The sequence below is a fragment of the Lactuca virosa genome, chromosome 7 (assembly GCF_052849685.1).
Source record: "Lactuca virosa cultivar CGN04683 chromosome 7, Lactuca_virosa_CGN04683_v6, whole genome shotgun sequence".
Taxonomy (NCBI): domain Eukaryota; kingdom Viridiplantae; phylum Streptophyta; class Magnoliopsida; order Asterales; family Asteraceae; genus Lactuca; species Lactuca virosa.
The window spans coordinates 109,289,808-109,361,896 of record NC_136432.1 but is presented as its reverse complement, the minus strand read 5'-3'; positions in this window follow the sequence as shown (position 1 = coordinate 109,361,896).

Below are 72,089 nucleotides of genomic sequence, written 5' to 3'. Positions count from 1 at the left end.
AGTACAAGGAAACTTGTGCTCAAGTATATTATTTTGTTTAAAATAGTTATATGTTCAGTATGCTTTTAACTCAGAAAACCGTTTTACCAATCGATTAAGAAATCAACTCGTAGAAACAGTTTTCAAAACTAAAGCAAGGAACATGTAAATCTTATCATAAAATGTGATATTATATAAAGGATTTATACAAACCATAAACAAGATTTTCTATACTATTACTTGTAAGTTTGTCATATTAGGATTGGAGACACATCCTTGGTAACACTCCATCGGATTTCGTGAGTGTAGGACTAACTCTTATAACCAGAATCTCTTGTAGGGAGAGCGTGACTATTGTGTATAGATCTATACGGGACTGACTATCCCGCACCTCGCTGCTAGCTACAGTGGGACCGTCAGGTCTACGGGTGACAAAGTCATAAAAGATATTGGCCCTGTTACATGCCATATCCAGTTTAATGTATGGTTATAAAACTCGCAACCTAGATAACATAGATTTACTTTGGTAATAATGAATCAAGTGAAGTAACCTCAAAGTAATAACCGATTTGATTACTAGAGGGTATTGATAATACCCTTAGGATCTAGTTCACTACCTACTTCTTTATTAGTTTTATTTATGTAATAAGGCTAATACGTCTCACAGAGAGTAAACAAGGTTTTTCAAGGAAACTACATCTAACGATACAAGTATGATAGATACTTGTACACCTCTTTTTCAGAATCGATAACCAATCATCAACTTTTAAGGAAAATATAGGATTTTCCTGGGATAACTTAACCTTTCGTAATCATGCTGTTTAACATATAACTAATGGATAATCAAACCTCTTTCATAAGAAAATATAGTATTTTCTTGGGAAACATTTTTGAAAGGATCAAAAAAACACTTCTTTCACCAGAACTAAACGTTTATGAACTCACCAGCTTTATGCTGATATTTTAAAACTGCTTGTATTCTCAGGGCATCAATAGACACGTACTCCTACCGACTTTTGGAGAAGACGGAACATTCTGAAGTCACGTCTTTTACTTTTGCTATATTTACTGATATGTATAAACCATGTTTTTGAACAATGTAAATACTCATATTATAATGTAATGGTTGTGTTTACTTCGCTTACTATGATACAACTGTTGTGATACTACACATGACGTCCTCCGCCCCGTAACGTTTCCGCCATCGGTTTCAGGGTGTGACAGATTGGTATCAGAGCTATTGTTTATAGTGAACTAAGTATACCGAACCTTACATGGTATACAACTATAAACACTAAGGGGCTGAAGTGCTCTGAACTAAAAGTATACTTTTAAAATACAAGTATTTTCTCAAAAAGTATACAAGTATACCTACGTACCAGAATCAGTATCATAAGTTGAACAAAACAAAAGTATTTTGGGTGTTGAACACTGCGGTTAAACCTAGGCAGTTATGTAATCATGTCTAGGGTCAATATAGCCTGATCAACTATATTTATTCGAGACATGACCAACATGTGCTTGGGAGTGACTTTGGTGTTGCAACAGGCCTAAAACTTACCCAATATCAATACAACTTAAAATACTATAGGAGTATTTCAGTCAGAGCCGAATACATTGTAGAAATTCATTCCTAGTGTTGCTACCTATTCGTTTCTTAGCGATAACTTACTTGCATTAGTAACTTTCCTTTGCTTATCGCTTGGTAGAACACTTTATTATCAGGATAGGATATATTTTGTTTCATATATCTTGAGGACTTGCCATCCTCTTCTTCCTGATTGTTTCTAGAACAAGATGCCTCCTCGAAAAAGACCTATCAGAAGGAATGACGACGCTCCACCACCACCACCGCCCCCTCAGTTTGATCCCGTTATGTTCCAAGCAGTTGTTACTACTGCTGTGGCTACCGCAATGTCACAGATGAATCCTGGCGGATCTGGTGGTCAGGGAGGTGGTACGCATCCCCAAAATCATGAAGGTGGTCAGGGACACCAGAAGGAGTGTTCTTATAAGGACTTCATGGGCGCGAAACCCACATCTTTCGACGGCAAAGGAGGAGTTATTCCCCTGACTCAATGGGTCGAGAAAATCAAGTCCATTTTTGAAATCTGTTCCTGTTCTGAAGCCAACAAAGTAAAATTCACCGCTTGCACTTTCGCCAACAGGGCACTGACCTGGTGGAATGGTCGGGTCAAATCCCTAACCCTGCCAGTGGCAAATGCTATGGGTTGGGAAAGTTTAAAGGAACTCATGATAGCCGAGTACTGCCCACGAGGCGAAATGCAGAAACTAGAGCACGAACTCTGGAACCTGAGGATGAAAGAATCTGACATTGCTGCCTACACTTCTAGGTTTGAAGACCTAGCACTTCTTTGTCCGGGAATGGTCACCCCGGAAAGCAAGAGGATAGAGAGATACATTTGGGGACTGACACAACCCACCAAAGGAAATGTCTTGGCTGGTAGGCCAAACACCTTTGACAGCACTAAATGTCTGGCGCAAACTCTCATAGATCACGGAGTTGATCTTGATAAAGTGGCAACCGCTCCTGAGCCAGCTAAAGGGAGTGGTGAGAAAAGAAAGTTTTGGAAGCAGCGGAAGGGCCAGTCTTCACAGGAGTCCTCGAAGAAACAGCAAACGGTGGCAGTCCACGCTGCTACTACTCCTGCCGCTGCTCCTGCCACTCAAGCACCTACCAGTGGATATACTGGTACCCTCCCTTGGTGCAGCAAATGCAACTATCATCATCGCATCCCCGGCCCATGCCGTGAAACGCTCTGCAGCAACTGTGGCAAGAAGGGTCACATGGCTCAAAGCTGCAGAACCCCAGTCCAACCAACCGATCCGGCCTCTGGAGCAGGTGTCGGTAAAGCCTGTTATAGCTGTGGGGAAATCGGGCATTTCAAGAGAAACTACCCCAAGGAAACAACAGCAGGTGGCACAGGGAGAGTACTAACGATGGGTCAAGAAGAGGCAGTTGCAGACCCCACCGTTGTTTCGGGTACGTTCCTCCTCGACAACTCTTACTTTGAACGATATATACGTAGGCTGTACCCTCACTTTGAACGATCATTATTTTCCTATCGACCTTATGCCAGTCTCCATAAAAAGCTTCGATGTCATCATCGGTATGGATTGGTTGAGCCCCAATCATGCTGATATCCTATGTTATGAAAAAGCTATCCGCCTCAATCTTTCCTCTGATGAAACTCTCGTGATTTACGGCGATAAACTCAGTTCGAACCTCCGTATCATTTCATGCATCCAACCCCAGAAACTCCTGCAAAAGGAGTGTTATGCATTCCTAGCCCACGTCATTAACGAGAAGCAGGAAGTTAAAGACCTCAAGAACATCCCCGAAGTCTGCAACTTTCCCGATGTTTTTCCCGAAGATCTCCCGGGAATCCCTCCCGAACGCCAAGTCGAGTTTCGTATCGACTTAGTCCCCGGAGCTACCCCCGTAGCTAAATCCCCATACCGATTAGCGCCGGCAGAAATCCAGGAGTTATCCAGTCAGCTCAATGAGCTGCTCAGCAAAGGGTTCATCAGACCGAGTTCCTCACCGTGGGGAGCCCCGATCTTATTTGTGAAAAAGAAGGATGGATCCTTTCGGATGTGCATTGACTACCGAGAGCTGAACAAGCTCACAGTCAAAAACCGTTACCCTCTTCCTCGAATCGACGACCTCTTCGATCAACTTCAAGGAGCTAGTTACTTTTCAAAAATAGACCTAAGTTCAGGGTACCATCAGCTGCGAGTCCATGAGAGTGATGTTCCTAAGACAACATTTCGGACTCGGTATGGTCACTACAAATTTGTAGTGATGCCCTTCGGTCTAACCAACGCACCGGCAGTATTCATGGACCTGATGAATCGGGTGTGTCGTTCTTTCCTGGACAAGTTCGTAATCATGTTCATCGACGATATACTTGTCTATTCTAGAAGTGAGGAAGATCATCGACAGCACTTGAGATCGGTGCTGGAAACCCTAAGGACGGAGAAGCTGTACGCGAAATTCTCCAAGTGCGAATTCTGGATTCGAAAAGTAACCTTCCTAGGTCACGTGGTAAGCAAGGAAGGCATACACGTGGACCCCTCCAAAATCAAAGCGATAGAGAACTGGTCAGCACCGTCGACGCCCACAGAAATCCGTCAGTTCTTGGGTCTCGCTGGCTACTATCGCAGATTTATCCAGAATTTCTCAAGAATTACCAAACCCTTAACCACTCTGACTCAGAAGGGTGTACCCTTTTGTTGGAGTGAAAAGCAAGACACTGCGTTCCAAACCTTGAAGCAGGCCTTGTGCAGCGCACCTATCTTGTCCCTACCCGAAGGGACGGAGGACTTCGTTGTCTACTACGATGCATCTAATCAGGGCCTAGGCTGTGTGCTCATGCAATGGGGAAAAGTCATTGCTTATGCCTCAAGACAGCTGAAAGCACACGAAGTCAACTACACAACACACGATCTGGAATTGGGAGCAGTAGTCTTCGCACTAAAGATATGGAGACATTATCTCTACGGAACTAAGTGCACTATCTTCACTGACCATAAAAGTCTGCAGCATACCTTCGACCAGAAGGAGTTGAACATGAGACAACGGCGACGGGTTGAGCTGTTGGGTTTTGAGCATTCTAACACTTCCTAAGTGTACATGCAACCCTAATAAACCTTGGATCTATGTTTGTCTAAGGTATATGCAAAATATTAATTTCCAAGGTTTATAACCTATCTAGCATGGCATGGGGTACTTTTAAACATAAAAGGACTAGATGAATTACATACCTTTTGTTGATTGTTGATTCCTTGGAGTTTGAGAGCCAAGCACCAATAATGTGAATGCCTCAAATGGAAATCACAAATCACCACAAACTTGGAAAATGTATGAGAGAGTATACTAACACTTAGAAATCGGCCACCACTATTACACACACACTAGTGTGTTATTTCATGCAACATGAGCTTGTTTATATAGTGTGCATGGTTAGGGTGAAACCCTAATAACCCATGTCTTTTCCTTTGCAAGGATCCATGGGTTAAAAGCTCCATGGATCATCCATGGACTTCCACATTAGCTTAGCCCATTAACAAATGAGTATTAGCCCACACCATATAAATATAATAGCCCATGATTTAATTAGTCTTCCTTTTAATCACTAAATTAATTCATAATTAATTCAAGATTAATACTAATTAAATAACATGACTTTATATTAATATATTATAACTTATAATATATTAATAAATCGTAAGTATACAATTCTCATAAAATTATCCATAAACAGTTTGGGTGAAGTGCAACCCAAATGGACCATGCCGGGTCGGGTCAAGTATATACCAAATAAGTTATGGACTTAGACACCTTATCCAACAGTCTCCCACTTGGATAAGTCTAATAACTGTATTTGCGTATGTTACTTCAGGAACCAACCAGCAATCGTAGCTCTCGAAAACTCTGTTGAACTATGAAGTGCCATTTTAGATAAGTGATCATATAATCCTCTGTTCTCATGATATCAGCCGGACAAATACATGGAACAACGTCGTACTTATTGTCCAGCAGTTTGTTTCTCGATTTCCGATTTGTTTGACAAAGAACTAAATTGAACACATCAATTAGGTTCTGACCGAGCCCGGTACATAGGTCAAAACAAAATCATCGAGGGGCCCAGATATCGCTTCTAATCCTCCAAGGACTAGAAGGAACAGATAAACTTCGACTCATATACTTGTTTCTACTAGTTTTTGAATTATACACAAAGGCACGTTTTATAACATCAAGTTATTGATGCGTTTACGTGCAATCAATGCACAACCAACTCATAGGTAACAACTCATATCTCTAGGTTTGAAGACTTATATGATATTACCGTCTCACGATCACTCGAGATAAATTCCATGAAGTGATACAAGTGAGCGTGGGTTAATTCCAATACTCATAACTTATGAGTACTCATGAATGTTGTAGCAACCATTGCTATGTCTAAACACGTTTAGCCATCTACAAACTCGATTCATGACAGTCTTAATTCATACCTACTTCCAACATATGAACGACTGTGGAGTGTTTAAATAACTTAGTCATTCGGAAAGAATAACCTAGCTATTCTGGAAGTCAAAACATGCAAAGTGAAACACAATAATAATCGAATCCAATATGGTCTCAGAACCCTTTTGAATATAAATAAAACCACCTTTTATTAATACCATATTGATTACACATTATTCATTGTATAATGTTTCAAATAATCAACTTAATACTTGAACAAAAACAACAGTCGTCCCATGCTCCTAGCATGTACACTTTGTTTTTCTAAACAATAGTTATGCCATACTCCAAGTATGCACACTATGTTTGTCTATGATCTTTACTTTGTGAAATAGATCAATTGAACATGATTCCAATGATGCTCATTTCACAATCCCAAATCCTTATTGTAAATGTAAGAATTCCTAATTCCTACCATTTACCAAAAAACTGTTAGATTTTAAACTTATATGCACTGATCCTCTCGTAATGATTATGCACAAGGTCACCAAAACCTTGTCATCAATCATTACAGAGGATTCCAAAGGAGATCAACTCTATGGAAACGAACTCTCATATTCAAAGTACATTGCTTTGAACATCCTTCTTGCATAAAAGTTTCTAACTTTCTCATAGATTCTTAATATCCAACTCCCAATATGGAAAATTTCCATATTCCCATTTTGATTATCATATCTGAACAAGAGCTACCTCTTTTCAGAATATATCCATATGGTCCTTCCAAAATTTAACACCATACTTCCAACTGTCCCTGAGCAACCAATCTTTGGTGAGCCTTAGATAGTCCTCGACAATTGCTTAATCATTTTAGTCTTATCCAATTCTAGACTTTTCCCTTCTTAATGCTCTGAGCATTTGGAAAATTTAGAAAGGATGAATATTATAGCACATGTGACCGATCCTATACCCGAAGCATATGGGACACGATTCACGATGTCTCACATAAAGACCTGATACTGGATCAGTCTTTTGCTACAATATTTTTTTTTTATTTTCCATGTTTTCAAAAATCGACTATGAAGAGGGATGTCGTGATCATAATCGAATTTGAGAACGCAATATATATAGAATTTCCTTATGATGAACCATTCCAACATAAAATTCATATATATATATATATATCCTTGACTAAAGATGATTAAGAACTCAATCTAAGCTTTTAGAATTGAAATGAAGTATAATTTCCTCTCCCTTAATTATAGCAAAACAACTTTTTCAACCCCTACAACTTTACGAATTGACACTTTTGTTTTCTATAATTAACATTGCTAACTTGCAACACTAAACATAATAATCATGCTCCCACTAACATGATGATTATCAACATAACACTTATGCTCCCACTAGCTCTGACATATTTCCAGAAATCAGCTGGACTTCTGAAATTTAGATTCATACACCCTTTCTTAGATAGCTCACATGTGTGTCTAAACAATTTCCAGAACTATGAAAAAGGGATGCCGTAATCATAGTCTTAATTGTTTAGACCTTTGCCATTTCTCACAAGTCCATGTTAGTGTGCCGGTTAACCACACACGCTCCACTAACGACTTTGAGAATGCAAACATCACAATTGCTATCTACTTAAAATCTTCTTAGTGAAAGCATTTCCTCACCATCATTTTCATGAATCGGAGAGAAACCTTATGACACTTAGATTTTATGGTGTATGAGTTCCTATCCATGTGAATTTGTCAAAACCATAATCACAAGACAAGGTTAGTAACAAATTCAGACTTACATGGATTGAACTTGTTCAATCTTAATTTCTTGTCATCTGGTAGCACAAGGCCCACCAATGCTTCCAAGCTGTTATGCACACAGTTTAGAACTAACAGAACTCATATGCATAGACAACTTAATAGGAACAGACACAGAAACAAGAATTATGTCAACTTAATAGGTTTCAAACCTTAAGTCGTGTGCTAGTGATAAAACTCAGGTTTTACTCTTGATTAAATCTTGAAATCCTTTCAGGATCTTTAAGACTCCCACTGTCCTCTTGACATATAAGTTTCCCTAGTCAAGAACCATTCCTTGACAAAACAAATATTCAAGGGATAGTGCAGATTCTTATCAAGATAAACACTTCACACAATTGGTCTTAGTTGGTCTTTGTCTTATCCAAGACATCACAACTTACCAATTTCAAATGTACAGGAGTAGAAAACATTTTACACTACATTTGATAAGTGTTTTAAACCTTACTTTATGTCACTCAATGTTACAATCTTAGATTATGACTCTAAGAGTTGTTTTGGAACGAAGTATGATCCATCTTCTTGATTTTAACCATTCCAACAATTCATGACCCCTCATCTTAGTCATAACAATGCACTAAGATCTCCTTAGAGTATGAATTTGTGATATGGTTTCATAATCATTAAGATGATCATAAAAACATGTATGATCCATCTTTTTGATTTTAAGCATTCCAACAATTCATGACCCTTCATCTTAGTCATAACAATGCACTAAGATGTCCTTAGAGTATGAATTTGTGATATGGTTTCATAATCATTAAGATGATCATAAAAACATGATACTAAAGTACTCTCCCATCTTTTCAGATTTGAGAAACTTTTATCTTTCTGCCAAATTTGATTCTTCTCATCCGTTCTGCCATACATTGAAACTTTTCCAATGTTACAGAATTATACTTAACCTTATAAGTATAACCATATTTACTAATCTTTAGTAAATCATGACGAATTGATCTTTGTGGTGGACCTTGACCAGCACACACCCAGTGTACCTAATTCCTTAGTCCTTCAATTGACTCACATATGCATGTGATCAATGAATTAGTCTCAATTTTACAAAGATGAAAATTCTCATTCATCATACAATACAACTTGTATGATTCCAAGTTTCTGTCTAACTGAAGCTTGGGTGATGAGAACCTTTCCTCATTTGGTAAATTCAGACACTACCACATATGAGAGAATCAAACTCATATTTCCAATATTGCTAGAAACATACAAACATCAATTTTCCATAAATGCCATTGTAAGGGGATATAATATAAAATAAACTAAACAAAACTTTTATTTCTTTATTAAAATGCGGAAAAATATTCCTTACAATGCAACTTTAAATGAAAACTATGCTATTACATATTTCTTAGCAATCTATCATAACTTTTAAGTAGTGGCTCAAAATCCGATCCTCGAACCATGCGATAGAAATCCATCTTCGTGATCAGATTCAACACACTCTTCTTTTAACCTTCCTTTTGCTCGATCCTGCTAAACATCAAGATGCAACCTAGTCACATCATGTAATAAGAATCAACAATTAGGAACTTTAACAAAGTTAGATAGTGGACTTACCTGAAGCCGAGTCAAACATTTTGTCTCTACCTTCTTTCAAATATTTCAGGTATTCAGGGCAGCTTCGCTTCCAATGTCCCTTTTCATGACAATAAAAACATATAGACTCTTTGGGAATGGTACACGAGACAATCACAGACTTAGCCTTTCCCTTTACCTTTTGGTCAACCGGGTTGACCAAGGCCGATCCCCTTCCATTGGGACGAGAAAGCTTTTCTGGACTTCCAATGTTACCATTGTCCATGTGCATGGAAGTTTGAGAAATAGATTTTCCATCAACATTTGCTCGACCATTGCGCCAAATCATTGCTGATTCAGCAGCAACAAGCAAATAAGAAAGATCTATTAGGGTTATGTCGGGATCTGTCATATGGTAGTCTTTAATAAACTCACTATATGACTCAGGAAGTGACTGAAGAACCCAGTCAACAGCGAACTTCCTTGAAATAACAGCACCCAACATTCTCAACCTGTCTATGTGTGACTTCATTCCTAAGACATGAGTGCACACAGGTCTTCCATCTTTATGTTTCATTTCTAGTAGAGCTTGAGTGATCTTGAACCTTTCAAGTCTTCGGGCTTGTGGGTCAGGGAGAATAAATGGAGGAGGTGGGGGGAGTGAAGCATGATGTTGAGGGACATCATCTTCAAGAGGAAAGCTTGTTTCAAGCGATTTGGGAAGATCATAGTTGTATGAACCAGACATCTACAATGGGAGAAAATCAAGTTAGTTTATTCAAGTCCTTAATATAACACCCAATATGAAATATTAAGGCTAGGACCCAACACAATATTTTATAACTTGGAAGAGGGATGTCGTAATCCAAGCTATAAAATATTTGAAGGGAGGTGAATGACGATTCACCAATTTCAACCATGAAAAACGAAATAATTTATTAGGTTTTAATTGGATTTGAAACTCCTAGATCTTTTGAGATTCATTGAACTTTTCAATGGCATGTTTCAATCTCGATTGTGCCTTTAGGTTTTGTGACTGGGATGCCGAGGATCACAAAACAAGGTGTGAATAACCATGCAAACTCACTTGGTACCCTTAATATTATCACCTAATCGATGTGCCGGTTAACCACACACGCTCCACCGATCTATGATAAACATTAAGTCACCCTTCGTGATCCTTACTAGTCCAAGTTAGTGTGTCGGTTAACCACACATGCTCCACCAACGACTTGGTAAGGTACAAAGTGTGAATTTCATGGGTTAGCACCATATTCACATTTTCCTAAAGTAACTAAGATTGGGAATTTATAAAAGGTTTAGTTACTTTATAATATTCATTATACTTTTAATGAGAATTTAAAGTCATTGTCCTACCCGTTCGGCTAACGACCCTCCACCGATCAAGGAAGCGGTGGGTGAGAATGGACACCCATTAAGTTGCCATTTTATAGGCAACAACCTTATACCCCCCTTACAGACCGGCTTCGTGAATGAGGCCTACTAACGGTAAAACGACTTGATCTTATACATATATATAATAATTAACCATTAATGTTATAAATAGTATAAGGGTTGAATTTTAACTTTTAAAACTCTAAGGGTTGGAATTAAAGTATATTAAAGTGTGTGTAACTTTACAAATTCCAAAACTTGAGGGCAAGTTTTGTAACTATCCAAAACTTTTCATTTCATAACTTATGAATTAAAGGTTCATAAATATGAAGACTCTTCATTTTATGTAACTTATGTGTTTTAAATGTGTGTTTAAAAGAAGTGACCTTTGGGAATCCATAACTTGAGGACAAATTATGGATTCCATTAAAACACATAAATGATCAAGAATTAATCCTAAACAATTCAGCAAATAATTCCTATCATCTTCTAAATTCATAAGAACATGAACATGATCATCAAAGTTTCAAGAATTATATGAACACATACAAAGAATGAAATTTTGATATAAGCTATTGTAAATGGATTAGAACAACCATTACACCAACTAAAACAAGTTTTAAAACACCAAAACAGTTTAGGGTAATGTTTCTAGTCCATTTCCAGCAGCAAAAGTCGAAAATCTGCATTCTGAGGCTCCTACTCGCCGAGTGCACGAACCTACTCGGCGAGTAGGATGAGTTTACACATGAAGTCGGCGAGTCCCCCATGGACTCGGCGAGTTCATCAGTCAGACATCAAAAAATCGACTTTTTATCACTATTTTGCATCAAGTATCAAACAAACAAGCCTAGTCTCTGATACCACTGTTGGGTTTTGAGCATTCTAACACTTCCTAAGTGTACATGCAACCCTAATAAACCTTGGATCTATGTTTGTCTAAGGTACATGCAAAATATTAATTTCCAAGGTTTATAACCTATCTAGCATGGCATGGGGTACTTTTAAACATAAAAGGACTAGATGAATTACATACCTTTTGTTGATTGTTGATTCCTTGGAGTTTGAGAGCCAAGCACCAATAATGTGAATGCCTCAAATGGAAATCACAAATCACCACAAACTTGGAAAATGTATGAGAGAGTATACTAACACTTAGAAATCGGCCACCACTATTACACACACACTAGGGTGTTATTTCATGCAACATGAGCTTGTTTATATAGTGTGCATGGTTAGGGTGAAACCCTAATAACCCATGTCTTTTCCTTTCCAAGGATCCTGGGTTAAAAGCTCCATGGATCATCCATGGACTTCCACATTAGCTTAGCCCATTAACAAATGAGTATTAGCCCACACCATATAAATATAATAGCCCATGATTTAATTAGTCTTCCTTTTAATCACTAAATTAATTCATAATTAATTCAAGATTAATACTAATTAAATAACATGACTTTATATTAATATATTATAACTTATAATATATTAATAAATCGTAAGTATACAATTCTCATAAAATTATCCATAAACAGTTTGGGTGAAGTGCAACCCAAATGGACCATGCCGGGTCGGGTCAAGTATATACCAAATAAGTTATGGACTTAGACACCTTATCCAACATGAGCTACTCAACGATTACGAGTGCGAAATTCGCTACCATCCCGGCAAGGCCAATGTGGTGGCAGATGCCCTCAGCCGGAAGGAATACTCAGGTCGTAGAGTGAAGGCACTGACCATGACCATCCATTCCCATTTATCCGCGCAAATCAAGGAGGCTCAGTTGGAAGCCTTAAAATCAGAGAACATGTCGGGTGAAGCCTTGAGAGGAATGGAAAAGAACCTAGAGATCAAGGGAGACGGAGTCTATTATTTCATGAACCGGATCTGGACCCCAAAGTTCGGTGGTTACAGAGAGGTTGTAATAAACGAAGATCACAAGACTAAATACTCCATTCACCCAGGTTAGGACAAGATGTACCTCGATCTCAAGAAACTATATTGGTGGCCGAACATGAAAGCGGAGATCGCTACCTTCGTGGGCAATTGCCTGACTTGCGCCAAGGTGAAGGTCGAATATCAGAAACCCTCAGGTCTACTCCACCAGCCGGAGATACCTGAGTGGAAGTGGGAGAGAATTTCTATGGATTTTATCACCAAACTACCCAAGTCTCCGAGTGGGCACGACGCCATCTGGGTAATTGTCGATCGGTTGATGAAATCCGCCCATTTCCTGCCAATCAAAGAAACTTTCAAAATGGAGAGACTCACATGAATCTACATCCAAGAGATAGTCCGACTGCACGGTGTGCCTGTGTCCATTATCTCCGATCAAGATAGCAGGTTCACTTCGAGATTCTGGCAGTCACTATAGAAAGCTCTTGGAACTAAGATGGATATGAGCACAGCATACCATCCTCAGACTGATGGACAGAGTGAGAGAACAATTCAGACGCTGGAAGATATGTTGAGACCGTGTTCTGCTGAAGGTCTCGCCCTGGAAAGGCATGATACGCTTCGGAAAGCGTGGAAAGCTAAATCCAAGATACATAGGACCCTTCGAGATCCTCACTAGGATCGGTCTCGTAGCCTACAAACTTCGTTTACCGCAAGAACTTAGCAACATTCATCTTGTATTCCACGTTTCGAATCTTAAGAAATGCGTATCTGACGAAACCTTTACGATTCCTCTCGACGAGATTGAAATGAACGAGAATCTGAACTTCGTAGAAGAACCAGTCGAAATCATGGATAGAGAGATCAAACGAACGAAATAAAGTCGCATCCCGATAATGAAGGTTCGTTGGAATGCCAAGCGGGTACCTGAATTCATTTGGGAGCGCGAAGACCAGATAAAACAGAAGTATCCTCATCTCTTTTCTAATCCATGATTTGTATTCAATGTTCGAATTTCGGGACGAAATTCCCTCTAACGGGGGGATGATGTGACAACCCGAAACTTTTTCCGTTATCCTTACTCAATTTCCGTTAATCAAATTCGGGTTTTTATTTAATTCCGTCAAAATTTGATAGTTTGGGAAAGACTTTGCGTTTAAATAAATCAATTCGGATTTATTTCCGTTCACGTTAGTATTATTTTTGGACTAACGGAATATTCTAAACTCAGTACATCAAAGGAATCGGTATTAGGATGAATTTGTTGAAGTTCTAGACATGAAACAAACCGAAAACCTCCTCAAAAAGGAGTTTTCGGTCAAGACCTTAGAGTTTTCGGTCAAGGTGACCGAAAACCCCACCTTATATATATATTTCAAGATCATTTGGATCATTCTTTCCCTTTTTACAAGTCTAGTACTCGAAAACTCTCTCAAGTATCATCAAGTTCTTCACTTTGATCTTCAAATTCTCGAAAAAGAAAATGTAAGTGTTTCTTTCCCCTTGATTTGTTATTAGATCTTCCTAACTAGTAACACCCTTCGAGTTCATCCATTAACTTCATTTTCTGGGTTTAATCTTCAAGAACACCAAGAACACCAAGAACACACACTAGTGTGTGTTTGGCCGAAAACACCCTTTCTTGCTCCCATATCGTAAGTATTACTTTCTGGACTTATTTTCTAGTCGAAACTCTTGTTTAATGCCTGGAAATCGTCATTTATCCAAGAACAAAAGGTGTTTTCGGTCTATGCATCTCCTTAGACCGAAAACCCTCCTTAAGGGGTTCTTATAGCCTTAAACCTTCCTAAGACTAAGCATGAACCCTCGAAACCGACCCCCTTTGAGCATGACCCTTGAAAAACATCATTTTTACAAGATTTGAGGAGTTTTCGGTATAGTGCATCTCCTTAAACCGAAAACCCTAAAGAAAGGTGCCTTTAAGACCTTAAAACTCACTTAAGGCTTTGGATAACACTTAGAACCCCTATGCATGTTTGAAAGCCCTTGAAAACACCACATGCATCAAAGATCTTGACTTTTCAGTTTTTGGACCGAGAACCCTTCGGACCGAGAACCTTCGGACCGAGAACCTCTTCGGATCGAGAACCTCTTCGGACCGAGAACCATTTGGACCGAGAACCACTTGGACCGAAAGCTCCATTTGGTAACCATGCACTCCTTTTATGCAATAATTTGTGATTGTAACACTTCCATATAAGTGTTTCCTAGACTATAAGGGTCCCGACAAGCATTTCCAAGTCTTTAGGGTGGTTTCCCGTCATGTTTAGTCATGAAACACCCTAAATCTAACACACATATGTGTTATCACATGTTAATAGGATCCACTTGCGTACGAAACATCGGTTGACACTCAACATTCGTAACCGATCATACACCCAGATCCTACGTCAAACTATGAGTTCATACCCCTACGCTTTTTCCGAGTTTTTCATGTTTTTAGGGGAGGAATACAAGCAAAAGTACAAGGAAACTTGTGCTCAAGTATATTATTTTGTTTAAAATAGTTATATGTTCAGTATGCTTTTAACTCAGAAAACCGTTTTACCAATCGATTAAGAAATCAACTCGTAGAAACAGTTTTCAAAACTAAAGCAAGGAACATGTAAATCTTATCATAAAATGTGATATTTTATAAAGAATTTATACAAACCATAAACAGGATTTTCTATACTATTACTTGTAAGTTTGTCATATTAGGATTGGAGACACGTCCTTGGTAACACTCCATCGGATTTCGTGAGTGTAGGACTAACTCTTATAACCAGAATCTCTTGTAGGGAGAGCGTGACTATTGTGTATAGATCTATACGGGACTGACTATCCCGCACCTCGCTGCTAGCTACAGTGGGACCGTCAGGTCTACGGGTGACAAAGTCATAAAAGATATTGGCCCCGTTACGTGCCATATCCAGTTTAATGTATGGTTATAAAACTCGCAACCTAGATAACATAGATTTACTTTGGTAATAATGAATCAAGTAAACTAACCTCAAAGTAATAACCGATTTGATTACTAGAGGGTATTGATAATACCCTTAGGATCTAGTTCACTACCTACTTCTTTATTAGTTTTATTTATGTAATAAGGCTAATACGTCTCACAGAGAGTAAACAGGGTTTTTCAAGGAAACTACATCTAACGATACAAGTATGATAGATACTTGTACACCTCTTTTTCAGAATCGATAACCAACCATCAACTTTTAAGGAAAATATAGGATTTTCCTGGGATAACTTAACCTTTCGTAATCATGCTGTTTAACATATAACTAATGGATAATCAAACCTCTTTCATAAGAAAATATAGGATTTTCTTGCGAAACATTTTTCAAATGATCAAAGAAACACTTCTTTCACCAGAACTAAACGCTTATGAACTCACCAGCTTTATGCTGATATTTTAAAACTGCTTGTATTCTCAGGGCATCAATAGACACGTACTCCTGCCGACTTTTGGAGAAGACGGAACATTCTGAAGTCACGTCTTTTACTTTTGCTATATTTACTGATATGTATAAACCATGTTTTTGAACAATGTAAATACTCATATTATAATGTAATGGTTGTGTTTACTTCGCTTACTATGATACAACTGTTGTGATACTACACATGACGTCCTCCGCCATCGGTTTCGGTGTGTGACATCGACCTTCTTGCTTTCGGGGGTCACCATTCCTGGGCAGAGAAGTGCAAGGTCGTTAAGCCTTGTTGTATATGCTTTGACTTCAGCACCTTTCATTTTCAAGTTCCATAGTTCGTGTTCTAACATCTGCACCTCATCTCGTGGACAATATTCTTCAATTAACAGAGCCTTAAAGTTCTCCCAAGACATGGAGTTTGCGATTGAAACTCCTAGAGTTTTTATGTGATCGTTCCACCAAGTTAAGGCTCCATCCATCAGGGTACATGCGGAAAACCGCACTTTGCAACCCTCAGGGAAATAGCAGATCTCGAAGACTCCTTCCATCTTTTCGATCCAACGAGTTAGACCGATGACTCCCTCATTTCCGTAAAAGTTCTTCGGTTTGCAATTCATGAAGTCCTTGTATGAACAAGTCCTTTGAGGTTCTTCAGGATTTGAGTTGAGAGTGCTTCCGAGTCCATTCCTGAGCCCATTCATTTCCACGATAGGCCTTCCAGAGTCCAGGTTCCTTGCCAATGCGATTGATAGGCGTTCAGATATTAGTTGGTCCAATTCTGCAGTGGTTTGGGGAAGCCCTGATTCAGGGGGTGGAGGCATTGGTGTGTTAGAAGATGGTGTTTCTGCTACAGGGGTCACTGCTGGATTTGTTCGGCCTTTTCTGGGGCGTCCAGCTGTCGGTCGTGATATTGGTTGTGGAGTTGGTACACCTGGGTTTAAACGAGTGCTCTTTCTTGGAGGCATATTGTCGTCCTATAATAGTCAGTAAGTTTGCGATGTTAGTGTTAGCCATTTTAAGAATTTATTTTAGAACGATTATTTCTGTTTGATTTTTTTTATAGCAATTGTTGTTTACAAAATGGTTCATGTGATAGTTTGACAAGATTTTTAAACTAATTACATCATATATTTCATTTTAAACATTAGTATCCGTTAACATCGGTCTTTACTTGTACAAAATGTAAAGACCTAAGTTTTAGGGGTACAAAAGCCCTAACTTCTGCTATATTACAGGCGAAACAAACAAAACTAACGTATGCTCACATGACCTAACATATCCGAAGAGTTATTCAAAATTTGCAAGTTTAACAACTTGCCCTTGCTACAACTTGATACTTCTTATCACCAGAAATTCATCCATTGGGCCGCCGCATTGGACAACTCGGTGTGCCTTGCAATCAGTTTTGCATGGTCTGCTGCGAGCGTTGCATGCCTTTCTTCGAGTATTTCATGGTTTTCTTCGAGTGCTACATGCCTTTCTTCGAGTGTTTCATGACTTTCCTTAAGTGCTACATGCCTTTCTTCTATTCCATGTGCCAGAGAGAGAGCAATATCGTTTTGATTCTCCATAGTAGTCATCCTTGAATTGCAGTTCATCCAGTTGCTATGGTGATAGTTCATTCGTTGGTGGAGGTTATCCAGCTCAATCTGCTGTTGTTCTTGTTGTCTCCCCATATGAGTCATTCCTCCTCTGGTATGTGCTACCTGTCCCTGCATGGTGCTCAGTTCATCACTGATGTGCCAGACTTGTCCATGCAAGCGGGTATTTTCTTCGAATAGGAGAGACAAGTCGGCAATGTCCATGGGAGATGGAGGTGTCGTCCCCGACGCTTGACCTTTCTCGAAATTTCCTGCGGCCTTCCTTTCGGATATCCACTTGTTCACCTTGTTGCTCTCCCAAGCAGGTCGATCTACCCTCTTTTGGGTGTAGGAAAACCTCTTGCTTTTCCTCAGAGTTGTGAGTCTCCGATCTGGGATTGATATCCTGGCAGTTTTCTTGGGACATCGACTTGGAGCTATAGTGAAAGAGTGAATTGGGGTGGATGGAGGTGTGACAAATGATTATGATTCAGTTATCATGATCACTTCATCATTCTCTTCCTCATCCATATCTTCCTCGGGCTCTTCATCGGGGTCTTCTTCCATGTCTTCCTCAGGATCTTCTTCGATCCCGATCTCATCTTGCTGCATTGGTGCCTCCTCGATTGGTGGGATAGGGTTGTATGCCATAGGGAGCTCGGGGTAGTATGGATCTCTAGGGATTACGGGAAGCATGGTTTGGTTTGTTGGGGGTTGAACCAACATCCATAGTTCGTCCATCTAGAATGGATTTTAAAGAAAATATTCGAACCCAAGGTACATCGATAAATATAAAAATATTATAATTATTTATTTGGTTCTATCAATTATTTGTGTCTATTGACTGGTTTTAGTTTCCTTAAAACTCCAAGCTTTTAGTTTATCAATTATTTCATTTAGGTTGGATAATGCACAAGGCCCGATCAAAATAAAACTTAGGTGCGCAAGCTAGGTCTAGTTATGATAAAACATATGTATTATGAAACCTATTTGATTAATTGATCTAAATTCTTGTGTTTTAAGTTTATATATATATATATATATATATATATATATATATATATATATATATATATATATATATATAAAATTCGTTATACACATAGATGAGTTTTTTTTTTATAAAATAAATATTAATTTATGTTTAATAAAACTCTATTTTTAAGTTTTTGTAGGATAGCGGTATATCTATACCTACTAGAGTAAGCCCTAGACTATAATTGTATTTTTTTAGGAAAATACTTAGTTCTCTATAGTCGTTAGCTCTGATACCAATCTGTCACACTCCGACCGACGGCGGAAACGCCGGGGTTGCGACGTTTACAATTGGAACCACAGTCAACCACATATATTGAACATTCATAAATTAATATATTTCGGACTTTGGTTTTGTAAACATTATTACAATATTGTAATTATTCAAATACGAAACATTAAAATAGACCAAATTCATAATAACGAAGGGAACTACGATCTCCTTGAAACCGATGGTTTACCTCCAACTTCTTAATTGCCTGAGAATACACATTTAAAATACGTCAACAAAATTTGTTGGTGAGCTCCACAGGTTTTAACTCCGTGAATTTTATATAAAATATACAGATAAAATTTGGAGTATTTGCATAAAGATGTTTAACCCAAAAATATTACTAGTGTAATTATCATGAATTTGTATAATTGTAAACCGATCTAATTATTTATGTTAACTTACTTAGAATACATAACTGATGACCAACGTCTTTTCATGAGTTGCAATATAAAGTATTTATTTTATTTAAATAAACAAATCGTCGCTTTGTACTACATACAAGCTTGTCGAAGTTTGTATTAGTATTTATGTATCCAGGATATTGTGGAGTAAATAACCGAGCTATGACTTGTTCAAGCCTCTGTGAAGCACAAAAAGATGCTTGTTGTCCCAACGACGCTTCATCGACGTCGTGATAAAATAATAAGATAAGAAAACAAGAAGTTATCGTCTGATTTGTCTCGTCATACGAAGGTTGTAGCTATCAACCACACAGACGGGGGTATCAACCCGTATACATCTATACACAATGTTATTCGCTCACAAAGGATTAATGGTTATAACAGAGGACTTTACTAAGTTGGTGTGTTTTGAGTTTTGTATTGGCTTATATTCATAACAACAAATATACTTATGTATGATATTAATTATAATATCATAAGTTTATAAAAAAAAAATCATATTCCTATATAATATTTCATGTCGTCACTTTCAAAAATATGTATATATGTAGTGTATAGATATAAAAGGGTTCTAGAAGAAAAGAAATTTTATGTCAAGTATTTGAATATAAACACCAAATTAGTTACTAGAACATAGGACGAGATATAAATTCATATAAATTTTATAAATTTACATCCAGCTGTATATATGTAGTATGACTTTTAAATAATTATATAAACTTGAATGAGCATAAGACAACCTATGTACGATCACTTATTGTGTGTATTCCCCCCCCCCCCCCCCCCCGGAAATGTTAAAAAAAAACAACGATAAAAGGGGCCGTAGATACTCACTTTCGTTGCGTGACGGTATTTGGTTTTAGGAAGTTGGGATGTTTCCGGTTCCAGTTGTCTTATGCTCATTCAAGTTTATATAATTATTTAAAAGCCATACTACATATATACAGCTGGATGTAAATTTATAAAATTTATATGAATTTATATCTCGTCCTATGTTCTAGTAACTAATTTGGTGTTTATATTCAAATACTTGACATAAAATTTCTTTTCTTCTAGAACCCTTTTCTATCTATACACTACATATATACATATTTTTGAAAGTGACGACATGAAATATTATATAGGAATATGATTTTTTTTATATAAACTTATGATATTATAATTAATATCATACATAAGTATATTTGTTGTTATGAATATAAGCCAAATGGGCCGTAGATACTCACTTTTGTTGCGTGACGGTATTTGATTTTAGGAAGTTGGGATGTTTCCGGTTCCACCGAGGCTTGAGATTTGAATGCTTTTTGGGAGGTCTTAATACATAAATTAATAATAAGTTAGACATCCATTACATTTTATTTTAGTTACTACACGTTAGTTTTATGATAGAAAAATAATAATAATAATAATAATAATAATAATAATAATAATAATCAAGAATTTACCTAGTTCCTTCTTGGGTTAACGGTGAGTCACCAAAAAGCGGTTGAAAGGTGATGGACTTGGAGTGTAATATTTGGGAGGGTTTGTTGGAAAACGAGAGAAAGAAATGAGGGATGGATGGTCGATATTTATAGAGGAGGAAAGAAGTAGGATTGCTATAATACCTCAATAGATTTGATTTAAATTTTACCACTTGCTTCAATTGATTTAGTTACTTGCAAGACATTTACGAACTAGTTTAGTTTGAGGCTTTAGTTTTTAAAATGAATTTAATTTAATAATGGAAGAAAAATGCCCTCTGGGTACGTGAGTCTATGGCTAGAAGGTTTAGGTAGATAACTTGATAAATTTCTCAGACACATGTGTAGGGGTATGAGAATTTCAATGTGTCAGGTGATTTATACATTATTCCTTATCCTTTTATATATTCTCACGTATTTTGTAACTTAATATTTATACAATAGTATATCATTTATCATTATTGTATGTTTAATTGTTCATAATATATATTCCCATTATATTTTATACCTGTTTGAGATTGGAAATTTTATGTATAATTATGTTTTTGTAAACAAATAATAATAATATTACCCATCTTCCGTCATTTTGGTCTGTAATATCGTCCTTTTGACTACTTTAAAATTTTTTGAATACAAGTTCGTTGATGAACATTTAAGTTACTCCTCAACCGGAGCTGTGTCGAGACGGTAATTTAAAATTTCCGTTCAAATGACGTTAATTGGTAGATTTCATGAATCGATTTATAATTCAGAAATAACTCATTTTCAACATATTTTAACGTAAAATTACCGGTTTTATTTTCACCAGATCTTTTCTAAACAAAGTATGCTAAATCCATATGCCGTTTTGAATAAATACTTATATTGTTTACGATCAACATATAATATCATACAAACATTCATATTTTTGCTAATTGTTACACTTAATGCCCTAGGCATTTAGAAAATTAGAACATGTGAATATTACAGCATATGCAATCGATCCTATACCCGAAGGATATTGGATACGATTCATAATGTCTTACATAAAGACATGATACTCGACCAGTTTTTTGCTATAACATTTCCATATATAGAATTTCCAATGTTGAAGCATTCCAACATGGTGTTCATATATATATATATATATATATATATATATATATATATATATATATATATATATATCCTTGGTTAAATTTGATTAAAATCTCAATCTAAGCTTTTAGATTTGAAATGAAATATGAGTTCCTCTCCCTTAATTATAGCAAAACAACTTTTCAAACTCTGCAACTTTACGAATTGAAGCTTTTTGTATTCTATAATTAACATTGCTAACTCGCAATACTTACCATAATAATTATGCTCCCACTAGCATAACAATTATTTCTTTAATGGCACAACACTTATGCTCCCACTAGCTTTGACATGTACTCAGAAATAAGCTGGACTTCTAGAAATCAATACTTGTTGATTTTCTTACCAAAGTTCAGATTTCTGATACAAGATGCTTCGATAAGACTTTATCTAGCCTTCTCAAACTCATACACATTTCCTTAGATAGCTCACATGTGTGTCTAAACTATTTCATAACTTATAGCAATAAGTCTCAAATGCTTAGACCTTTTTTCCATTTCTCACAATTCGAACTATGAAGAGGGATGCCGTAATCATAATCGAATTTGAGAATGCAAATATCACAAATGCTATATCCTTAAAATCTACTTATTGAAAATGTTTCCTCACAATCATTTTCATGAAGCGGAGAGAAACCTTTGTCACTTAGATTGATGGTGTATGTGTTCCTGTCCATGTGAATTTGTCATAACCATAATCACAAGACAAGGTTAGTGACAAATCCAAACTCATATGGACTGAACTTTTTCAATCTTAATTTCTTGTCATCTGGCAGCACAAGGGCCTACCATTGCTTCCAGGTTGTTATGCAAACAATTGAGAGCTCATAGAACTCACATGCGTAGTCAACTTAACTGGAATGGGCACAGAAACAAGAATATGTCAACACGATAGGTTAAAAACCTCAAGTTGTGGGCTAGTGATTAACAATAGGGTTAGTCTTGATCAATTCTTGAAACTTTTCAAGATCTTTAAGACTCCCACTGACCTCTTGACATATAAGATTCCATTGTCAAGAATCATTCCTTGACAAAAAAATATTCAAGAGTTAGTGTGGTTTCTTATCGAGACAAACACTTCACACAATTGGTCTTAGTTGATCTTTGTCTTATCCAAGACATCACAACTTACCAATTTCAAATGTGCAAGAGTAAGAAACATTTTACTCAACATTTGATAAGTGTTATAAACTTTCTTAAGATCATATCACTCAAGGCACAATCTTGGAGTATGACTCTAAGACTCGATTTTGAACGAAGTATGACTCACCTTAATTGATTTAACCATTTCAACAATTCCTGATTCCTCTTTTTAGCCATACTAGTGTACTAAGGTGTCCTTAGAGGATCAATTGTAATATGGTTTTCATAATCATTAAGATGATCATAAAACATGATACTAAAGTATTCTCCTTTCCTTTCAGATTGGAGAAACTTTTAATCTTTCTGCCTAGTTGATTCTTCTTATTCGATCTGCTATACATTGAAACTTTTCCAATGATGCAGAATTATACTTAATCTTGTAAGCATAACCATATTTACTAAACTTTAGTATATCATGACGAATAGTCTTATCGTTCAGTGTGGTGGACCTGACCAGTGCACAACTATGTGTACTAGATCCCCTAATCCTTCACTTGACTCACATCTATATGTGTAAACAAGGAGTTAGTCTCAATTTCCCAAAGATAAAGGTTCTCATTCATCATACAATACAAGTCGCATGATTCCAAGTTTCTGTCCAATTGAAACTTTGGTGATGAAAATCTTTCCTTATTTGGTAAATTTTATGACACTACCACAAATGAAAGAATCAAATCCATTTTCCAATATTGCTAACAATAGAAATATACAAACATCACTTTTTCACAAATGTCATTGCAAGTATATATAAAATAAGATAAAATCAAAATTTTATTTATTTATAAAATGCGGAAAAACTTTTCCTTACAATGCAATTACAAATGAAAACTATGTTATTACATATTCCTAAGCAACCAATCATAACTCCTAGTAGCAACTCACAATTCTGATCATCGAACCATGCGATCGATATCCATCTCTTTGCGACCAGACTCAACTTACTCTTCCTTTTAGCTTCCTTTCTTTTCTTCGATCCTACAAACAAATCAAAATGTAATCTTGTCGCATCATGTATTAAGAACCTACAAACAGGAACTTGATAGAGTTAGATAATGGACGTACGTGAAGCAGAGTCATACATTTTGACTTTACCATCTCTTAGATCTCTTAGGTAGTCAGGGCAGCTTCGCAATAAATGCCCCTTCTCTTGGCAATAGAAGCAAACAGACTCTTACGAAATGGTACATGGGACAATCTCAAACTTAGCCTTTCCCTTTCCCTTGGAAAGAGAAATCTTTTCTGGACTTCCAATGTTTTCATTGTCATTGTCCATGGAAGTTTGGGAAGTTGATCTTCCAATCAACTTTTCTTGACCAGTGCGCCAAATCATTTCTGATTTAGCAGCAATTAGCAAATAGTTAAGATCAATAAGGGTCACGTCGCAGTCTGTCATATAGTAGTTGTTGAGAGAAAAAGTTGGAGACACACTTGAACAAAACGTTAGAACAAGTAGATTGCGGAATAGTTAATCTCAAAGGATCTAAAAGCTCAACAATAATATTAATAAGTTAGAGTTAACTATTTATAGAGTTAGTTGCGGAAATATAAAGAAATAGAAATGACAACAGTTGTTATATCAAGTATACACATAAGCTGATTCATAACACGGAATGCATTCAAACCGAGTTAATAAGGAAAATCAAACTTAGTGATTAAGTCTCAAAGACTTGCTCCGGAGAGAGGTTATAATCAGTTATGTTCTAGTAACAATTGAGAGTAAGAAGTGAAGAGTAGAAAGATAGAGAAATAGAGAAGATAACTTTGGAGAAATGTATTCAGAATAGATCGTAAGTTATCCGTATTGAATACAAGAGAATGAGCTCTTATTTATAGAGACTCATGAAGAACACTAGATTACATCTCTATGAGTAGCTATGCAAGGCATACTGGTCCATAGAGTGTATTACAATAAAGACAAGTAAAGTAATCTAGCTAAATTGACTGCGGTAGCAAAAAGCTCTGATTGCGGTTGCTGATGAAGAAATGACTGCGGGTGCTGGATTACTTGCGGTAGCTGATTTGGATGCGGTAGCTGTTGCGGTAGCTGAAGTTCAAGAGGGTCACTTTCATGATTCAACAATTTCCCCCTAAGTGACCTCTTTAACTTCTGATTCAGCTGTCAAGTTTGAGGAACTTGATCAGGATCCACCAAAACTTCCTGACGTTTTCCAGCCATGTGATCCTTCTTGAGATCTCGAACTTGACTTCTGTAGTAGTATGCTTCGATCTTTCAACTGCGGTCCGGCAGATGTCAAGTTGTTTCCTGGTGAGGCGATGCATGGCAGTCATAGGAATGAAGTATTTGACATTGTCAGTCTTCCTTTTGAATATGACTCCAAGTTCAGGAAAGTTTGTTGCGCCTAGAGATCTTTCTTCAAAGCCTTCGGTAGGCATTGGCACAGGTTCAAGAGGTGGGAGGTCAAACTTCTTGAGGATGGTGGGGTAGATATCTGCATCTATCTTGGCAAAGTCACAGACCGTATCCTTCATAAAAGAGTTGGCTTTTTCAAGCGCTATCCGCATTTTAGGGTGCTTTTCTGACTTGTTTTGGAACACCTTGGCAATAAGGAAGATTTCTTCCGGATTCATACAAGGAAAGTCTGCCTGGGTGCGGATGTAGTCATGCTCCCTTCTGGTGAGGGTATACTGGATGTAGTCAGCCTTCATGAAATTCCGGATCTTGTAGTTCTTGACTGCGGATGGTCTGGCGTTAGACCATATTTTCTCAACGGAAGAGGCATGCTTAGCATAAAAGCGATTAAGTCTTTAAAATTCCATTGGCAGTCGTTTGTGGTCAGGAAGGCTGCAGTCGAATGGCTCAAACACTGCGAAGTATTCAACATTTGGAGATATTGGTACATCCCAGTATCCATCAGCAGGGGGTTCAGAATAAGTGAGGTGCGGTCTGTAGTCTTCATCCAGCAATCTGCGGTGTGGATTGACCCAAGAATTTATCAATGATTCGTCCATAACCGTGTCAAAACCGCATTCATTCCAAATAAGTTCAGCAAGCTTGGCCGCCTTCCAGTCATGTTTTCTTTGGGCAGTGGCAGGGGAGTCTGATGAGCTTGGGGATGACATGTTCTCCGCAAGGTTTTTGAAGTGAGCAGGAGTCTCTGGCTTTTTGGGAGTATCCTTTTCTTGCGGTGGAGTGTCATGTGGTGGAGTGTGATAGGATGGTTGCGGTGAAGGCTGCGGTGTGGGAATTTTTTCAGTGATGATGGGGGGACTTTGATGTTGAGAGATGGATGGATCCGAGTGATGGACTTCTTCTTCTTCACTTCCCCCTCTTGAGGGATGCAACGGAGGAGCTTCCTCAAGCCATTGTTTAAGTCCATCAACCTTGGCACAGACTTCTTGGAATTGAGCTTTGAAGGCTTCTGCCAGTTGTTGATTGTTGGGTGTGGAGGAGCTGAAGAGCAGCTTGTGGATTTCCTTTGTGAGCTGGAGGATCTCTGGACCATGGAAGTTGGAGGAAAGGGATTTCTACAGTCTGTTAATTGTGGCTTGAAGAACAGAAATAGTGGACTCATAAGCAGTATGAGTCTCATCTATCAATTTCTTAGACTGCGTGGCTTGATCCGCGATGGCCGCTTGGAGATCCGTTTTGATTTCGGTCACCTCAGTGATGAGGCGTTCCGCTGCAGCCATAAATTCCTTGTGGTCCACCTTGCGGTTGTTGTCAAGGGACCGGATCCCCATCTCTACTTTGAAAGAGATTCTCTCTGCAGCCATGCGTTCCCTGGTTTCCAGACGTTCAATACGTTCGATCAGGGACTGCGGTCCCGGAGTATCTTCTGGTTGCGGTTGTGATGGCTTGACCGCAGCTAGGATTTGATCAACTTTGGCTTGTAGGCTCATGAACTCCTTCCTGGTGATAACATTCTTCTTCTTTTTCTTCTTTTCTTTTGGCTTGGAAGTTGAATGTTGAGAACCGCTGGATTCCTCTTCCTCATCAAATATCATGAGGTCATCATCAGAAGGGATGGGCTTGTTTACCTCTTGGATGTCTTCATCATCAAGACCGAAGGTGGGAGCTGAACTGACCTCAATTGCGGTTCCTTCGTCTTGTGATTCATGGACTGATGGAGTGGGGAGTGGATTTGGAGTTGGAGTTACTCTGGAGGTACCTGCAGCTGCACCTGTTGCTTGAGCTCGAAGAACTGTTTCAGCCATCTCGTCCATCCAGTTTTGGACTTTAAGAATGGTGGCTACGGTATTGGCATTGCTGATAGCATTTTCCCAATACTTGGCCACGGACAGGATTTCTTGCTCCTTTAGCTGTTGCTGCTTGATCTGTTGTTCCTTGCGGGCTTGGAATGCCCTTTTGAAAGCAGCATACTTCTTGATTTCAGACTCGGTTACAGGATTGTATTGTAACCATGAGTCATTAGATTCATCGCCGTCAAATCCCTCAAAACGCACCAAAGTGTCCTTCGGGTCCACGGATCCTTGCACGTTTGTGCTCACCGTGCCTAAACCACCTGCTGCGGATGTAAGCAGAGTAGGATTTCCTGAGCTTCCTTGGTCTCCTTGACCCGTGGTCAAGTGTGGCCTCGGCTCAGTTCTGGCATGGGCGGAAGAAGTGCCCTGCGGTTGGGAAGGTATTTAAAGTGTTTGGGTGACATTCGAAAGGATGGAGCGCAACTCCTCGAGTGAAAAGAAATGCAGTCGGGAAGCCCTGGAGACCTTAGGGCGAGAACCAGTATCATCCCATTGGGAGTGAACTGGGGGGGAGTCTCCACGATGTTGAGAATCAGACTCACTTTCTGAGTCTGTTTGGAAAATGATAGTGGTGTTGAATGGGTATGCGGCCACCCCAAGGACTACTGGAGCCTTTTGAGAGGCTTTAGTATCGGTCCGGTCACGCATTTGGCCAGAGGTATCGGTTTTACGTTTCTTAAGGATAGAAATTGGTTGTCTATCCTCATCAGAATCACTGCTAGATATGGTTGGGGTAGGTTTGGTTTTACGTTTCCTGGTGGGTGCGGTTCGTTTGGGAGCATCTTTCTTGGGTGTTCTCTGTTTCTTCTTCGTTGCCAATTGTTTTCTTCTGTGAGAAAGATTGGAAAGTGTAGTGGCAGAAGGGACTGCGGTACCTTCAGGGTTAATGGCTGCGGATGGAAGAGGCGGGGTAGAAGGGTATGGGGCAATACCCTCCGTAGCCTCTATGTGATCTGAGACATCAGCAGTCTCAAGACCAAGTGTGGAGAGAATATGGGTAGGTAGTCTGCGGATAGGTCCAAAAACAGTTTGATTAGAAGAAGAATTGTACCTTTTGAGATCCTTAGTGACAAAGAAGTTGATGTCACTGCCCATGTCGATTCCAGCATCCGCATGTAAGTCTGAGATGCAGAGTGACCAGAACCGTGCAAATGTGAGCTCGGTTGGGAATGTATTGAAGGAAGTCGTCCCATAGGATCTGCCCGTAGTTTACGTCATGTCCGGTGAATATGCTCCATACCAACTCTAGTAGCTTAAGTCCCATGTTGTCAATGCCTCCGGTTCTGCCGGATAGGCAGCGGATGACAAAATGACACACAAACTGCCATACCGCAGGCAGCTGATTTTTCTTGAATTCACCAATCCCTCGAATTGGTTTCTGATACCCCATTTGGTAAAGGGCAGAGGTAACGTCCGCCATGGAAGGGGAAAAGATCTTGATCGATGGATGAACCAGAAGGTTTATGGCGGTGAGAAACTTTTCTTTGGATAAGATGACCAAAGAATCGTTAACGAGGTTGAGGTGAACTTCTTGAGGGTTTTCGTTTGGGCGATAAGCTGAGAATGCACACTTGAAGAGAGTAGAAACTGGAACAACGTCTGTAAATGCGTCGAAAGGACCAAAAAGTGGATGGTTCTTTAGAAATTTGATCATAAGCTTGGTTGGGGCATTGTATGAAGAATGATCTTCAAACATTGCCCTGAAATTGCTTGACACGATTGTTGGAGAGTCGGAACCGGTGGGATTTGCTGAGCCTGACGCCTTGGATTGCTTCTTTGATGCACCTGATTTCACCATTGTAGGAGCTTGAAGGATTTGAGAGAAGAAGTAGAAAACAGAGTTCTTGAAGGTTTTTGAGAGGAAATGATCGATATTCAGAAAGCGTAAAGTGATATTGGGGAAGAAGATGGGTTTATGAAGGGAGGTGAAAAGTTTTTAACCCTAGGTAAATGGTAAGGATAGGGTAAAACATCGTTTGGTATTTGGGGGGAATCTTTGAATTTGGGATTAAATCTCAGCCACAAATATTGAAACGGTTTAAAAAGATTTGGGAGATTTACTAAAAGAGGGCTGCATTTAATGAAAAGTCAGACATCTATCAATGTGTCAGATGGACGTGGGGTGAGGGGAAAGGAAGTTGGAACGGATTGGACGTGCTGGGGAGAGGAAAGGACAGATTAAGGATGAGTTTATGGAAACACGTTCTTTTTGTCATTATCCCTAAAATAGGTCTGACACAGGTTTATTCAGAAAGAGAATGGGACAGTTTCTAAAGAGAATGTTTTTTGTGTTTAATGTTCTACTTAATGAAGGATCATTAAATAGCACACAAAGATTCAAGGGTTGATGAAACAGTTGAGAAATTATCACGATGATCGCGGATGGAAACTTCATTGCGGATGGTAGAGTCATCGCGGATAGGAACGTCATCGCGGATGGAACGTCATCGCGGATGGAACGTCATCGCGTCATCGCGGATGGACAAAGGAAAGACTGCAGTGAGAAACTGAGGAAAACACTTGTACAAAGATTAGTAATAACAGACAATAAAGACCCATGAGAGAAAAGTATGATTCATGGTTGCAGTACCGTAGACTGCGGTACCAAAACCATCTAACATAGGTAACTCTCAGTTAGAACCGCAACGGAGACCAAGGATGGTCTGCGGTAGCTATCAATTCAAAAAGAATTGTGGGTCAGGATTCATCATTCCCAATATTTGTAGGAAAGTGTTAAGCTTTGTGGAGTCGAGCGCTTTTGTGAACACATCAGCAATCTCTTCATGAGAGGGGACAAAGATGAGTTCAATGTTACCTTTCAAGATGTGGTGTTTGATGAAATGATACCGTAGTTCAATGTGCTTAGTCTTGGAGTGCTGAATTGGATTGTGAGAAATAGCAATAGCACTTTCAGAGTCACAGTAGATCGGTATCCGCAACATTCTATACCCGTAGTCCAATAGTTGAGTTTTCATCCAAAGGACTTGAGAGCAACAGCTGGCTGCGGCCACATACTCAGCTTCTGCAGTTGATAGAGAGACACAACTTTGTTTTCTTGAGGACCAGGTGACAAGTCTTCCACCCAAGAATTGACATCCTCCTGAGGTACTTTTGCGGTCTAATTTGCATCCGGCATGATCCGCATCTGTGAAAGCTTGCAGGCTGAAGTCATTGCCTGCGGGGTACCATAGACCAAGAGATTTGCTTCCTTTCAGGTACCGTAGTATCTGTTTGGCGGCGGTCATGTGTGACACTTTTGGATCAGCTTGATATCTTGCACATACACCAGTTGCGAAGACAATGTCTGGCCTGCTTGCAGTGAGGTACATCAAGGAGCCGATGATACCTCTATAAGTCTTGTGATCCACAGATTCGCCTGAGGGATCAGCAGAGATCTTATAACCAAAGGCCATGGGGACCTTAGCAGAAGAACAGTTGTCCATGGAGTATTTCTTTAGCAGTTCAGTGGTGTATTTCTCTTGATGAATGAATATCCCTTGCGGAATTTGTTTCACTTGAAGTTCTAAAAAGAAGTTAATCTCTCTATTCATGCTCATTTTGAATTTGTTGGTCATGAGCTTAGCAAATTCTTCCACCATGCCTTGATCAGTCGAACCGAAGATGATATCATCCACATATATTTGTACAAGCATAAGGTGGTCACCATTTGCTTTTCTAAGTAATGTGGGGTCAATCACTCCTCTCTTGTACCCGGATGAGACGGGGAATTTAGAAAGAGTCTCATACCATGCTCTTGGGGCTTGCTTTAGACCGTAGACTGCTTTTTCAAGTTTGTAGCAGTGGTCTGGGAATTTAACATTTTCAAAACCTGGAGGTTGCTGAAGATAAACCACTTCTATTAGTTCCCCATTGAGAAAGGAACTCTTAACGTCCATTTGGTGTACCTTCACGTTATTGTGGGCTGCGTATGCAAGGAAGATCCGGATAGCTTCCATGCGTGCTACCGGAGCATACGTTTCATCATAGTCAATGCCTTCAAGTTGACTATACCCCTTTGCAACTAGTCTTGCCTTGTTTCTGACTACCGCACCAGATTCATCCAGTTTGTTTTTGAACACCCATCTAGTACCAACAATGGAGTGACCACGTGGCTTCGGAACGAGCTGTCAAACTTTGTTTCTTTGAAATTCTTCTAGCTCTTCTTGCATTGCGGCTATCCAGTCAGGTTCAAGCAATGCTTCTTTGATCGTTCTGGGCTCTACCGAGGACATAAATGCTGCGTAGTGGCAGTGATCAGATAGGTCCTGGGAAGATCGAGTTTGGATGCCTGCGGATGGGTTGCCGATGATTTGACCTGGTGGGTGGTCCTTCGTCCACACATGTAGACGGGGTTGCAGATGATCAGCAGCAGCGGTAGAGGGGATATCTTGAATATCAGGAGAATCTGCGGTTGGAGATGGCAGTTCCCCCTGGATTTGAGAACATCCTGCTGAGTCATCATGGTTTGTCAGAACGAGAATGGGGTTTTCTTGATCAGTTGGGAGAGGTTCCCCCTGGGTTGCGGATGGGAGAGTGATAATCCTTGAATCGGTTCTGGTGTCAATGTTTTCTATGGGTTCATCATCCGAATCCAAAGATACGTTTGATGGTAATGCTTCTCTGCGGGCAGGAATTTGAACAACATCAAGTACTGGAACCTCGACGGTTGCGGGTAGATCCGGAGTAGAGCTTTCCCCCTCAACCGGAGAGGTGAAAGTATTGAGAGATGCTACTTCAGATAGAGATGGTCCAGAAACATCAGCATGTTGTTGTTGAGCTGCGGGAGACACAAGAACTTCGGATAGTTTCGCCGTTTCAACAGGGTCGAAAAGATCGTCATAATTGACTTCAACTAGATTTAAGGGACCTGAAGAAACAGGAATATCACTTTCCATGATTGCGGTGGTTTCAGTGGATGGAGGTGCGTCACGGATGTGAGAATCATCAAATTTCACATCGAAGCTTTCAATGATCAGTCTTGTACGTCTGATGAGCACTCGTTAAGCAACCTTGTTAGTGGAATAACGAAGGAAGATGCCTTCATCAGACTTCGGTGCAAACTTGTTGAGCTGATCTCTGTTGTTGATCACGAAAAATCTACACCCAAAGATATGAAAGAAACGAACATTGGTCTTGCGGTTGTTAAGGCCCTCATATGGTGTTTTATTGAGGAGTTTGCACACAATGCTTCGGTTTTGGACAAAGCATGCGGTTGCTACAGCTTCAGCCCAAAAGTAGAGAGGAAGGTGGGCAAATCTACGCATGGATCTGGCTGCCTCTACTAGTGTGCGGTTCCTTCTTTCTACTACACCATTTTTTTGCGGTGTGTAAGGGGCTGAGAAGTTGTGAGAGATCCCCTTGGACACCAAGAAACTGTTGAGAAGGTGATTAGTGAACTCGGTTCCATTATCACTGCGGATGCGTCTAACTGGAAGCTTGATCTGAAGTTCGATTTCTTTGATGAAGTTGATGAAGATCTGCGGTGTCTCTGATTTGAGTCTGAGGAAGAAGACCCATGTGAAGCGTGTATAGTCATCAACAATAACCAGTATGTACTTCTTGTGGTGGAGACTGGCTACGGTTGATGGACCGCAGAGATCAATGTGCAATAGCTCCAGTGGTTCAGAAATAGAAGAGTCCATTATCAGAGGGTGACTTGCTTTGGACTGTTTACCACATTCACAAGCCAGACAGAGAGTATCGTTGCTGAATTTGAGAATAGGGAGACCGCGGACTAGTTCTCCAGTGACTAAGTTGTTGATGTACCTGAAGTTGAGATGAGCTAGCTTGCGGTGTCATAGCCAGCTGACTTCTGATACAGCTTTGGACAGGAAACTCAACTGCGGTCTACCAATGATTAGAGAGACATCCAAAGGGTACATGGTACCTTCGGATCGGGATTTGATCAGGCATGTATTCCTATCACTTGTCATCACGTAGCAAAACTGATCATCAAATTCAACATGATGTCCTGCTTTACATAGTTGGCCAACACTAATGAGATTGTGTTTAAGGCTTTCTACATAAGCAACCTTCTGAATGGAAAAGTTCCCCGTAGTGAGAACACCATAACCTCGGATGACACCATTCGCATTGTTGCCAAATGTGACATTTCCACCATTGCATATAGGCCTGAAATCCCGAAGGTACTCTAACCTTCCGGTCATGTGCAAGGAGCAGGCACTGTCAATTAACCATTCTTCCTCTTGTTCCTCCTTGCACAAAGCCTGAGAATTACATGGTTAGTTTAGGCATCCAAACTAGTTTGGAGCCTGGGGCAATGGATGAATTTCTGAAAGATGCATGGACCGAGGTTGCAGGGACGGGTCTCTTGTCAACTTTTAATCCTAGTCCTGTGTGTTTGTTCAGATTTGGAGTGTTGTGAGTTTTTGAAAAAGTACGAGGTTTCTGACTCTGACTCGATTTGACATGAGATAAACTCTTTTGACAACTACACTGACATTTACAAAAAGAGACTTTGTCATTTGATCTGACACTATGCTTGGTCAATAAGGGTCACGTCGCGGTCTGTCATATAGTAGTTGTTGAGAGAAAAACTTGGAGACACACTTGAACAAAACGTTAGAACAAGTAGATTGATGAATAGTTAATCTCAAAGGATCTAAAAGCTCAATAATAATATTAATAAGTTAGAGTTAACTAGTTATAGAGTTAGTTGCGGAAATATAAAGAAATAGAAATGATAACAGTTGTTATATCAAGTATACACATAAGCTGATTCATAACACGGAATGCATTCAAACCGAGTTAATAAGGAAAATCAAACTTAGTGATTAAGTCTCAAAGACTTGCTCCGGAGAGAGGTTATAATCAATTATGTTCTAGTAACAATTGAGAGTAAGAAGTGAAGAGTAGAAAGATAGAGAAATAGAGAAGATAACTTTGGAGAAATGTATTCAGAATAGATCGTAAGTTATCCGTATTGAATACAAGAGAATGAGCTCTTATTTATAGAGACTCATGAAGAACACTAGATTACATCTCTATGAGTAGCTATGCAAGGCATACTGGTCCATAGAGTGTATTACAATAAAGACAAGTAAAACAATCTAGCTAAATTGACTGCGGTAGCAAAAAGCTCTGATTGCGGTTGCTGATGAAGAAATGACTGCGGGTGCTGGATTGGTTGCGGTAGCTGATTTGGATGCGGTAGCTGAAGTTCAAGAGGGTCACTTTCATGATTCAACAGCAGTCTTTAACAAACTGACTATATGACTCGGGAAGTGACTGAAGAACCAAGTCAACAGCCAACTTCCTCGACACAATGACTCCTAACATTCCCAGCCTGTCAATGTGTTACTTCATCTCCAAGACATGCGCACACACAGACCTTCCATCTTGGTGTTTGCTATCCAATAGGGCTTGAGTGACCTTGAACTTTTCGAGTCTTTGAACTTGTGGATTAGGGAGAATTATTGGAGGAGGTGGAGGAAGTGAAGTATGATTTCTGGGAACATCATCTTCATGAGGAAAGCTTTTTCCAAAAGATTTGGAAGACCATAGTTGTCTGAACTAAACATCTACAAAGGAGAAATTCAATTTTAGTTGATTTAAGTCCTTAATATAACACCCAAATGAAATATTAAGGCTAGGACCCAACACAATAATTTACAATTCGGAAGAGGGATGCAGTAATCCAATTGCAAATTATTTGAAGGTAGGTAAATGACGATTTACCAATTTCCACCATGAAAAACGAAAATTGAATATTAGGTTTTAAATGAATTGAAATTCCTAGATTCTTCTGAGATTCATTGAACTTTTCAATGGCATGTTTAAATCTCGATTATGCCCTCTCAAGTTTGTGACTGGAATGCCGAGGATCACAAACAAGGTGTGAATAACCATGCAAATTAGCTTGGTACACTTAATGTTACAAATCACCTGATCAATGTGCCGGTTAACCAGACACGCTCCATTGATCCATGATTAACACCAAGCTACCCTTTGCCACCCTTGCTAGTCCCAAATTAGTGTGTCGGTTAACCACACACGCCCCACTAACGACTTAGCAAGGTGCAAAGTGTAATTTCATGGGTTACAACCAAATTCACATTTTTCCTATGCAACTAAGATTGGGAATTTATAAGTGTTTAGTTACTTGGTATTTTCATTATACATTAATGAGAATTAATGTCCTATCCTACCAGTTCGGCTAACGACCCTCCACCAGTCAAGGAAGCGGTGGGTGAGAGTGGACACCCATTAAACCACCGTTTTATAGGCAGTAACCTTATACCCCCTTATAGACCAGCTTCGTGAATGAGGCCTACTAACGGTAAGACTGACTTTTAACTTATACATATATAATATATTAAACTTTTAATTTTATATAGTGTAAGGGTGTATTTTAAACTTTTAATATACTTGATGGTTTAATTAATAAATTATACTCTTAAAGTCCACAAGAGTTAATTGAAATATTCAAAACATCAAATTAAAACTATTTAATTAATATTAAGTTATGAACTCATGAGTTACATTTTTGAAAACTTTTCAAATTCCTAGGGTTTCTATGAATTCAATGTTTCTTAATTGAGACTTTTCAACTTTTAAAACTTGAGGGAAAGTTTTGTAATTCTTGAAAAACTTTTGAACTTCATAACTTAAGGAGTTAATTTTTTTTATGAAGATGAGACTTTTCAAGTTCCATAACTTATGGAACTCTTCAAAAACATTAAGATCAATTTATTTGTAACTCCTTTAAAAAAAAACTTTTGAGTTCCAAATTTGATGACAAAATTTGTAACTCTTGAAAACTTTTCAGTTCCATAACTTATGAGTTTAATGTCATTTTAATGGATGAGACTTGTCATGTTCCATAACTTGAGGACAAGTTATGGAAGTCATTAAAAACATTTAGATCAATTTTAACAAATAAAAATATCATATAATCTAGGATTGATCTAACCAAACTCATAAAACAAGATAATATCAAATCAACAATTTACAAGTAATTTTGTTTATCATAAAAACCAACAATTATCTTAAAATTTTGACACTTATCTTTTGATTGGATGAGTATAATCACTACCATATCAGAAAAAACAGATTTTATGATGCAAAACAGTTTTGTGGTAGTGATCCCAATCCAATCCAGGCCAAAAGTCCCGAAAATTTGCCAACAGACTGTCCGACTCGTCGAGCTAGTTTATGGACTCGTCGAGTTCATGATGAACTCGTCGAGTTCATGATGAACTCGTCGAGTTCATGATGAACTCGTCGAGTTCATGAGTGGACTCGGCGATTCCATGCTGACAGAATGCAGATTTTCATTTTTGCAGCTTTGAAAAATTCATAAATGCAACTATATAACAGAAAACTACCCATGGCTCTGATACCACTATTTAGTTTTAAGTACTATAACACTCTTATGATGCACATACAACTCTAATAGCTTTGGATCTAATTTTTCTCTAGTTATACATGCAACAAAAATTCCCAAAGCATAAAGCCTACAACTAGCATACAATTTGACATATGAATCATAAAACTAAGTTAGAAGATTACCTCTTTGTTGTAGCTTGTAGGAATTGGTCTTTCAAGAGCCTAGCACCTCAAGTGTGATGCCTCAAATTGAATTATAACAAACCAAGAACAAGAGGAGGAATTTGAGATAGAGGTTTGGAGACACAAAATCGTTTATGGCTTCTAGGAACACATAGTGCACGGTTTTGGCTTTAGAGGAATACATATATAGTGTAGAATTCCAAGAGTCATAAGCAAACCCTAATTCCTACACTTAGGCTTATGATCCATAATTCATATGGACAAATATTTCATGGACTTTCACATAAGCTTAGTCCATCATGGATCAATAGCCCAAACCATATGTATCACCGATTTACCCGATCAGTCCCCGTTAATTTAATTAGTCTCTTTTGATCACTAAATTAATTCCAAATTAATTCTTGATCAATACTAATTAAATAGTATGATTTTTCAATTAATATATTATACTTATAATATATTAATAAATCACAAATAACCTCTTTCTCAAATATCCATCCTATCAAATTGTTCCAGAGTGTTACAACCCAAATGGACCATGTTGTATCGGGTAAAGTACATACCAATTATAGTTATGGGCTTAGACACCTAATCCAACATAAAGTTGACAACTTTATGCCCTAGGACATCTTAATTGACTTAGATATGGATTTAGACGTTGAGATCTCAAGTATTAAGCACTTAATGGACTTTTGTGCATGGCTTGTTTGTACGTCGGGTGTAAGGTTGCGTACGATGCGTGTCCGGTCAGAGAACTCAATACGCTTAGCGTACTGATGTGGTATGTGACAACCGTCAAAATTTGAGACAGTTCTAGATTTGAATAAACTTAGTTGCACATATAGGCATGACACATACTAGAATTTGTAACTAGGAGCTATGTTATAACCTACTAGAAACTTGGAAACAAGTAGAATCGAAATATAGTGTACTTAGATTTCACATTGGTATGTGAATTCTACAACTACTTAACTGTATTGACTATCCCTATTCGCCTCATTCCTTGAATCGAACATCTTTGCATGAATCATGTAGACACATCATGCACTTAACCTAGAAGTAGAAGTTAGGTCAAAGTCACATAGAAACTTAAGTCAAAGTTGAAACTAGGACTAATACTTCATTCATCAAATTCACTTGAATCTCAGAATCACTACATAGAAATACCAATAAACCGATAAAAATAAAATTACAAACATTATTTCCAATTTTAAGAAGAGTTATGAAACACTAAAATAGTTTGAAGTCTCAAAATTCATTTAATTTTGATATCCAAGGATTTAAAAAATTCCTTAAACCCCTAAAAGTCCTAAGAACTTAAATTTATGAAGTTTTATATTAAAATCCCATAAAAGTTTTTATAAACACTATAATATCAAATTAAAATATTTAAAACGTGGAAATATAATCAAGGAAATTAATTTAATTCATTAACATTAACCTTACATTTATAAGCTAAAAATCCAAGAGTTATGAACATAATTTATATTAAATACACATTTTACATAAATTGAAAGAAATTGTATAAAAATTTAGGAATTAATACAAAATAAATAAATAAAATAAAATGAAATCTCCTCTCACTCCCTTAAATTTCGGCCCTTCTCTCCCATATCTCTATCCCACTCAAAAGGCACACCCTATTCATTAGAGCATCTCCCACACTCCACCTTTCTCTTTCTCTCTCTAAAAACTTCTCTCTCCATTCTCTCTAAAATTGTCGAACATAGAAGCTAAATCTATGGGAGAGATTTTTACATTTAATTCTTCATGAGTTCATAAGCATCTCTGTATTTTGGTGGACGATTTTTGTGGAGTATAACCCCAAAGAGATGACGAGAGAGATGAGCTATCCAGAGAGATAGAATCTCTCTTTTCTCTCTTTTATTCTCTCTAAAACCCCCATTCTTTCCATCTATGAATTAGCTCCAAAACCCATGAAATTTACAACAAATATCCATCATTTTACTCAAGAATATTCATCATTTGAAGTTGATCTTCAAGGTAAAATCAATTTCCTTACATTTTGTTGACTTTTCTCTCACAAATATCAAGTTTTCTTGCATTTTTCTTCTCCATAAACACTTTTCTTTGAGATTATTCACATGCATGTTCATGAATGTCGAATTTGATGATGATGGTGGTACGATTTCACCCAAAAACAACATGTATGTTGTTAGAAGGTGAAATCCAATGATCAAAACCTAAATCAAATCCATCAACTTGAGTTTTATAAGTTTTAAAGATTCAAAACCACATGCATTTAAGTTTTTCATTTAGAAATATCATTTTAAACAAAAATAAGTTCATTCATGGTGTTCAAATCATAATGCATGTGATGAACATCAAGCTTAAAGGCTTGATTATCAAAGTACATTGTTAAGAATGCTTATAAATGATTTATTCATAAATAAATATCTAAAACTTCTTTTATGCTCAAATCCGATTTTTCCCTGAATCCAAACAACAAAATAAGATGATATGGAAATTTTCAGAAAATAACTCTTTTTGCTCGATTTATTGTATCTTTTGCAAGAAAATAGGGCAATAGTTTATATAAATTGTTAAAGGATATATACACTAAAATCCCAATATTTTCATCGATTTGACAAAAAAAGTCAGAAACTTTATTTTTTTTTACGGTAAAATCCTAACTACCGGCAGTTTTTGACACGTTTACCCTTTTTTTCCGGTTAGTCGGTAATTAGGACTTTATTGTCAAAAAAATAAAGTTTAGGACTTTCTTGTGAAATCGTGAATTAGGACTTTACTGTCAAAAAATAAAGTTTTAGACTCTTGTCAAATCATTGAAAATATTGAGACTTTAGTGCATATATCCCTTTTTTGGTTAGAAATTTGATGGTATGATAGTCTTTAAGCATAAGAATTATTGAAACATGCTTTGGTCAGCTAGATCTTATTGTAATCTTTAACGTTTGTTTCTTATTAAATAGTGTTTTTTAATTTCAACAAATCGACATTGGAAAAATATAAATAATCAAGAAAGAAAGAAAGAATCAAGGTTATGTTGGCTTTTTGCAGTCCTAAATATGGAGGACTAAAAAACCGGAAAAACGAAATTGCTCTTCTTACCCATTCTCCACATTCACACCCTTGTGACTAGACGTGTGTTGTTTGTATTTGTACAATCTTTCCCCACTTTTCAGTTAAATATTTAGCAGCGAACCAAGAAGAAAATTTTACAAGTCTTCTCTGCCCCTCTTGCTCTCTCTTTTGCATCTGTTTCCTCTGATCGTGATTGTATCAGAGTAAAGATGATGATCGTAAGAAAAACAATGGTGCTACGGCGAAAATCACAATTAAAAGTTCTTGGACTACGAATATACACTAAAGTCCCAATATTTTCATCGATTTGACAAAAAAGTCCTAAACTTTATTTTTTTACAGTAAAATCCTAATTCACGATTTGACAAGAAAGTCGTAAACTTTATTTTTTTGACAGTAAAGTCCTAATTATCGGCTAACCGGAAAAAAATGGTAAAAGTGTCAAAAACTGCCAGTAGTTAGGATTTTACTGTTAAAAAAATAAAGTTTAAAACTTTTTTGTAAAATCGATGAAAATATTGAGACTTTAGTGTATATATCTCAATTGTTAATTTATCCAATTATATTGAAGCTTTCGTTAATTTATCCAATTATATAGAGCTAAGTTCAGGTGTTTAAACTAATTATTATGTTATTGTATGCATGAATATGGGCCAATCAAAATGTAAAATAAAAATAAATAAGTAAATAAATAAATAAGGGTAAATAGGTAATTTGATAATTAGTTTCCACAAATAATATCCTATAATTATGGTAACCATTGACTTCAGCTACTAGGCTTTTTAAAACCACCGTAACCCTAATCAAACCATCTCCAGCCGTCACCTCCATCCTTATGCCTCCCACCACCGGCCGCCACCCTACCCTTCTTTCCCCAATTAATCAGACAAACGCAAACGGCAATTACCAATCGTTAAACATAACATGAACCCCGAATCCAAATAACAAAACAACTCCGATCAAACCTTCTTTCCGAGCACAGGTTCGATTTTTGATGTTCGTGGGAGTTACGAATCCGAGACCTATCACATTTCAACTGCGAGCCCGTTCCTTTTGAATCGATCAATTCACAGTGCCGATTCCGAGCCGTTCGTTCCGAATCAACCATCAACAAACCTTCGCAGGAAGACGTTCTCAGTTGTTCACCCTGATTAATTTTCGATTCAGATTTCATTTGATCGCATTACACATCCAAAAGCGAGTGTTCGCAGATGAGATCGTTCATACCATGAGATACATAATTTTGACTTTTCTGTTGACCACCAAGAACGTCCTTAAATCAATCAGGTTTCATTCGTTCGCAGGTAACTCATCATTCTTTCGATTTTGACAGTCTTCGTTTTTCATCACAATCCTTCTCGTTCCGATTGTAATCACGATTTTGATTCCAAGGAAGAAATTGAAAGATTTTTTTTTCTGGTATTGCTCCAATTATATGTTCCATATATCCATTGTGAACACTACTAATCACTTCATCAACCATCTCCATCTTCTTTGTTCAAATTAGGGTTCTTGATTTCAGTTTTTCATTTGTTGTTTTTTTGTTTAATTTCTGATTCTTTTGACTGGAAATGATTAATTTGCTTTCATTCGAATTTTTTTCCTGATTTAACACTTCATTTATGTGGACAGTGCAGGATCTTGACAAGGTTGAATTCTGAAAAGGTATCCAGTATGTTTATGTAGATGATTCAATGGATGATATTGGTGAGATTCCAATTCTATTGGAATGGAATCACGAATTCCAATTCTGTTGGAATGGAAAGACGAATTCCAATTCTGTTGGAATCACAGAAGTTGATTCTTGAAGAACATACCACAAAATTGAAACAGACCACATTATTCTTTTAGAATGTATTACTCGTTGTTAGATTTTGATGTTTTCTTTGCCGTTTTGATTGTTTTTTAGTTTTTTTCTTTAACAACAAATGTAATTCTTAACAACTGTTACCTGTATTCTATAAGAAATAATGTATTTTTTGTTTTTATTCTTCAATCGATTGTTCAAGAATTTGTTATTCTACAAGAAGTTTTTAAATTCATTATCAAGAAATAGGTTCAATAATATTTTTATTATTTATGGTTTAAGAATATTTTTATTTTTGAATATACTCATAAACATATTCTGTTAGAATGTCCGATTTAAAAGAATTATAATTCTTAAAATCGGATTTTTAAAATTAATAGAATCTATGATCCAAAAAAAATGTAATTTTCCTTTATTAAATCTATATTAATTGACTAAATTACCCTTGTAATTAATTAAGATGATATTTTTAATTATATTTAATTCAATAATATATATTAATCATTTTCTTAAAATAAGTAAATTTGATTGGCCCACATTTATGCATACAATAACACAATAATTACTTTTAATAGAATAACCTAAAGCCTTATGTATATATATCTCAATTGATAATTTATCCAATTATATTGAAGCTTTCGTTGATATTGGGATATGCGTTATTTTAAACTAACTAATTCCACTACACTAGACAATGATTGTTTTAACCAACCAATGCCATGTGCCCATATATTTTGATTAGAATAAATATAATTTTATATAATAAAATTATTTTTAATTTTCAAATTTATATTTAGTTTGTAACAACTGATATTTTCGTCAACCAAATCATATATACTCCAACGATAATTGGTATTGACATAATATCTCTTAACTCAAAAACTGAAGGATTTAATTCTCGTCTCAAACTTTAGTGTAATTTAGGACTATACAATTATTGTCTCAATTAAGAGATAACATGTGCCGGTGGTCTGATTAGAATAAGAATATTTTAATTAAATAAAATTTAATTTTCTAAAATTGTTTAATTTCTGTAAAGTAACTCTTGTGCAATCCGTCCTTTGGAATTTTTCCGACCTACTATCTCTCACTTTTTGTTGCACCGCAAGATGTGGTAGATAAACTAGAAAAAATCCGAAGACAATTTTTGTGGGGAAGCTCCGAAGGTAACCGAAAGATACATTGGGCATCATGGGACAAGGTTACAGCGTCCAAAGATGCTGGTGGACTGGGTGTAGGTACAATCAAATCTCTAAATGTTTCATCAAATGGTGGTGGAGATTACGATCAAGGCCCACAAGTAGTTGGGCAGAAGCAATAATTGGAATGCATAATTTAAGATCGAAACCCGATAACTGCTATACGAGTAATACTCTAGCTGGCGTATGGAATAACATTGCGGGCATTAGAAAAGATGCGGTAAAGAAGAATATTCCAGTTGAACAGGTCCTAACCAAAAAGCAAGACCCAATTAGAGACTATTGACACTGTAGTCTCACCTCGGATGGATCTTTCATTGTCAAGGCTCTAAGGAAACTTTGGGATTCCAGTTCGCCGATTGCTAATGGTAAGTTTACTTGGCTAAAAGAAATTCCAATTAAGATGATGTGCTTTATTTGGTGAGCAAGAATGGGTAAAATCCCTTCAGCCACTGCTTTATCATCCGGAGGGGTAGTTTTGGAAACTAATTTATGCAGTCACTGTGGGACCATGGAGGAAAGTGCCGATCATGCATTAGTTGGATGTGAGTATGCCCGTTTGGTACTAGATTGCATTCTGAAATGGTGCAGGGTTCCAATATCTAATTTCCAAACGGTATACGATATCATAGATTATGCCAACAACTGGTTTGACTGCCCTCAAAAAAAGAAATTGCTTCTGGGAATATGTTACGCTTCACTTTGGTGCATTTGGAAGGCCCGAAATGATAGAATCTTCAACATGAAGCGTCTGCCTCCCTCCAACTGTGCAGATATCATCCAATCCACTACGTTTCTTTGGATTAAAAATAGGAGAAATAGAACCAATATGGTGTGGGCTAAATGGTGTGAATGTCCCTTCTTTTGTTTGTAATCTTTTTCTGCTGTTTGTAACTTTTATTGCTCTTCTAGTCACTTACTAGAAGTTGCTTTCTATTTATATATCTATTTGCCGGTTCCAAAAAAAAAAGTAAAGTATTTTTAGTTTGGACTACGAAATGACTTATAGGCCTATAATATTTAATATTGACATGATATGTCACTTCAAGGACTTGATTATTCAATATCTGTTAGAAACTTTACTTCGTTTAAGGTGTAGTTATATCTATCTTTAATTTATAAATTTTTTCATATATTTCTTTTCTTTGTTATTTTGTAGTCTTTAAATCCATTTTGATTTGATATATTTTATTTTTATTATATTTTTTCTTTACTGTTTTGTTTTTTTGTTTTTATGTTTTTTTTCTCTTTTATTATTATTATTATTATTATTATTATTATTTAAAAAATTAATTGATTTGATTTGCTGTCTTTTAACTTTATCTTTTTTTTTCGTTCGGAGTATTATTGGGTTATTTTTTTTCGCACGGACTATACTACCATCGTGTTAAAAAAATTACCAACAATTATATCTATCTTTGTTTGTTTGTGGGTTTCATTAACGTCTACAAAAATCTCAACAAAATAAAAGCACTAGATAGTCTAAACGAAAAAAATAACACATGAATAGTCTAAATAAAAAAAGGATAACACAAGGATAGTCCAAACGGAAAAATAACACATGGATAGTCGAAACAAAAAAAAAAAAAAAAAACAGAGATAGTCGGAACAAAATAATAACCCAACGATAGTCTGAACGAAAAAATAATATATGAATAGCCTGAACGAAAAAATAACACAAAAATATTCGGAACGGAAAAATAACAAATGGATACTCGGAACGAAAAAAATAACATGAGTATAATTTGAACGAAAAAATAATACATAGATAGTCCGAACGAAAAAGTAAACACTAATAGTCTGAATAAAAAAAATAACACAAAATATTCATCTGTTGATAAATCATTGTTATCGTAGGTTTTCGGGGTAAGGAGCGTGTTTGGTTTAGTTATTTCTTTTGTCAATAATCGTGAGAGTTAATATAAAACTATGATTTTTTAGCACTAATAGGTTGACGATTAGACTTTAGCATCCATGCGGTGTAGATTAAGAACTTCGGAACGATTGTAGCCTCAAAAGTTTATGTAGCAGATCTGTTGTGATCATTATATATCTATGAAGGATGATGACATCTATGAAGGATGATGACTGGGTTCCTTCAGGACTATGGGAAAATGGTTGTGAGTCTTCAAGACCACGGAGGAGTTGATCGTGAGTCTTTAGGCCCAATGGGGATAATAACAAGAGTCGTCTGACATTGTAATCCTAGTAGCTGGATAGTATCACGATGTGTCTTCAACATTCGTAGGAATAAATAGTTCGAGCGATAGTTATACCTTGATACAGGTAAAGTTGTTAGAGCCTTGTGAGAAGGTTATTGGTGACCTAGTTTTCATTATAATCTAGAAGGGTAGAAGATGAGCAAGCCTTATAATGAGTTTGTCACCAGTACTACTGGAGTATTGGTTCCAGAGTTTTAAACCAATAAACCCGTTATAGTAGCTTTGGTAAAATTTCAGGATGTTGGAACACCTGAACTAGGTAGAAAGACTACTTGTAATCTAGGTGTGCGTGTGTTTTAGAGGTATACCATAAAAAGATTTCGTGGGACACAAAGCCATAATGGTATACCATAATACCTTTTATAGGGGCATGTTTCGGAAGGTGGATTCTGTTAGGATGGCAGAGACAAATTTCCCTACTTACTCACTTTATAACGAGTCGAGAATGTTCCTAGTCAATGCAACAAATAGACATTCTACGTCTGAAGGCGATCGCTATTCATAGAGTATAAATCCTTTTGGATTGCCCTCAAACCTAGAAATTGAACAGAGTGACTTTGGAAGACAGAGTTTAGTTTATTATGTGATTAATAAATTGAAATAGATAGTTTATTAATATATTATAAGAATAATATATTAATTAGAAAATGTATTATTTAATTAGTAATTAATCAAAAATTAATTGGAATTAATTTCAGGATTAAAAGAATTAATTAAAAGTGCAAGGTCTAAAGTGCAATTGTTCAATAGTTGAACAAAAGGCTCCAAAACCTTCGACCATTAGGGTTGGACGGTTTCTAGAGGGATATTCTATGGTTTCTAGAATATCCCATGTGGATAAATAAGGAGCTGGATAATTACCAATTTGAAATAATATTATTATATTCCAATTAGGGTAAGTCTGGGTTTCCTTGTATCACTATCTAAGGGACCCTGGCCCTTAGATTTTTGGCCACTCATTATTGACAAGGGATAGTTGAGATTCATACCTCCCTTCTCCTCCTTCAAGTCATCTTCTTGCTAGCTTGGGTGTGATTCCATTAGAGGCATGACATTTGTGGTGCTACCTTCCAAGAGAACTACAAATGAACGACCATTGTTATTTACTACAATAACAATAAGCTATGTAATTCTAAATCTTCTTTTGGTGTTTTCAATAATAGCCAATACCATCTAGGTTTTTTCTTATTTGATGTTCTTAGTTATAGGTTCAATAGTGAAAACATAAATCCTTAGGGTCCAAGAGAACTTAAGGGTTTGAAATTTATTTGTTTTGCATAAAACCTATCAGTGGTATCAGAGCGTTTGTTTTGTTTCTAATTGAATTGCTATAATTGTTGAATTTGATCAATTAGGCTTTATAGGAATTAAACCCTAAAAGACCAAGAATTTCGACTAGGGTTAGGGTTTTTCGAAACCCTAGCCCATTCCCCTTGGATTTTGAAACTAGGGTAAGGGTTTTGAAACCCTAACCTTCCTCCCCAAGTTTTCGAAAATTACTATATGGTTAGCATTTCCTATTTTAGATAATTGTTAGTTTAATTTGATTAAACGGGATAATTACAAAATTGGATAAATCCTACACCCTCATTTTCAAAAATTAAAGGGTTAGGATTAGGATTAAATTATTTGATTAATTTAATTTGTTAATCCTTATTTGATTTAATACATTTAATTAAATGTTAATTAATCGATAAATATTAAATCATTTGGTTCATTTTTTAAATTTAAATTAATTATTAATTTTCGAAATTTAAATTATAAACCTAGTATTTTGAAAAAATTTAAAATACACCTTAAAAATACACCTTATACTATATGTAAAATTAAAAGATTAATAATTACTATATGTATAAGACTAAGTCAGTCGAACCGCTAGTACGCCTCATTCACTAAGCCATACTATAATGGGAGTTTAAGGAAGCGGCTTATAAAATGACCGACATTGAGTATCCATTCTTACCCACCGCTCTCTTATATGGTGGAGGGTCGTTAGCCGAACGAATTTGATAGGACATTAGTTCTCATTAAAAGTATAATGCTATTAAAAGTATTAGAACTTTTTTTAAAAATCCCAAATCTAGTTACTTTAGGAAAAATGTGAATTAGTATGCTAACCCATGAAATTGCACATTACACTTTATAAGTCGTTAGTGGAGCGTGTGTGGTTAACCAGCACACTAACAAGGACTAATAAAGAGTTGTAATGGGTATCTCATAAATTATCATTGTTGATGGAGCTTGTGTGGATTACCAGCACATCAATTAGGATGATAAATGACAATGAGGTTACCAAGCACATTTGCATGGTTATTAACATCTTGTTTGTGATTCTCGGCATCCCAGTCACAAATAGAAGAGCATAATCTGAGATTAAACATGTCATTGAATAGTTTCAATGAATCTCAAAATACCTAGGAGATTATTCAATTTCATTTCTTTGTTGGTGGAATTAGTAAATCGTCATTTACTTGCCTTCATAAAATTTACAATTAGATTACGACATTCTTTTCTAAGTTGTGAATTATATATTTTGGGTCCTAACCTTAATATTTTGTTTTGGGTTACTATATTAAGGATTTTTCACATCTAACTAAAATTACCTTTCTTTTACAGATGTCTACTCCAATTGATGCTTCTGCTTCCTCCTCCTCCAACTACCATAACTTCTCCTTACTCTCTATCTGCTCCAAAGTCATATTGGATGATTCCAATTACAATGATTGGATGCGGAATATAAAGATGGCACTTCGATTCGAGAACAAAGAGTCTGTTCTCAAGAAATAACTTATTGAAGTCGAAGAAGGCAAAGTTACTCCTGAAGAATACGCCTCCTACCAAAAGCACTACGATGATGTAAAAAAAGTTGCTTGCATCATGGTCGCCACTATGACCCCTGAGTTGCAAAGATTTTGTGTGGACTACTGGCCTTATGAGATGAACAAGGAACTTATGGAAAAGTACCATAAACGAGATTGTCAAGAAACGTACAAAGTGGTCAAGTCCCTCATGGCATGCAAGATGAAAGAGGGAGAAGCTGTATGTAGCCATGTGCAAAGAATGCAATGATACATGGAGCGCCTTATTATGCTAAATGTGAATTTTTATGATGTAACATCCCGATGATAAGGTACTTCTAATTTTAACCCTATAATTTAATTATGTTGCATTTTGGTCCCTAAGTTCAAGAAAGTGTGCAAAAGGAGACGTAGTGGCATTTTTGTAATTTGGCCTTCGGAGTATGCCATGCGTACATGGTGTACACTGAGCGTACTAGGGTGCGCCCTAATACGCAGGGCATACATCAATGTACGCGGGGCGTACTTTCCAGTTAAGTAAAACCCTAATTTTTGGGGTGTGAATCATATTTAAGCACTCTTACGGCCTCATTTCATTCAACTTAACTGCCTCCATCCCTCTTATACATTTGTGCAACCCTAGTTTCACCTTGAGGAGCCTTTTGAAGCTTAGAAGTGTATTTTTGTTGCCTTAGAAGAAGGAGGAAGGAAGCCAAGCTCATATTTAAGGAGTGGAACACTTGGATCTGGGATTTCTACATCTCTTGCAACCATTATAAGGTATAGAGCTTGCAACTTTATCCCTCTAGCATATAGATCTAGATTTGGGTGTTACAAGTTGGTATCAGATCCTTGGTTTGAGTGAATTGGAGGAACACACGTGTGAATCCAGTCTCAAAGTAAGGAAAAAGATTTAAAAAATGATTTTCAAATTGTTTTCAAAATAATCAAATAGGATGTGATGTGTACGATCAGTCTGGGCCAGTAAGTAGACCCCAAATTACCACACTGTTATTTGATCTTGTGATATGTTAGAACAGCATGTCTGTGATAGGCTATGGATCTTAAGCAATTGCATGATAGAAGTGCCTGGTAATATGATGCCTGATAGCTTAGGGTTCTTCCTTATATGAAATTGACATCATTACTGTAGTTGCTTAGTGTATGCATCATAGTTATACATAACTAAGATTCTATAGCCTGAGAATTTTTGGTTTGGAATTATTTCTTGTTCTTATATAATAAAGGGCTTAGGGTAGGATCACATATGCGACTATCTATAGTCTTCAGTGTTACGTATGATTAGCATACGTGAGTGCTGCAGGGTTGGTGGACGTTTCATGGATGAGTTGTGTGGGGTCAGCCGGCCAGTTTCGTGATGTTTAGCCTTCCTCTAGGGAGTTAGGATTGAGTGTATGAGTTTTATAGTGTGTATTTTTAGGGTTGTTGTGATGATCCTTGAGACAAATACGATTAGGTGTGGAAGGTAGTATGGGCCCATACTCCTGAAGCACAAGACTCGTACGCGTAACAAGGAAGTCACAACCCTTAGGGCCTTGTTGGGAGTTAGATCCCCTGGTATGATATGTGTGTTATCTGATATCTCCCTGGTTTATTTTTATTATGGTGACGACGGGACGATTTGAAACATGATTCAGATCAGGATCGAGAGCTGGCAGCCATGATGGGCAAGTTCTGTCCGAGGATAGGATTAGGGAGATCCTCTAGGAGGAGGTTGTTGCTCACTTCGGAGCACAGTTGCTAGATATTTTTGGGTCTATTAAGATCGTTATGGGGGAACACTTTGATGAGCGTTATGTTGCTTTGTCTGAGGCTGTTGTTGTTGCAGCCAGCACAATCGTTGCGGCTGTTAGGATTTGTGATGGGAAAGCCTTTCAATATCGGGACTTCGGCAATACGAAGACCCCGACTTTTGATGGAGTTCAGGATCCGATCATACCCATGAGATGGTTGTCTGACATTGAGGGATGCTTTTTCACTTGCTCTTGACCAGCTGATCATAGGGTCAGGTGCACTCTGAACCTTCTTAGGTCCGGAGCAAAGGATTGATGGATGCTTGTTACCAGCTGGTATTCTCCTGAACAAAGGACTGCAGTGAGTTGGGAACAGTTCTCGGATATGTTTCGTTCTAGATATGTTCTGCTGGTGGAGCATGAGAGCTTGGCCCAGGAGTATTTGGACTTGAGACAAGGGTCGGAGTCGGCGATGGAGATCACCAAGATGTTCATGGAGAGGGCCATGTTTTGTCCTGAGTTTGCTGCTTCTAAGCAAGCTCAGATGAATCCTTACTTGAGCATGCTCAAGACGGACATCATGCAGTTTGTACCCACTTAGTATTATGGTTCATTGTTGGAGTTGCAGGAGGCCGCCAGGTGGCGTGACATTGAGATGGAGCTCCAGACGAGAGAGCAGAGACCGGCCCCGACGCAGTCGCAGCCTGTGCCTAAATGGTTCTAGGCCACTGATACTAGATCTAAGATTCAGAGGGGCCGCACTTATGGGAAGTGCAGCAGGGTTCATGATGGAGCTCGTCGATCTTCTTTGGGATGCCACAAATGTGGAAAGCAGGGTCAGATTGTGAGGGACTGCCGACAACAGGCTCCAGCTTCTGTCATCAGACTTTCTTATCATTGTGATCATGTGGGCCATATGAAGGCCCAGTGCCTCTTTCTTGCTGCCTGGCCGGTGCAGGCTCCAGCGTCGGCTACTCTGAGGATCACAAATGGGAGTCAGGGCAAGGTGGAGCCCCTGAGGGCTCGAGGCCGTGCTTTCCAGCTCATGCCGAGGAAGCCAAAGCAGCTCCATATGTCATCACTGGTACGTTTCTATCTATTGTTCTATTGATATTGTTTTATGTTGTGCTTATATATATATATATATATATATATATATATATATATATATATGCTCCTGATAGGTACGTTCTTTGTGAACTCTTTGCCTGCTCTTGTGTTATTTGACTCGGGTGTGAGTCGGTCCTTTATATCTCGATCAATCAGTAGGGAGTTTGATATGCCTATCTGGAAGTTAGAGTGTCTGTTGCGAGTTTCCATCGCCAACGAACACGGGGTTTTTGCATCTGCAGTATATCAGGGTTCTAAATTGGAGATCTTCGGGGTGCCTTATCTGATGGATCTGATCCATATCCCCATAGTGGATGTATGTATGATAGTGGGTATGGACTGGCTGCCATTATTGATTGTGAGGGATAGCGAGTGGTGGTTCGAACCCCAAGTGGGGGAGAACCGGTTATCTATGGGGAGGGCACCAGGATTGGTTCAGGGTTTTGTTCGGCACTTAGGACTCAACAATATATTCAGCACGGGTGTGCCGGTTATCTGGCTTATGTGGTTGATACCCGGGTTGGGGAGCATATTTCAATTTCAGAGGTTCCAATTGTCAGGGAGTTTGCTGATGTATTCCCGAAGGAGCTACCAGGCGTGCCTCCCGAGAGGCAAGTCAAGTTCAGGATTGACCTTGTTCTAGGTGCGGCCCCGATTACCAAGGCGCCATACCGTTCAGCACCGCCTGAGATCCAGGAGTTGTCATCTCAGCTGCAGGAGCTACTAGGCAAGCAGTTCATCTGACCTAGTAGTTCTCCGTGGGGATCACCGATACTGTTCATCAAGAAGAAGGATGGTTCACACCGGATGCATTGATTACCGGAAGTTGAAAAAGTTAACGATGAAGAACCGTTATCCCCTTCGACGGATTGATGACCTCTTTGATCTGTTTCAGGGTGCATCTTCATTCTCCAAGATAGATATGATCATCTGATGAGAGTGAGAGAGGAGGACGTGGAGAAGACTGTGTTCTGGACTCGTTATAGGCATTATGAGTTCGTGGTGATGCCATTTGGGCCCACTAATGCGCCTACCGTGTTTATGGATTTGATGAATCGGGTATACAGGCCGATGCTCGATCGATCCGTTATTGTGTGTATTGATGATATCTTGGTGTATTCCAAGACCAGAGAGCAACATGAAGAGCACCTTCGAGAGCTTTTAGGGGTTTTGAGGCGAGAACGTCTTTATTCCAAGTTCTCGAAGGGCGCGTTTTGGTTACGAGAGGTCCAGTTCCTGGGGCACCTCGTTAACCAGAATGGGATTTTGGTCGACCCGGCCAAGATCGAGGTTGTGATGCAGTGGGAGGTTCTGAAATCTCCCTCGGAGATCAGGAGTTTCCTGGGTTTGGCAGGGTACTATCAGAGATTTATTCATGACTTCTCCAAGATTGAGGTACCCCTCATTCGTATGACGATGAAGGGGGTGGATTTCTGATGGGGCCATGAGCAACAGTCTACATTTAAGACTCTTCGGCTATAAGGCCCCGATATTGACCCTTCCAGATGGAGTCGAGGATTTTGTGTTATACTGTGATGCATCCATCACCGATTTAGGGGTAGTCCTCATGCATAGAGGACGAGTGCTTGCTTATGCTTTGCGGCAGCTGAAGCCGCATGAGACGCGATATCCCACTCACGAACTGAAGTTGGGGGCAGTGGTTTTTGACCTCAATATTTGGAGACATTTTCTTTATGGGGTCCGTTGTATGGTTTACACGGATCACAAGAGTTTGATACATATTAAGGATCAACCAAACCTGAACATAAGGCAACGCAGGTGGCTGGACGTGGTCAAGGATTATGACTGCGAGATCCTTTACCATTCAGGTAAAGCGAATGTGGTAGCGGATGCTTTTAGTCGCAAGTCGGCTGGGTCTTCGATTGGGGAGATGTGTATGAGGATATATGTTGATTCTCCGCTTGCAGGATTGATCAGGGAGGCTCAGGCCGAGGGAGTTCGGAAGGAGAACTGGAAACTGGAGAGGATCCGGGGTGAGATTGACGGGTTCGTCACAAATAGCTGAGGATTATTAACCCGATGTGGTCGGGTTTGGGTTCCAGTTTCAGGCAGGGTTAGGCAGATGGTACTGGAGGAGGCTCATAAGTCTCGCTTTTCTATTCACCCGGGGGCTACCAAGATGTATCGGGATTTGAGATTGAGTTATTGGTGGCCGTTTATGAAGAGGGATATAGCCTGGTATGTTGAGAGATGCTTGACCTGTAGGATGGTCAAGGCTGAGCATCATAGGCCGCATGGCAAGCTGCAGAATCTGGAGGTTCCCATGTGGAAAGAGGACCAGATCACCATGGATTTTATCACAAAGTTGCCGAAGACGGCAAAGGGTTTTGATGCTATATGGGTCATTGTGGATCGATTGACCAAGAGTGCCCACTTTTTGGCCATTCGGGAGAGCTCTTCGGCTGAAAAGTTGGTTGATGTTTATGTCCGAGAGATTGTCTCTCACCATGGGGTTCCGGTTTCCATTGTTTCTGATCGAGATGTTCGGTTCACCTCCCGTTTTTGGCAGAAGTTCCATCAGGAACTAGGTACGAGGTTGCATTTCAGTACTGCTTATCATCCGCAGACCGACGGCTAGAGTGAGCGGATGATACAGACTGTTGAGGATATGTTGTGGGCCTATGTTATTGATTTTGGTGGGAGTTGGGATTCCTAACTACCTATTGTGGAGTTCTCCTACAATAATAGTTATCACTCCAGCATTGGTGCTTCACCACTTGATCTACTGTATGGGCGGAGATGTCGTACCCCAGTTTGTTGGGGCGAGGTTGGTCACATGGTTATGGGAAGGACCAAAGTAGTCCTTCAAAACATGGATCTTATTCAGTAGATCAGGAAGAGACTGCAGACAGCTCAGAGTCGGCAGAAAAGCTATGCCGACCGACGTCGATCCGAATTGGAGTTTCAGGTCGGTGATATGGTATTACTGAAGGTCTCACCTTGGAAAGGTGTGATACGCTTCAGGAAGAGAGAGAAGTTGGGTCCCCGATATAATGGACCTTTTCGAGTGATTGCTACGGTTAGCAAGGTTGCCTACAGGTTGGATCTACCTGAGGAGCTCAGTCAAATTCACAACACTTTCCATGTTTTGCATCTGCGAAAGTGCATATTGGATGAGGATGCGCTGGTTTCCTTGGATGATATTCAGGTCGATGAGCGTCTGAACTATGTTGAGAGGCTGGTAGCTATTTTAGAGAGGAAGATGAAGGTCCTGCGCAACAAGGAGATACCTTTGGTAAAGGTACATTGGCAGCATCGGAGAGGCTCCGAGTGGGCCTATGAGCCGGAGGCTGAGATGCAAGAGCATTATCCTGAGTTATTCACCGCGACAGACTTCGAGGATTAAGTCTAGATCAAGTGGGGGAGAATTGTAACATCCCGATGATAAAGTACTTCTAATTCAACCCTATAATTTAATTATGTTTCATTTTGGTCCCTATGTTTAAGAAAGTATGCAAAAGGAGCCCTAGTGGAATTTTGTAATTTGGCCTTTGGTACGCCATGCATACGTGGTGTACAATGAGCGTACTAGGGCACCCTAGTTAAGAAAAACCCTAATTATTAGGGTGGTGACTCGTATTTAAGCACACTTATGGCCTCATTTCATTCACCTTAATTGCATCCATCGCTCTCATATGTTTCTACAACCCTAGTTTCACCTTGAGGAACCTTTTTAGGCTTAGAAGTGTGTTTTTGGTGCCTTAGAAGAAGGAGGAAGGAAGCCAAGCTCATTTTTAATGAGTAGAATACTTGGATCTGGGATTTCTACATATCTTTCAACCATTCTAAATTACAAAGCTTGCAACTTTTTCCCTCTAGCATATAGATCTAGATTTGGGTGTTACAAATGAGGAGGTAGCTATTGACATAGTCCTAAAATCCTTAGCAAGTTGTTATGATCAGTTCATCCTGACCTATCATTTGAACAACAGTGAGACCACATTGGCTCAATTGCACAACCTACTACAGACCGCTGAGGCAGGAATGACGGGTAAGAACTCAAACCATAATCCTGCTAATGCTCCCGTTCTGGCCATTGGTCAAGGAAAGGGGAAGAAGAGGAAAGGTCCTCCGAAGCAGAATTGGAAGGGCAAGGTCCATGTCGAGTCATCTAGCAGTGGCCCAAAGGCCAAGCCTAGTTCTGACATTCCTCACACCGCTGATCCTAAAGTGGCCACTTGCTTTTACTGCAATGATAAGGGGAATTGGACTTGAAGATCCCTAAAGTGATTGTAAATCAGTTTTGTACCCCACGACATGGCCTGTATTGGGCCACGGCGTGGCGACCATCTGAAGGTAAACCCTAATTTTCCAGGTTATAGGCCATATTTAAGGAAAGTGGGAGCTAGGGTTTGCACACCCTCATCCTCTAACATATTCCTTTCCAACCCTAATCAGATCTAGCCTCCATTGTTGAGTCCTTGAGGTTCTTGTTGGCGTTTTTGTCATCTTTAAGGAGAAGGAAGCTCCCTTGGTACATAGATTCAGCTTGCAAGCCTCATCATCATCCTCTAGCACATTTGTGGACCATTGTAAGTGTTCAAGATCCAAGCTTTATGTTGCATGCTTATAGATCTAGCCTCCTTGTCACTTCTTCTTCATGTTGTGGAAGTTTGGAGGAATGGATTCCATAAAGTTGGAAACTTTATGGGTCCTTGAGGCCCTTTTGGGGTTATATGTTCTAGATCTAGAGTCATATGGTGTACTTGGTCTCATGCAAAAGTTTGAGTTCATTTATTCCATGTTTTGACTTAGTTTGAAAGAGACATGCATTGGACATGCTTGTCCATAAATCATCAATTTTTATGATGATTTGGGTGTAGGAAATCCTTCTGGAAGTTATGGACTTATGGCTTTGGTAATTAAGAGTTTAATGCATTAGTTCATGCCTTAAGTTGTAATTTAGGACCTAGGTTTAGAGATCTTGACTTATTGGGAAGTCTTAACGGATAAAATTGGAAACTTTATCCATCAAGACCTTGGGAAGGACTAGATCTGATCTTTGGAGCTCTTGAAGTAAAAGGAAAACAACTTAATCCACTAAGCTGTTGATACCCAGTTCCCACAAGGTGGCATTTTGGCCACCACGACGTGGCGACTGGAGAATGCTCAACTACTTTTCTGTAACTCTTCCATGGCGTAAACAATAGGAGGCTACGACGTGGAGACTTGCTAAAGTTACCTTTTACCGTTGACTTTTGAATTGATTGACATTTGGTCAATTTGCTAGTTTTAGAGTGTAGACTTAGGTGAGACCTTATGTGATTCGATAGGTGGGTTGTAGCACCCGTTTCACGATGTTAAGTTGGGATTTTTCTGATTCTGTCAGAAAGGTGAGTCTTCTCACTATACTATGTAGGGTGCTAGCTGTCTTTATGACTCTTTCATTGTAGGTTGGGCGGGGCCCGTTTGAATGTTGGGCGGGGCCCATTTGTATGTTGGGCAGAGCCCGTGTATATGTTGGGCGACACATGTTATGTGCGCGGGACCCGTTATGATGGGTGTGGCCCGATATGATGGGCGGGGCCCGATGTTATGTATGATATCCCATATTTTAGGGAACTCACTAAGTTTTGTGCTTACGGTTTTATGGCTTAAATATTTTCAGGTATTTCCAGTTCCAAAGAGAAGGGCCTAACTTGACTGCACAACACCCCCTGATAGTTTTTTCCGCATTGATTATTATCATGCTACTCTGATGATTTGACAAATACATTTTACCATGACTGGTTTTGAACAAATTCTTGTATGGTTTTGATGGTTTGAAAAGGAAAATTTTTATTAGTATTTTTTGGGACGTTACAACTTGATATCAAAACCTTGGTTTGAGGGATTCGGACACACTCTCAGGTGTGTTTGAACTCAAACTGAGGAATTGATAATCTTTTCGAAAGAAAATAAATTTTCTAAAAATATTTTTACAAGTAAAGGGATGCGATGTGTGCAATTATCCGAGCTCAAGTAAGTGATTCCCAAAATACCCATACCTGAGTATTATGTCTTTATGTGAATTGCATGCTAGAATAGGGCTAAGGATACCTTCAGGAATTGTATGATAGAATTGCATGACTTGCGTGATGCCTTGTAGCCTTGGAAAAATTGGTTGTTATGCATTACTTAGAGTCAATATTGGCAAAGTTAATTGCTAATTGTATGATTAAAAAATGTATACGATTAGGATCACATAGCCTTAGAATGATTGATTTAGCCTTATTTCATGTTCATTGTCTGGTTGTGGGCTTAGGGTTGAATCATTTATTCAAGAGTCTATTTTATCCCGTATTGTGTATAATTTGCATGCATAAGGCAACCGGCGGTGTTGGTAGAGGTTCCTAGTATTGTAGAATCATGTGAGATGAGGATTCCTAACAGATCCTAGGGAGTGCTATAGTCAGATATGCATGATGATTAACATAGGGCTTATGAGAGTTGCCATAGTAAAGTGACTTAGAGGATTCACGATGATCCTTAAGGAAAGTACGGGTAACTGTGGAAGGTAGTATTAGGCTCGTAATACTGAAAGCACAAGATCTATACTCAAATAAAGGTGTTGAGTATATTAGATTACGTCATTGGGTTGTTTTGTTTGTGTCCATTATGTTCACGGTATGGGCCTGTCCATCCGTATTAATTATTAGGGTTATAGTATATATATAGTGCATGTATGCACCGTAGTAAGAGTCGTTGATTTAATCCTTTCTCTGTAACCCTAGCACGCCTCTACAGTAGCAATTCTTTGTAGAGTTCTTCTGAGGTTGTGTCTTTAATCATTCGACACCAATTGATACATCGTGTGTTCTTATTTTCATATTGTGTTATCACTTTACCTCCTTGAATCTAAACGATCTTAAAGGATTTTATTCCTAACAATTGGTATCAGAGCGGGAGGTTTTGTAAGTCATACGCATCTCTTCTCTTTGAAGAAATCATTAGGGTTTCCGCTATTATCGAATCTGTAGGAGCCGTCATTACGTTATTGATATTACCCTAATACGAAAGGCGAAAAGTCCGTGAAGCTGAAATGGATGAACATCAGCGAATCATTCGTGAGGCTGAAGAAAAAGAAAGGGATGAAAAAAGAAGCACATGCCACTTTACAAAGTAAAAAGCTGTTGTTTCCTAAGTGGACTCTCAAGCGAATCCAGCGTGATGTTGTTGATCTTCCAAGCCAATATTGGTTGGAACCTGTAGTTTCGTTCGAGCTTAAGAACACACGAGACTCCGAACTTGATATGCCTATCACTCCAAAAGCTTTCCGTTTTCGTGATTTCGTTAAAGTATCGCTTGCTCCAATCACAGACAGTGGAGCTGATCATATGCTTTTCTCATTCTATCTTAAGCATATGAAGCCCCAATATGAGACTTGGTCATTGAGCAAGATTACAGGTGTAAAAGCTACAGGACCGATTGAGACTGATAGCTTTCCAAACGCTAAGTTTAAAGTAGCGAGAGGTTCAGCCAATCAATGCTTCGTGTTTACTCTTGCAGATCTTCCATGCCTCAACCCAAACGATTGGTTCGCTCTTTATAACTTGTTGCTGAAGAACAAGGAAAAGTATGAACCTATCATGTCTCATCTTAAAATTATGATAAAGTCCTACATCCAGGAGATTGGGGAGATGGATGTTGAAGTTGTTGCAGTCCTGCGAAAGAATCCTTCGGGTGTCCTTAAGGAAAATCCTAAGGATTTTGATAAACTGAAGGCAGGGAAACTCTATAGTGGAGATTGGTTCATGGTTTATTCTGCTAGGGAACGATCTGGAGCAGATTTTCATAAAGTTTGTTTCTATCTTTCAGATAAGCATCTCTACACCACAACCTTACTTGAGTTTATTTTGGAGCAAGTGAGCAAGTTCATAGGCAACAAGAAAGATGATATCAAGTGCTTCTCTGATATGATTCTTTGGTATATTGAAGTGCGCCAAGAAATATATGCCATAATTCCAAAGGTGTACGATATGCAGAAGCGAATCCAAGGCTGAAGGGTTCGGGCCTCAATTGACGCAAAGGCGGAGATTGTTGAGTATATTAGATTGCGTCATTGGGCTGTTTTGTTTGTGTCCATTATGTTCATCGTATGGGCCTGTCCATTCGTATTAATTATTAGGGTTATAGTATATATATAGTGCATGCATGCACCGTAGTGAGAGTCGTTGATTTAATCCTTTCTCTGTAACACTAGCACGCCTCTACACCAGTTGATACATCGTGTGTTCTTATTTTCATATTGTGTTATCACTTTACCTGCTTGAATCTAAACGATCTTAAAGGATTTTATTCCTAACAATTGGTATCAGAGCGGGAGGTTATGTAAGTCATACACATCTCTTCTCTTTGAAGAAATCATTAGGGTTTCCGTTATAATTGAATCTGTAGGATCCGTCATTACTTTATTGACGATACTCCGTGATCTTGATATTACCCTAATACGATCCTATAAGTTTGATTCTTAACAGGTATCAATCTAGTCAACATGTCGCTTGACGATTTTTCATCCAATCCAATCAACATCTCAAATAGCATAGGTTCAACCACAAGAATTCCTATTCTTTATCCTCACGAGTATGAAGTGTGGGCTCTTCATTTTGAAGACTATGTTCTCGGCTTAGAAGACAATGGGTATTTGATCTGGGAAGCTATTACTTTGGGTCCTTTCTTTCACTCTAAAACCAAAAGAATCATCAAAAATCATAAGGAATATAACCAGTTGCTCGTTGATATGAAGGATATTCCCAGGGATGAGAGAGACAAACTCAACAGTAACATTAAAGCAATGAGAGTTATAAGGTTCGATCTACAGTCTGACACATTCCGCTTGGTAAGTTCATGTGAATCGGCGAAAGAAATTTAGGACAGGCTTAAAGAGTTTTATTCCACAGATGCCAATCTTGAACATTCTACCCAAACACTCCTGCTTTTGGAGTTTGGTGACTTCAAACAAAAGCTGGAAGAAAATATCAGCCAGACATTCAACCGATACAATCATCTTCTTAGTAGGATGATTAAGCATGGAATAGAATGAAAGCTGATCGAGCAGAAGGTCACTTTCATGAATGGTCTTAGACAAGAATGGATGGCGGTAGTCTCAACTATTAAGGCACATGAACAGTTCAAGAATTACACATTAGCCAAACTTGTTGGCATTCTTAAGTCACATGAAAGCGAAGTGACGAAAGAAACGAAAGTAGTGTCCAGGTTGGGGTCCATAGCTCTCGTGGCGAAAGGCAAAAGTGTTCCAGAGGAAGAATCTGAAGCGGAACTCTCTGATTGTGATCTTTTAAGTGAAGATTATGCATTGATGGTCACAAATCCTAAGCGGTTTGCCGAGAAGAAGTTTCCATCATCCAAGAACCGAAACTGGAAGTGTAGCTATAATGCTGAGAAAGTGAAGGAGGAGAATAAAAGTGCTCCTAAGAAAGAAGAATAGAAGAATAAAAGCAAGCTTACAGGTGACTCTGGCTATGACTGCAATTACTGTCATGGTAAAAATCATCTGGCGAAGGAGTGCATGCTAAGGAGGCTAAATAAGAAGAAAGAAGGAGAGGATGATGAAGCTTACCACATGCGTAAACTGGAAGAGATCAAGAAGAAGAAGACTAATGGTAACTCAATGTTTGCTTTAATTGTGCAGGAAAACACAACAGATGATGAGTTTGGAGGAGTGGAGATCTGGTCAACTGACTCTGAAGATGAGGAAGTCCGCAAGCCCACGCATGGTAGGGCTTTCGTTGCGAAAGAAGAAAGCTCGAAGTTCGTTGGAAGGTGTTTGATGGTGACCAATGGCGGGTCAACTGATAGTGGATACGGGATGGAAATGGAAGAGTAGATGACAAGTGTTTCGCTGCGAAACCTGTTAGCGAGCAAATCAATGAGTGTGATCAACTGATCAAAAAGATACACACGATTCTTGAATCTCTTAACATACCTGTATCTAACTATGAAACCGAATTAAATGACATAAAATTCACTTTTTCAAGTATAAGTAATAGTCTTAAACAAACTCGTCTAGCGAATGCTAACCTAACTGATGAAATCAGCAGGACGTCATCCAAAAATGAGGAGCGAAGGATGTGGATTGAGAAGATAGAGTCAGAGTTGTCTAGGTCTAGAGATGAATCAATTTATTTGCAGAGGGATAATTTGAAATTTTTGAAACAAAGAAACATTTTTTGTTTGATTGCTAAACGTCTTTATACAAATATTACTCAGTTGCATTTAGATTGTGATATAGGTAAAAAGATCCACAAAATGATCTTGCCTTTCCTTGAATTCAAGGAAGACGAGATTGATATTGATTGTTACAAATGTGAATTTATCGTCTCTTCAGTCGAAACCTCTGAAGCTTACAGAATTGGACTGGACAAAATTGAATCCTTTATTAAGTCCAAGGAACATAAGGATATGTTGAAAAACTTGCTCGATGAAAATGACAGGTTGAAAATCAAGACCAAAACTGTACAAAAATTTGAATCGTTGAATTCTAAGTTAAGTTCAGAAAATAAAATCAATCCTGAAAATACATCTGAATTTGACGAGGAGGGTGATATGAGCGAAATATCTGTATAGGATGAGGTTGATTGTTCTAAATTTGTGAAAAACGAACCTGAACATGCAAAAGTCCTTATCTCTGAAAATTCAGTTGAATTCGCTCGGATTTCTCAAAATAAACCAAAAACATTAAAAGCGAAAGCAACTGTTTTTCCAAAGGTCCAAACTGTTCCAAATCAAGTATTTGCCACTGGAGGACTAGACAAAAATCATACCATCGAACTAACGTCCATCGTTAATGAAGACAATAAAGATGGTTGTGACGAATTCTTCTGGTCTGCACCAATTGATAATGCAGACGAAACGAAGGGTCTTTCTGAAAGAACTTCCTGGAGAGTTAAAGGACGTTATGTTGCAGAGCCAATAAATAAGCCTTCAAGTTTTCAAAAAGGCAGTGCAAGTGGGACTAAGGAATGACCAAGCGAAGCTTATTGTGCAAGGAGCGAATCTCATGCAAGTAAACCGAAGCGAAAGGCGAATATTCACAAGTCTTCAAAACAACTTGCTGAGCAAAAACGTCAGAGGAATCGAAGATATCAGAAGAATCTCAACGAAAGGAAGCAGTTTTGGGAATCCCAAAACATTAACTACATTCACAAAGAAAAAGCTTCAAATGAAAAAGCGAATGCTAGTTCGCTTGTCAGTCAGTGCTCACACTGTCATTCTTGCTATCAAAAGAAGTAATCAAGGAATTTTGCTTCAAAATCTTCTTTAGCGAAATCAAGCGAGAGACCAAAATCGCATTTTCCTCAACCCGCAAAAACTTTACCCAAGGACGTCAAAGGAAAGGGAAAGCTAGTCGAAGAGACTACAGCTCAAAGTAAAGAGTCGACGTCTAATTCTAAGAAAGTTGAGAAAGAATTCGTCAAAAATCAAATCAAAAATAAAAGAAAACAATCTGACTTAAAGGAGACGAAACTCAAAGATAATAAGACTAAAGTTTTTACCATTAAAAGGAAAGATCAAACCACTTTAATTAAGCAAACTTATTTAGTTGATCTCGCTACAACTTTTCCTCGTTCTGTAAAGGCCTCACCAGTACCCTAGCAACTTTGGGTTCCTAAATCTGCTTAATTGTTGCAGGTTATACGTGACGAGCAGTTCGACAACGAATGGTACATTGATAGTGGCTGCTCACATCACATGACTGGGAGGAACGAAGAGCTGAGAGAGTTTCGTGCTTTGAAAGATGGAGGAAATGTAAAGTATGGCAACAACTCATTTGGAACAATCAAGGGCTATGGGATGATATCGAATGGAGATTTCTCAATAAGAAAAGTGGCTTACGTGGAAGGACTATAACACAACCTGATTCGTGTTTCTCAATTGGTTGTGGGAACAAGGTTAAAAGTAAACTTTGATGACGAAGGTTCTGAGATTATCGAGAAGGGAACGACAACTGTTCTTTTAAAGTCTCCAAGGACGGGCGAAATGTATCCTCTGAATTTGAACCCGATAGGAGGAAAACCTGTTGTCTACCTGCTAACAAAAGCTCACTCCGATGATAGTTGGCTATGGCACCGACAACTCTCGCACCTAAATTTCAAGGATATCAACAAGCTCGTGCTTGGTGATCATGTGCGAGGGCTTCCTCTGCTAAATTTCGATAAGCATCACTTATGCGCGGCATGTGAAATGGGGAAGCGAAGTAGGAAAAGCCATCCCACTTGAGTAAACACGAAAATCATCGAATCTTTAGAACTTCTACACGTAGATCTTTGTGGACCTTCCGCAATCGAAAGTATCGGTGGTAGTAATTATATACTAGTTATAATTGATGATATTTCACGGTTCACTTGGGTCTTCTTTCTTAAACAGAAATCTGAGGCAACTCCTACACTCAAAAGTTTTATCAAGAAAGTTGAACTTCAACTGCGAAAGTTGGTTCGCAATATTCGCAGCGATAATGGACTGGAATTCAAAAATCAAGACTTCGAAGAATTTCTGGCCGATAAAGGAGTGACACACAATTTCTCTGCTCCTTATACTCCTCAACAGAATGGAGTAGTTGAAAGACGAAACCTTTCTTTATGTGAAGCTGCACGAACTATGCTTACCTTTGCTTCGCTTCCTCTGTATTTCTGGGCTAATGTTATTGCAACTGCATGCTTTACCCAAAACAGATCCTTTCTGAACAAGCGATTCTCTCTTACTCCATATGAAATCATTAACAATCGCAAACCTAACGTTAAGTTTTTCCATGTATTTGGTTCCAGGTCTTTCATCTTCAATTCCAAGGAAAACTGGAACAAATTCGATGCAAAAGCTGATGAAGGTATATTCTTGGGGTATTCACTAACTTCCAAGGCATTTAGGGTTCTCAACAAGCGAACAAAGAAGATAGAGGAGACCTACTATGTCACCTTTGATGATAAATATCTAAAGAAGACTCAGCAGAATGAAAGTCTATCGAAGGAGATCTTCCCAAAGCCAGGTCCAGTAACTGTTCCTATTTCAACTCTTTATGATGAGTTTATAATTCTCTTCGATGAACCAGAAAAAGCCATATCCTCTGAATCTAAAGCAGCAGACAATAAAGAAGATGAGTTTAACAAAATCATCGACGATGCTGTGAAAAATATGGCAAGCGAACCTCCAACTTTAGACGAATCTCCTAGTTCAAACGAATCTCCTAGTTCGAACGAACCTCCAAGTTCAAGCGAAGCAACAACAGCAAACACACCATTGCAGGGGGGTCGTCTTCATCTTCTAAACCTGATGTGCCACTCGAAAGGGAAAATCCATTTCCAAACATTACTCCTGAACATCGAGTTGAGGGGGAGCACTCTGACCTTGAGGGGGAAACACCATCATCATTCGAGGGGGAGAATACAGAAGCAAATGATGATTTGGATGTATAATCTGAATTCGAGGAAGTAAATGCTGAATTGGATCCCTCTTATGATCCAAATTATCCTCCACTAACGAAATGGATCAAAGATCACCCAAAAGCCCAAGTTATAGGTGAAACGTCTGCAGGTGTCCTCACACGATCACAGTTAAAAGCAAAAGCAAAATGCATTATTCTCTAAGGTGGAATTTTGTATGTTCAACTCATTCGTTTCTAAGGTTGAACCCAAAATCGTCAACACAGCTCTTGATCATTCTGATTGGGTGCAAGCGATGCAAGACGAACTCAATGAGTTTGAGCGAAACAAGGTCTGGAGATTAATACCAACTCCACTAGATGCATTAGTTGTTGGTTTAAAATGGTTGTTTCGCAATAAGTTGGATAAAGAAGGCAATGTGATAAGGAATAAGGCAAGACTAGTAGTCAAGGGATACTGCCAGGAAGAAGGAATCGACTATGAAGAAACCTTCGCTCGAGTAGCAAGGTTAGAATCTGTTCGTATATTTCTGGCATATGCAGCACACAAGAATTTTGAGGTGTTTCAAATAGATGTCAAGTGTGCTTTCCTGAATGGAGAACTGGAAGAGACTGTATATGTCGAGCAACCACCGGGTTTCGTGAATGAGAAATTTCCGAATCACTGCTATATTTTGGACAAAGCAGTCTATGGTCTAAAGCAAGCACCTAGAGCCTGATATGAAACTCTAACTCGCTTTCTTAAAATATCAAAATTCAAACAAGGTTCGGTTGACCCAACCTTCTTTCGCAAGAAAGAAGGTGACCACCTAATGATCGTCCAAATTTATGTTTATGACATCATCTTTGGTTCTACGAATCCTAGCTTAACAGCTGAGTTTCGTAAGTTGATGGAAACTAAATTTGAGATGAGTTCAATGGGTCCAACTAACTTTTTCCTTTAGACTGAATATTAGACACGGACCAGAAATAATTTTCATAAATCAAGAGGATTACACCAAGACCTTGCTGGTGAAGTTTGGCATGATGGGAGATTACAGAGTGAAAGTTCCAATGGCATTCAGAATGAAACTGACACCATCTCTGGAAAAACCAGCTGCTGATATGACTCCGTATCGTCAGATGATAGGGTCATTAATGTATCTAACAGCTAGTAGACCAGACATTATGTTTTTTGTTTGTTATTGTGCTAGATTTCATGCTAATCCACGCAAACCTCACATGGTGGCTGTCAAGAACATTTTCAGATACCTGAAACGAACCTCGTCGCTTGGTATATGGTATCCAGCGAAATCAGGGTTCTGGTCAAGCATTCTCAGATGCTGATCTTGGAGGATGTGGCTTAGATAGAAAAAGCACTACTGGCGGGTGTCAATTTCTTGATGGAAAACTCGTCAGTTGGCAGTCCAAGAAACAAACGTGTGTATCCCTATCTACAGACGAAGTTGAGTATATAGCTGCTGCATCTTGTGCTTCGTAGGTTATTTGGATTCAAAGCCAATTGAGAGACTATGGCTTGAACATGAAACGAATCCCTCTATACTGTGACTCAGAAAGTGCCATTCGTATTTGTCATAATCCAGTGCAGCACTCAAAGACAAAACACATTGCACTGAGGTATCACTTCATCAAGGATCACGTAGAAGATGGCAACGTTGAAATACACTTCGTTCGATCCTCTGATCAACTAGCTGACATATTCACAAAAGCCTTGCCTGAAGCATCATTTAATAGAATACTCCAAGGCTTAGGAATGATGGAAGCTGAATCTGTTCCAAAACCACCTTCGCTTTCATGAGAATCTCCTTCGTTTTGTAAGATTTTGTAAAGCGAAATGAGGCGAACGCTCGCTCTATTTCGTTATTTCGAGACACGAAATGGACCGAACTCTCGTTCCAATTCGCTTCACTCATTCTCTATAAGCAAACTCTCGGTTGATTAATCCACTAACTCATTGGTTTGGAACTCCTATATCCTTTTGTACTTTATGTATACTATTTCGTTTAAGCATATCATATATTTCTGTTTTTATTTCTTTTTTCAGAAAAACCACAAAAATATTTTACATCTCTATTTTTATTTCTTTTTCAGAAAATTAAAATTAACAAAAATATTTTCTTTTGTGTTTAGTTTTATTTTTTTATTTTTCACAAAAACTCAAAATACCAAAAATATATAATAGCGAAGCTTATGACAATCCATATCTAGAGAAACTCTAATTCGCTTGATGGGGCAGGTATAAACTTCTTTATCTATGTATTAGCTAAGTGTCCCTAGAAGAATGCTGTTGTATGTTGTCTAAAGCCTCCACGACTCTATGTGAAGCCTTAATGATTCGATATATACAAATTGTTTCTTCCCAATCAGGCTACTGCTTTCACATTAGTCATGAGCTACCTTACTCTTCTCACATTGAGTTAAGAGTTATCTGCTTGGTCACTTTTGCATAGCAGAGGTACTATCGTTTCTTATACCACCTCAACACTCGTCTCCATCAATTTCGTTTCATAAACGTGACCCTTGAGGCTCTCAGCATTCACCACTGAGGTTTACGGTCACACAACCTCTGTGTTGATGATCTTAGTTTCGTTTACCACGTACTAAGTGAGACCCATAATCCAATACCTCAATGAATTGACGGTGAATCATTAAAAGTTTTATGGAATGTTCTGAAAGCCACGAATTAACGAAAGCCATTATGGTCTTAGTTTCGTTCACCCACGAATTAACGAAAGCCATTATGGTTTGTACCACGAAATCTCTTTTATTTTTACGAGATCTTTATGGAATGTTCTGAAACTAAGACATTTCTTCCCAAAAGATCCTGTTTCGTTTTTTGTTTTTGAGATTTCTAAACTTTTCCCAAGTTACTACAAAATTATCAAACCTACTTGGTGTTTAAGGCTACACTGGCCACACAAGTACTTCATCCAACTTTCGTTCTTATATCAAGTTCGTAGTTTGGTTGAAACGAAAGCCAGCCTTGAAGCCGAAATTAAAAGATGCCTTTCAATGTTTCTTAACAAACATTTGATCGTACTTCAACGAGAAACCACACAAACATTTCTAAGTCTCTCTTGACTTTGAAAGAAGAGATTCGTGCCCGGGATCCTCAGTTTCATGTCTCTAATGACATCACTTAAATCCCATATATATAACTTGATTTATTTATTTTTCTTTGGCACACCCTTGCACGAAAGACTATTGACTTTCCAAAAGTCTTGTTCAAGGTAACTATAGCTCATTCGTTTTACAGGATGTTCAGGTATCTCGCTCCCACATGGGCTTATTCAGGAGAAAGGAGCTTCGTTTATCGACTTAGAATATGAAGCGTTAAAGGATAATATGAAGAGGCGGGGAATAAATAAGATTTCAAAGTAAAGGCGCATGAATTTGAAACGTCACCATTGGTAACGCCGCCTGACACGCTTTTCGGGATGACAATTGTCAAATCACGCCTTTTTCGGCGTTGTTTACGAGATCGCTATCCGCTCGACGATTCAATTCTCTCTCTTGGACAATTGTATAAAAGGGTTATCGATTCTTATGTTCAACTTTACCACTTTCAAAACTATCAAGAACCCTAAAAGGCAAATTCTCTCTTACTGTTCATCCTCCCCAAACACCTGCAACAATGGCCGACTCTTCATATGTTAAAGATCAAACCGCTCACTCCTCTTTTCTCTCAATCAAGCAAAATCAAAATTTGATCTTGGATCTTGCACCATTCAAGTACGATTCCTACATGCTGCCTACAGTGGAATGTCTCAAGTACTCACCGTTGGTCATTGCCCTAACAAAGGTTGAGTAGGTTCCACTGTCAATGCTTTCTAAGGATTATTTCACTCCGACATACCAGAAGGAAGCAGAGAAGATCATCTTCGAGATCTTTGACAAGAAAGCTTCGATTTCAAAAGCTCGATTTTGCTCACTGCTAGGGCTAACTTACGATGACTCCATGGTCAACCCAGAGTCAAGTTCTACTGCTCAAATCTTTGAGATGTTCTATCACATGGGGTATGCTGACATTCTCACCACGATCACAAAGTTCAAGAAATCTTCTCTCCCACCACAATGGAATGGTTTTTTTACTCTCATCTTCAAAGCCTTTTCTAAGAGAGTTGCTGGGTCGGACTATGCCAGCAAACGTTTTATGACAATCCTTTATGGGCTCTAACATGGGATTAACCTTGACTACGGCTCAGTATTTTGGGCTCAGTTGGTACAGAGTATGGACTCTTCTTCCAGGCACAGTGAAATCTCTTGTGGTCGTTTTTGGACCATAGTGGTGCAAAGGGCAATTGAAAAGTTTAATGTTCCTGTCATGGAGGATTCGTTGAAGGCCTCTATCGCCACATTCCACACAAGAAAGATCATTATCTCAGACAACTCCAAATTTTCCTTCATAGGATCGATTCCTGAATCCATGTTTCGAAGTGTGTCTGGGGAAAGTACTATTTTTAAGTCATATAAGACGAATCCAGTTTCTGGTCCAAGAGAAATAAGTCCTGAGATGCAAAAATCTTTGGACGATGCTGATAAAGCCAAAAAGGGAGGAAAGAAGGGAGATAAGAAGAAAGGGGTTTCTGAAGGTCCATCAACACAAGTCTCCAACCCCAAGAAGCGAAAGACCAAAGGTGCTGCTCCTTCCGCTCCAAAGAAGCGAAAGTTAAGAAAGATGACTCTGACACCTAGCTCCTCTTCCTCAAGCGATTTTGAGTATGTTCCTAAGGAGACCACCATTGGAGAATCAAGCGAATGCGAAGACTCCCAATCTGAGGATTCGCCCCGTGGTCATTCGCCTCCACCATCACCAATTCATGAGGTAAATCTTAATGATAAGATTCAAACTCCTCCTCCTTCTCACACTCACACCTCCATTGCCATTACTATCGCACCTTGTCCACCTCCTGTTATTTCTCAACCAGTCACCACTGGCCCTCCACCCATTTCGTCTCAACCACAATCAACTATTCCCATTTCCACCCCTATCTTTGCTGATTCAACCATTGCTCCTACTATCTTTATCCAACCTTTTGTTTCTGTCAACGTATCTGATACGGGGGCTGAACCTTCCAGTTTTACAACTCATCTTTCACATCCTATTTCCCCTATTAACCATGATGATCTAGACATGGTCTTCTGTGATGACGAAGACGATGATATTGAAGGTTTTATTTATAGTCCCTTCCAAATTAGGACTGAGAAGGATGGTGTGGAACATGTAACTGCAGAGCAACTTCAATCTCTACATGAAAAGATTGACCAGCTGCTTCAGTCTACCAAAGCCTCGTCTACAGAGGATTATGCCAAAGTAGCTGTGGAGTCTCTCTTTGAGCAAATCATGAAACAACATACTGCCTCTGTTGAAACCTCGAATAAAGTTGTTGTTGATTCTGCTGAGGTTTGCAAATCCACGATCGAGAAAGTTGATAAACTAATTGAGCAAACCACTGCTTTCATGGAGAAATTCCAAACCACTTACAATTCCAACACCACATCAGCAAATGAAGCCTTGAAGAGTCTGGGTTCTCTATTCACGACTAAAAGGACAAAACCCCTAGAGATTCGTGCTGGTCTGAAAACTGACCATGACTCCTTTCAAACTTCTATTTCGTCTCAGCTTTCTCAGCTTAAAGACGAACTTGTGAAGGAAGGTACTCTCAAGGATTCTCTTGCTTTTAAAACTGAAGAAGCCAAGGTTTTAAGCACCAAACTTGAAGCATCTGAGAAACAGGTCCATGATTTGTTGTCAGAGAGGGCAGTCATGCAAAGCTGCATACTGATGTTACTAGCATGCCCTCGGACATCATTGAGCCCAGGGACTCAATGATCACCATCACCATACGAAAGCATCTACAAGAGAAGTTAAGGCCTATCTTTGTTATGCTTCATCGGCTTGAAGGTGTTTCTGATCAAGCCTTTAATCTGAAACAAGGGGGAGAAAATGTGGCTGGTGGATCAAGAAAGGAAGAACCAAAAGCTCCAGTCAAGCCTATTGTCAAGAAGGAACCTAAAGGCAAGGAAAAACTATTTCGTGATGATCCAATCATTGATAATGAATACGAAGAGGAGATCACTGAAGAAGAACTTAAAAGGCGAAAAGTCTGTGAAGCTGAAATGAATGAACATCAGCGAATCATTCGTGAGGCTGAAGAAAAAGAAAGGGCTGAAAAAGAAGCACAAGCCAATTTACAAAGTAAAAAGCTGTTGTTTCCTAAGTGGACTATCAAGCGAATCCAACGTGATGTTGTTGATCTTCCAAGCCAATATTGGTTGGAACCTGTAGTTTCGTTCGAGCTTCAGAACACAGAAGACTCCCAACTTAATATGCCTATCACTCCAAAAGCTTTCCGTTTTCGTGCTTTCGTTAAAGTATCGCTTGCTCCAATCATAGACAGTGGAGCTGATCATATGCTTTTCTCTTTCTATCTTAAGCATATGAAGCCCCAATATGAGACTTGGTCATTGAGCAAGATTACAGGTGTGAAAGTTACAGGACCGATTGAGACTGATAGCTCTCTACACGCTAAGTTTAAAGTAGCGAGAGGTTCAGCCAATCAATGCTTCGAGTTTACTCTTGCAGATCTTCCATGCCTCAACCCAAACGATTGGTTCGCTCTTTATAACTTGTTGCTGAAGAACAAGGAAAAGTATGAACCTGTCATGTCTCATCTTAAAATTATGATATAGTCCTACATCCAGAAGATTGGGGAGATGGATGCTGAAGTTGCTGCAGTCCTGCGAAAGAAACCTTCGGCTGTCCTTAAGGAAAATCCTAAGGATTTTGAAAAATTGAAGCCAGGGAAACTCTACGGTGGAGATTGGTTCGTGGTTTATTCTGCTAGGGAACGATCTGGAGCAGATTTTCGTAAAGGTTGTTTCTATCTTTCAGACAAGCATCTCTACACCACAACCTTTCTTGAGTTTATTTTGGAGCAAGTGAGCAAGTTCAGAGGCAACAGGAAAGATGATATCAAGTGCTTCTCTGATATGATTGTTTGGTATATTGAAGTTCGCCAAGCAATATATGCCATAATTCCAAAGGTGTACGATGTGCAGAAGCGAATCCAAGGCTGAAGGGTTCGGGCCTCAATTGACGCAAAGGGGGAGATTGTTGAGTATATTAGATTGTGTCATTGGGCTGCTTTGTTTGTGTCCATTATGTTCACGGTATGGGCATGTCCATCCATATTAATTATTAGGGTTATAGTATATATATAGTGCATGCATGCACCGTAGTGAGAGTCGTTGATTTAATCCTTTCTCTGTAACCCTACCACGCCTCTACGGTAGCAATTCTTTATAGAGTTCTTATGAGGTTGTGTCTTTAATCATTCGACACCAATTGATACATCGTGTGTTCTTATTTGCATATTGTGTTATCACTTTACCTTCTTGAATCTAAACGATCTTAAAGGATTTTATTCCTAACACAAGGAAAATCACGAAGATCCTAATTAAGGAGCTTGAAGTGTGAGAGCTCCCTCGATTATGTTCTGATCGTTTATATGTTTGCATTCAGTATGGTGCTGAGCACTCGAGGAGGAGGTTCTGGTTCATATATGCGATTTCATTATGTAGAAGATCACTCGTAGTAATTTGGATGCGAATCCTATGACGTTTGGTACCATTAAGGATAGGATCATGGAGCTATTAGATTATCGCTTAAGGGCCTTTTGCGCCGAGATTGAAGTTGGTCAATTAGAGGCACAAACTCTATCTTTTCAGGAGTTCAATATTTGTGGAGCCCTAGAGTTCTTCTGGAAGAAGGACCCTACTGCCAGTAGACGCTGGATTGATGATATGGAGAATGCTCAGTGGACGAGTTTCTGACCTGAGTTGTCGATGGTGGGATTTGCATCTTGCCTTCTGAGGGACAGTGCCCCCGACTGGTGGGAGGAGGTTGTTCATGC